This window comes from Nyctereutes procyonoides, unplaced genomic scaffold (genome assembly GCF_905146905.1).
Source record: "Nyctereutes procyonoides isolate TBG_1078 unplaced genomic scaffold, NYPRO_anot_genome, whole genome shotgun sequence".
NCBI classification, from domain to species: domain Eukaryota; kingdom Metazoa; phylum Chordata; class Mammalia; order Carnivora; family Canidae; genus Nyctereutes; species Nyctereutes procyonoides.
In genome coordinates, this window is record NW_026575041.1 from 12751691 (window position 1) to 12823779 (window position 72089).

The following is a 72089-nucleotide window of genomic DNA, read 5'->3' on the forward strand; positions in this document are numbered from 1 at the left end:
GGTGGAAATGTGACCATTTTGCTTCACGAAAAATTTCAGTTTGAATATTGTGGATACTGAATGCACTCCTTACTGTGTTTATTGACAGAGATGTTATTTTTAAATTAATAATAATTTAATGTGAAGAGTTTTAAAAAATGAAATGCTTTATTCCTTACTTACAATGCAGACAGCCTTGGACAATGTAGTTGTATAGTTTATAAAATACTTGAGGAGGGGGGTATCATTTTCCCCCTATCTCCCAAGACATCATGGATTCAAAACTCATCTGTATTTCCAGAAGGAAACAATCCCCTTGTTTGGATCATCAAAACAAGAAACATATTTTCACTTAATTAAAACATGCAGCTCTTCCAAGGCAGCCACTCCATGCTAGCTAGAAAAGGCATAATCCATACTGAAGAAGAATTATGCATGAGTGAGGGCCGGGAGTTACACTTGGGTAAAATCCTCAATTACTGTAGCTTCATTAATGCATTCTCGGTGTCTTACTGCTGAGTGACTGTTCTGAATAAATTGTGCTCTCATGCATGCACTCAAAGAAATGACAAAATTCTGAATGAATAAATAGTCAGTACCCAGGAGAGATTCTTCAGGCCATAGTTATTCAGAACTTCCTGTATTTGTCACAGTGGGAGGAAGAGGAACATGGAAATTTCACAAAAACTACAGAACCTCAGAGTTAGGACCGAGCCTACTGATCACCGAGTCAGGTCCTCCCTCATACAATTTGTAAATCTTCTATAATAATCTCCATTAAATGGTCAGAGTATTGCAAAAACGTTTCTGATCACATGGACCTTGCTACCATTCTCCTGATGCATTCCCTAATTAATCATGATAAAATTCTTTATTTATGCTCACCTAAAATCTATCTTTCCATTAGGTTCTCATTCTCCTAAGGTCACTCAAAGTCATTCTAATCTTCCTTCCAAATAATAGTCCTCTCAATATTTAAAGAGCTGTCACATATTTCATCCTGTGAAATATGTACAACAATGTCAAGGAGAATGAGGGCTGCAAAAAGGTCATGGTGCTTCTACATAGGGAAAGCTATTAGGAAACCATGACAGTTGAGTTTCATTACTATGGAAGAGACAAGGATATGAGGAGACTAAATGAAGCACCCTTCAACTATCAACGTCACTAACTTTCTTCCCATTAATGTATCCCAAACACCCTCCTTGCTCAGCAGATGGCCCTATAATCTATCAGATTGTCCAAGCTATAAACTACCTTTCCCCTACCTTTCACATACAATTCATCACTTATGTCCTGAATATACCTTGGGTATATATTCACTTATTTTCAGTTTTCTTACCACTGTCCTACTACAGCCAGGTACTTTCCTCCTTTATCTAAGCTTATCCTTTCTCATAGTCACCCCACTTCTACGCTTGCCTGTCTATACTTAACGTTGCGAATCAGGTCAAATAATACACCTGTTTTGAACCCTTCAAAGGCTTTCTGCTGCTTTCAGGTTGGAGAGCAATGTCCCTAACACAGCCTCCAAGGCTTTACTTCTTCTTGCCCCTCTCTCCTCTCAGCTTCCTTCTGCCCCTTCTTCACACTACCTTTTCTACTATTCTTCCTAGACAAGTAAAAGGCTGAGGAAAATTAATCTGAGAAAGAGATCAAAAAGGAGCAATCACAGGGAAAATGGGAGAAACAAAATATGGGTTATCAAGAGAAGAGAAGATTTCTATAGGGAGGAATATCAAAAAATCCCAATGCTATGAGAAGGTCAAACTCAGATAAGATTTAGCATCTATAGAGTCACTGGAGCTTTAATATAAACAAGTTTCTAGGTAAAACGTTAGAGGCACAGACAGGTTATAGTGAGGTGAGTTGTAAACTGGAGCAGAGCAAGGAAGGTAGGAAGAACCTAGAAACAGTAGCAAAGTCAATAGAATTTTTTTTATTTTTTTTTATTTTTTTATTTTTTTTTTTTAGGAAGACTCTTTTAGAAAAGGAGAGGTTAAAGAAACGTAAAGTTAACTGATTAAACAAGGTTCCTGAAGAAGAAGGTAAGATCAAGACAATACAAGATGATGCAAAATACTGTTTGGTATACAGTGAGTCTTCAAAAAGAAATTTAAATATAAGAAGAAGTAATATTTTTTCATGAGAAGGAAAACAACTAAGTTTTTAAGATAGAGGAGAAACCTCTGGAGAAGGGAAGTGACTCTTACTACATTTCTAACATATAGTATGCCACAGCTTTAAGGAAGCTGTATATGAAATGTAAGCAAAGCTTTAAAATATTTTAATAAGTGTATTTTCATACTAAATCTGTATGCATTTAATATATTCTTTAGATTTCACCCAGACTCCATAAGAAAAATTAGTTCTGCTTTGCTGTGCTTCCTCATCTACCTCTGAATGATACTCCTTAGCATCTCAACATGAATTAACCAAACTCCAAGATGGACACTGTTCTTTCACATTTCACTTTGTCTTAAAAGAAGAACCAACACCTTTGATCCATTGTTTGAGCCTGTAGCTCACTGACATCATTATTTCAAATCTTAAGTTTACACCAGTAAATCATGGTGTTACTCCTCCAATATTTGAAACCAGTAGCTTAAAGAAATCTTTAAAAATATGTATGTCCCTAAGGGCAAAGTTTAGAAATAGCAGTGAGGTTATGGTTGCGTGGGAAAAAAAATATTGCTACTATTTACAAAAAGGAAAAAGTAAGTCAGCTTCTAATAGGACCTCTGCCCTAAAAGAGACTGGAGGCCTAGAAAAGGTGACTGACTCTAATGTTTGTTAAGATAAGGCACTGTGGACCTTATTAGAATCCTCAGCTTATTGAAAATGATGAATTAAGAAAGTTCCCAATTGTCTCAAGGTATCTTATTGCAACTAATCAGAAATATTTTTGAAAGCAATGAATGTCTTTTCTTTTTAGATTCTAAAATTCTTGGCACATTATAGGATATTTTGTGAATTAACCAGTGGATGAGACAAAGGTCTTAAATAAAGAGTACTAATCTGTTTGTGTTTTTTTTTTTTTATAAAAATATATCCTGGGGATCCCTGGGTGGCGCAGCGGTTTGGCGCCTGCCTCAGGCAGCCCAGGGCGTGATCCTGGAGACCCGGGATCGAGTCCCACGTCGGGCTCCCGGTGCATGGAGCCTGCTTCTCCCTCTGCCTGTGTCTCTGCCTCTCTCTCTCTCTCTGTCTGTGTGACTATAATAAATAAAATAAATTAAAAAAAATAAAAAAAATATATATATATCCTATATGTTTTAAAACTAACACTTTGTGAAGTGGTACAAAAGAGGCAAGGATATGAATCACATATCAGGTACTTACAACACTAAATCACATCTCAGGTACTTACAATTTAAGTATATGACCTTGGGCAATACGTTTAGTCTTGTACCTTAGTTTACACATCTCTGAAACTAGTTAACACAACATACTTCAAGGACTGTTAAATAGATTAAATAAAATATCACATAAAGCACCAGCACTGTTCTTGTAACATAGGATATGTATTCATACAATAAATATGTATGGCCATGTTACAAGTAAGCATACAATAAGCATTTGTTCTATAAAATGTGATACTTGTAGCAAAATACCTCTGATTTCTTCATTGTTCTCAGCACTATACTAACATCCATTGCTAATAGTACCAGTCATTAATCAGCAGTCAATGAGAAGTAGAGGCATGGTTTAAAACAAACAAACAAACAAACAAACCCTACTTTTTCTTGATAAGTACAAAATGCTATACATGATTTAACATTTGGATCAAAAGTCAGTTCCTCTATGCAGCCTCCCTGACTTCTCAGACGAAATCACCTGTGTGCTTCTTAGCCTTCCTGTCCCTTACATCACTGCCACAAGTCATACATGTAATCTCAATACACTGTCAGCTTTTCAGTGGCAGAGACTAATTGTATTAATCTCAACATCTCCAGGCTTAATACAATGTTTCACACACAACTAAAAATCAATAAACATTTGTCAAGTGAGCAAACGAATTAATGTCAACTTTCTTTAGAATCCTTTTCTATTTATTTTCTTGACTCAAGTGAGCATGAAACAACACACCTCCTTGCTTTCTTAATTGTTTCACATGTGGTAATCATATTCTGCAATGTTGTAAGCTCCTTCAGGTGTGGCCAACGATTTATGTGTCTTTGTTTTTGTCATCTTGCCAACTCTACCCCCAGCGGGGCCCAGCACAATAGCCCCAAAAGCTCATTAAGTACTTGCTGATTGATTGACTTTTCTTAGCAATTTTCTGACAACTGAAGCAAGGGCTTCTTTTGATATTAACATTTTTTTAACTTTTATTTATTTATGAGAGAGAGAGAGAGAGGCAGAGACACAGGCAGAGGGAGAAGCAGGCTCCATGCACCGGGAGCCCGACGTGGGATTCAATCCAGGGTCTCCAGGATCGCGCCCTGGGCCAAAGGCAGGCGCCAAACCGCTGCGCCACCCAGGGTTCCCCAAGGGCTTCTTTTGTAGGTAGAATGTATTTTAGGTATATGGAGTAGAATTTTCTATTGTTGAAACTGATAATCTATTTTAATGGTACTTTTTTTCACACCATTAATTGCATTCCCGACCAATCCTGTTGGGAAGCCATCTCATGTCTGGACTATATTTCCAGGCTGACTGGTAAAGAAATTCATCTGATGAATAATCTAATGGTGTATATAAAAGAATCATAAAGGACACCTGTGTTAGCAATGGGCCAAACTGCCTTCTCTTCATTTGCTAGTCTACTGGCAGCTTGGCATAGTACCTAATATTCTAGGATAGTGTGTTTTAGCATCTAATCCAAAACACTTAACATGAAACACAAAAGAAAAATGAAAATGTCAAAGAAAAGAGAATTACCCGAAAACTAAAGAGGGATTGGCTTAGCCAAGAAGGAAAGAGCTGAGAGGAATACAAATAAAAGTGGAAAAACATACATTTTGAGTCAGAAACAACATTCATTTATATAGTCATCCAACAGACTGAATACCCACTATGTGCTTTGCACTACACTATGTGCTAGGCACAAACAGTAAAATAGATGCAGTTCATGCCTTTAGGGAATTCACAGTTAAAAAGAAGGAGGCGAAGTAAACAGATAACCGCAATTCAGTATGCGAAATACCACTAAGTGATATTGTAACACAAATGTAGCATGACCCACTCCATATTGCCTCTATTAACCTTGCTGCTGTGACCTATAGCTTAGAAACTTCTGATTAGCCCTGTACGTAGAGATGTTAATTACCAAAAAATTTTGCTTTATAGCTTTATAGAGGTTTGCAAAAACTGCTTTTTTTTACCCAAAAATTACCTCACTCAAGGAGATGTGTAGAGAAAGGACTATGCTGTTTAAGATTTATAGGAATGACATCACCTAATTCCTATATGCAAATACCAACTGACCAAGGACAAAGAAGTTATACAACTTTTCTGGGATGTCTGTGGACATCAGTCACCTTTTGACTCTAATCCCCTCCCACTTCCTCTTCTTGTTAACATAAAAGAAGTTCGAATTTCATGCTAAGGGAAGGTTGTTCTCTGGGACAATAGTTCTCTGGCTCCCTGGCTTTCCAAATAAAGTCACTTTCCTTACCCCATCCTGCCTCTCAACTTATTGGCCTATAGTGCAGTGAGCAGAACAAGGTTGGACTCATTGACATTACCTGGTAGCAACAAAGGAACAAACAAAGTGGTGCTCTTCTCATGCTTTGAAGGTCAGAAAACTCTTTCTGGGGTGGTTAATCTACCGAGAGCCAAAAGACAGATAAAATGGCTTGGTAAAGAGGGTCAGGCGAGGAAGGAGAAAGGGGACAGTAGTATGTTGAAAATGGGATAAAGTGTGAGATGTTTGTTCAGAAGCCTGAGAAAAGTTGAGCACAGCTGGATTTAGATCTCGCTCTGCCACCAGCTGTGTTGCTCCTGATATCACTAACCCTTTCTGAGTCTTGGTTTTCTATCATTTGAACACTTCATATTCAAACTACTGGCACCTAGACAGGGTTTAGGAAATACTAGTTCCTTTCTGCCTCCTTCCATTCCTTCCATGAGCAGAGACAACACTACCTTGTACCTCCATTCCTGCTCCCTATCCCTGTCTTCTCTAAGGAAAGCAATTCACATTAGCTCAGGATTCACCTAATCATGTAAATAGCTATATCTTTTTAATGTAGATCCTTTCATCACAGTTTAAAGCTGACCTTTAGTTTTTTAGGTTTGGCTGTTTATGTGGATGCAAAGGTTCACAATTCCATTTTTAAAAGCCTTTAGTCTAATGGGTTGTCCAATTTCATTCTTCTAAATGCTTCTGACCCAGTGCCAGGTCTTGCCATTCAGACCTTTCCAAAGGCTGTCCTCTCTGTCTGAAATTCTCTATTTGAGGAAATTTGACAATTTTCCTTGATAATTTCTCTATCTTCCTCTATTCCTTCATAATGCCACCTCAGCTGAGTATCTCAGGTGGACTTTTTACCCTGTGACATACATTAATTTGTCCTAGAAAATGGAAACCATCTGAATAGGCATAATTGTGTAATTATTAAATTTACTATTTCTCTAATTATTTAATCCCTACATTCTTTTATTCCCCATTATTTGCCATTAAATATGTGTATTGCAGATCTGCAAAGAGCATGGCACCATGCAGCACCACGTGGCCTTCTATCAGAACTTCAAGGAGCTTAGAGTCTAATGAAATAAATCTAACAGGAGCATTTAGAATTAATGAAATGAAGGAAATAATATGGCAAAAGAGTTATCAAAGTTCCAATTGTAGAGCATGGGACTTGCAGCATACTGAGAATCTAGTTTAATGGCAGGCTGTGTTGTTTTCTGCAGCCTTCAACGAGCTGCTTAATTAACCTCTCTGAATTGCCCCATACTTAATATGGAGACAGTTCTATGTTATTATGTTATTCTTCTTTTAAACTTGTTTGGGAAGGCTTCATTGAAGTAAAGAACATGAAATTGCTTTATCAACTGTAACATTTCAGGTAATTTTAAGGGAATTGACCACTACCTGGGAGAAGATACTCTCTTCAAGACAGTCAAGAGCAATATACTGGACATAGTAGTCACATTTACACAGCCCTAATGAAATTGATCAGCACAGGTAAAAGAGTTTCAAAGGTAGCTCAATTCCAATGCACACAGTTGCTTTAATGTACACAGAATTTTTAAAGCAAATTTGAAAACCTTTAGAAGGGATGTGTACTTTCCAGCTTCTCTGAGCCCCCAGATAATTCTTTTCTGACCAAGTAAGAATTTACTACTACTGCCAGATACTTGGCAGAGAAGCTGCAAGTCTACTGAGCATGCACACCCAGAGCAGAGCTGACTCTATCCTCTCACTGAGGGCATGCAGAATCTGTACACAGGGATATCTGTATTAGTCTAGGTTTGTTTCATGGTCTTTCCCATAAATGTTGACTTCCTTGACTTTACATAGTTTTTCTATCTTCTCTGCAGACTTTGCATCAATTATTTCTCTCTTTTGTTTACTATTTCCCTCTTTCAACCCTCCTAGCCACCACTGCCACCATATTTGTACCCACCATATTTTCTATAAATACACTTTAGAAGGTCAACAGCTTTAAGTAAGGAACTTTAGGTTATTCTGGACCATGCTTAATGCACTTCAAGTTTACAAACATATGTCTAATATTCTGAGCTAGATTCTGGCATATGAACAAGTAATTATAGAGCATTATAGCACGTGTGGTAATAAAGATTCAACTGATTGCTTTGGAGAGTCAAAGAGAGTCATCCATTCTGCCTGAGAAGGTCAGAGAAAGGTTTACTGAGAAGAAAACAATATTTGAGGTGGCCCATGAAGAGTTAGAAAAATTTCCAGAAATTTTAGAAAGGAAGGACAGTGTTTTCAGATACAGGAGACAGCTTCAGTAAAGGCATGGAGATGTCAAAATCCAATATATTGGGAGTGAATTATTTATTCACAGACATAATCTGCCAGGGCAGATTAATAAACCACATGACTATTCCAAGGAAAACCTGCCTAAGATCTGTAAAGAGGACTTAACAGAGGCTAGAGGTACCCTATTTAGGGCTCTGTCCATAACAATTATATAATAGGCTAGTCTCTATCATTCCTGTGAAGCAGATACATATAGAACTTTATTGTACAACAGGGATAATAGCCAGCATGTGCCCATGCCTAACTCTTGCTGTATCCATGGTACATAATGCTAACCATTCAAGGCATTCATCTCTACTGGATACAACCTCAGCGTCCCTCTCAACAGAGATTTCTGAGGGCCCAGTATCATTTGGTCAGACTTGGCACTTGATGTGAAACCTATTTTTATCTCCTTTTAGGATTTATATTAAGAGGAAGGGGTATCTGTAAAAGATACGTTACATAATCTAGAAGAAATCCTTTCACTGTACCCCCTGTTTGGACACAAAGAGCCTATGAATACATATCTCTCTTAGCCTATGTGAATCCATGATTCAGAGAGGGAGTCTAGCCACTAAATATCTGGAAGAAAATGGCAAATTTCAATCATCCAAAATTCTAAATGTAGCCAAATAACCACGTAATTAACTGCAGCTCTTTGAAAGTAATGAGCAGTCATCAACTTTAAATTAAGAAAAGTTTAGCCTATATTACTTAACAAAAGCATCTTAGAAACACAGTCAGTGTGGACAGGCTGCATTGAACAAAGCCACCAAACCAATTTACAAAACTCCTATAACATATATGTGAATTAGCCATCAAAGCTAAAAATGCTTAGAACAAAAATCCACTTTCACACATTGATTAAATTGTTTCCTTTATAAGCATAAACAGTTTAGAGAAGAAAAGCCCAGGACTGATTGCTCAGACTCTCCAGGGTGAAGGAAACAAACACATTTTTTTAAAAACCCTCAGCTTCACAAGGTATCCCTTGCCAACCCCCTAAGGAGCAACCTCAGAGTCTGCTACAGGCTGCAGCAGCTGCCTGCCCACTTTCTCAGCAGCAAAAAATATGCTAAGCAGTGATTACCAACAGGGAAGAGGATCAAAAGTTTGAGGGAATGATTAAGCAAGATACTGTTCCTTCTAACAGTTTTTCTATAGAAGTCGTCAATGATGGAAGCTTCAGTAACCTCAAATTTCAGTCAATTACATGTGAAACACACCTATTCTGTGCTCCTTCTACAGGAGCTCTCATTGCTTTAGTCTTCTGTGCACACTGACAACAGGAAAACCATCAAAGTCAAGGTGGATTGCTGCCAGAACCTGGGCCTAACCAAGTATATTTCTGTCCCTTCCAAACTGTTAAAACAAATAAAATCCCACAAGCTCATAGAACGAGACCACAGTCCGCTATGCAAAGAGAGGCTTGGAGTAAGACTTCAGTTGGAAGTTATGATTGGTATGAGTAAAATTACATTGGGAGAAGGTGACTGACTTTCATCATAGAATCCAAGTCTCGGGAAGCATGAGATGTAGAAGGAAATTGCTCTCATTCTGCAGACATTAGGCTGGAGTCTTATCTTACAGCTACTTACTAGCTGTATGAGCCTACAAACATCACTCAACTTCACTGAACCACACTCTTCTCTTCTGGGTAAGTCAAATCTTTTTCTTGTCCTGTGTATTTATAAGGTAGTGAAGAAGAAATAGGATAGAGGATGGATTATAATAATTTAAGATAAAATTTGTCCCATACAGTTTCATTTTAATCTTTACTATAAATCCCCCTGTGAAGTAGTTATTAGGCCTTTTTTTTTTTTTAAATGAAGAAACTGGGACCTAGAACGGTTAAGTGGCATATCCAAAGTGACCCAAATGTAAGTGACAGAAACAGAATTCAAGTCTTGATTCAAAAATTAATTGTTCTGGGCAGCCCGGGTGGCTCAGCGGTTTAGCGCCGCCTCCAGCCCAGGGTGCAGGGAGTCCCACGTCGGGCTCTGCCTGTGTCTTTGCCTCTCTCTCTACCTGTGTCTTTCATGAATAAACAAATAAAATATTTTTTAAAAAAATTAATTGTTCTTTTCATTGTACTATATCTGCCTCTTCAGTTTATAAAGTTTTCAAAGTCATAGGTGTGGTTGTCAGTAGCCCTAAGTATCTAATACATTTATTAAATAGTAGGTACTCAGTAACGATTTGATCAATAAATTAATATTTTAAGTATACAAATTGATTGAGCTCAACTTAGTTAAATAAACTTTGATTTAGTATATCCTATTGTCAGGCATTCTTTTTCCTATTAGGAGCTAGGGATTCAAAGGTGAATAATATTCACTTCCCAGACTCAAGGGAGTCCTAGTGACAAACACATACAGAAACAAAATCCAATTCCCACTATATTCCACTTTTAGTTGTCTTCTGTGGTTTCACACAACACATGGACTCCATTCTGAACGCATGCTAGAAGTGTCTACAGTTACTTCCCTACTAGTCTTTGAGGCTTAACCAGGATTGGAAATATGGATTCCCTTAGCTTGCAGCAGAGGGTAAACCATGGTGAGCGGGTATAGCTGTTTTCACTTACTACTTCATTTTTTTTAAGATTTTACTTATTTATTTATTTATTTATTCATGAGAGGCACGGTGGTGGGGGGGGTGGCGCAGAGACACAGGTAGAGGGAGAAGCAGGCTACATGCAGGGTGCCTGATGTGGGACTCGATCCCAGGACTCCAGGATCAGGCCCTGGGCTGAAGGTGGCACTAAACCGCTGAGCCACCAAGCTGCCCCTCACTTACTACTTTAGAACTGTTAGCTAAATAATGCTTCAGTCTTAAGGCTCAGATCTTGGAAGGTGTGTGGAACCAAGTATTTGCCATGCTTTCAAAGCCATATTTTCTCTCTGGTTTGCTTTTGTTGTGTAAGGTTAAACATCACCAACGTTATTAAAGAAGGGATTTGACCAAAGTCAAGATTTATAGATGACTCAAAATGCCGTGAATTGGAGAAATCTGACAAGCAAAAGTAGCAATGATGTTACCACTTACTGGAGAAAGAGGTGGGCATCTGTGGGACCAAAACAGGTAGCAAGGAGACTCTTGCATTGACTTATCTTTAGAATGAAAATGCATCAAGAGAAAGGGGGTAAACACAGAAAAACCTGTGAATGCCTTGTCCAGTAATGATTATGGAAGAGAGGTATGTGACTATCACAGTCAGTGAAGATTTATTAGGCTTACAGAGCAGGTCTCTTCCTGATCTAAACAGAATATCCAATCAATCTATCAAATCTCTTGTTCAAATTCCAGGTTCACCAAGCAGTTTGTAGGAATAGAAAAATATTTTAAGTAAACAAGCCTTCCTAAATATATGCATTTTCTTATTTCCCTTGGCCTTTGCTCCATTTAGTCAGCCAAGCCATTCTGCATCCATTGCCTCAAGTAAGGGATGACACCAAAACAAACAAACAAGAATTCCATTTTTGGCTTTTGAGTTTTAAAAGTCTGTCTTAGCTGGAGAAACAGAAAGGACTCCCTGCAGATTTGGGAGGACACAGGATGAGAAATGCCAAAGCTGCCCACCCTCCTGACTAAAAACCCCCTAGGCTAGGAGGAAGAACACTTTGGAGGGGAATCAAGGACTGTGTGTCAAAGTTGCAGATACTTGACAAAGCAGGGACTTCTCAGGCTCAGAGGTGGGGTGGGGAGACACTGACCTCCCACGCAGACTTATATGATTCATTCACAGAAGGGATCTGTAACTCAGGGAGGTGGCTAATATCTCAGAAGAAATGACTGCAAAGGTTGTTTACTAGCAAAGCGCCTCGCAAATAGTGGAAGCAAATAATTATTGACTAACTCAGTAGGGTCATATCTGGCAATACTATAAGCTTTCAGATTCTAGATCTGGGGATGAACCCTGATGGCAGTGACTGAAGAAAGGTGCCAAACCACTATTTGGTTAATACCCTTAAATGATGTGGCCGACAAAACTTTACATACCTAAGGGAAATGCTATTAGCTAAAAACAGGGAAGAACAAAATCACACACATAAGTTTCCACTGGTATTTCTTTAAAATTGAACATACAAGTCATGGATATCATTCTTCTCTTCTAGGACTCACGGGCTGGAAATAGCCATCAGGTGGTGGCTGGTGAGTAACCAGTGGTGCCCACAGTGCTGCCTCCTGCTCAGTAAGAGGCTTGCCCTAATTTTTGGATTTCAGATGCAGTGAGCAGCACCTAACAGATAGCTGGATAGGATGGCTGAGCCCTTTAGTGCCTTCATGTGTCACAGGAAAGTTGACGAGGTTGAGTTGAGATAGTTCTGTTCAATGCCTTTTTTGAAATCAGCATAGCTCTGAAAAACTCTGGAAGTTTGAACCTTATGTAATCCAAATGGGGGAAAAAACTTCCTCCTTCCTCAATTTGGAGTAATGTTTCTTTTTTTTTTTTTTTTGGAGTAATGTTTCTATAGAATCTATAAGTGTGGCACATTTCATGAATCTGACATACTAACTAAAAACATGCATAAAAGATTCTACATAAATCAAAATATACATTAAAACCTCTTCAAAAAATTGCAGCTAAGAGAAATCCTGAAATAAATCATTTTATTTAATGAATTTCCCCGTTTCTTTCTTCCAGACTACAGTCTCTGAAGGGAAGGATTGTGTATTCCCAACTTCTGAACCCCAGTGCCCAGTACTATGACTGGTATGCTAGATGCCAAATAGGTTTATACCCAACACTGACTGGAGTACCTAAATAAGCAGCCGCTAATTTGTGTACTTTGTGAACTTGAACTTGGTATTTCAGGTTTTTCCTAACACAGAGGACTAAGAATATTTTGGATTCTTCTGAGATTGGTAGAAAACACATTTTTTAAAAATGCTAGTGGAGATGCACAGTTCTAGATCAGGATATTAAAAGAGAATCATATGTATACCTAATCAGAAATCCAAGACGTGACTACACACAGCATATCCACTACACCCATATGGTCTGTCACTTTTGGGGGAAAAGCTGTGACACAAGTGTCAGCATGAAGATGGAGTTACTCAATTCTGCTGGAAGATGGGGTCTTAAGGAAGTCCATAGAGAGGGTGGCCATGAAGGGATTCTGGAAAAAGATGTCCATCAGTGATGAGGGACAGGCAGGATAGCCCTATAAGCTAAGGTACCTGAAGGATGCACAGTGGTGTGGAAAAATGAAACAGCTTCAAGTGTTTGAGGATATACAGATTCAGAATACCAGAGTTTTAGGTTCAGTGAGCATTGAGGAAAGGTCTGCAGTGGTATAAAGAAAGAGACCAAAACTTGTAGGATTTCCTATGCCAAATTAAAGATTTAGAGATTTTATGGTATGGACAATGGAAAGTAAGTGAAGTTTTGGGGGACAGTCCAGAAGAATCTCATGATAAGATTTATGTTTCAAGAAAATCACTTCTATTAGCAGAGAGGATAGATTGTAAGCCTAAAGGTAGAAAGAATCCTAGAGTTACTATTGTGGTATTCCAGTGAGATATTGTGGATGTAACCTAAGACCATAGGGAAGGGAAAGGAGAGATGAGAAAAGATAGTTTCAACTTCCTTAATTAAGCAAGTAGAATACATGGGACTTAGGAGTGAGAGATGAGGAGGAGATGGGTAGGAAAGTTTATTTAAAAGTTTATTTCCTGTTTATTGCTTGGGTAATTGAAGACACAAAAATGCAAACTACAGAGCTGGGAAGTTCAGGATACAGCAGGCTTTGGTGGACATATATGCAGGTCAATTTTATACCAGCAAAGAATGAGATACACGATGCCCTCAGGATGAATATATAAATTTCTGAGTCATTAGCATTATTTTAAGCATAATTTGAATCAATTACATCACCCAAGGAGAGACCTGGGAACAGCAATGTTTTAGCGGTAGGTGGGAAAAGAGGAGCTTGTAAAGTAGGATGAGAACAGTTAAAGAAACCAGAAACAAAAATGAAGAAATCTCTTCCTCTCATTTTCTTTTTAACAAGATCTTGTTCTTTTACAAGCTTTAAAAAGTAACTTAGAGAAAGAAAAAACTAATATATTCCAACTTGCTTTCCGAATATACCCGTTACAGTTGATTTTTCCCCGTAGATTCATAGGTTATAAGAAAATGATGTAAGACTGGCTTTTTTTCCTTAAGAGAAAATTTTGAGCATCATTCCCATTTGATCACTTCTGAATCATTTCCCAAGAAACTCCCAATGGCTGTTGACAATAATGAAGTGAAATGACAAATAGGTAGATGGATAGATGCATAGTTATATGTGTATCTCTCTGCCTCTTTATATACAGTCACCATCATGTGTATATTATACATACATTCATATATTAATAATATATATGCATTCTCACCTTATAACAGTAAGTCTTTCAACCCCTCCTACCTGCAAAGTGACAAAATACAGATGTAACGACTCAGGTTATTAATAAAACTCTGTCCTTCAGGGGAAAATACGTCCCTCACAGAAGAGCCTATTACCCTTTCCAGATGTGAGTTAACAACAACAAAAAAACCAAACCAACAAAGGAAACTAATATTTATTTAGAATCTATTATGTGGAAGAACTATTCTAGTTTCATTATATTCATTATTTCCTTTAATCATTATCTTAAAAAAATGCACCAGCATTGGATACAAAATGGATTCAGTCAACACATGGGAAACAGTTTTGTGAGGATAATAGCTTGAGTACTACCCACTTCAGACCTGCCTCCTCACAATCACTCAATTGAGGAATACAATCACCCATGATTAAACTCAGCCATATGTTTCCAACACTGGTTGCATCTCAGAATTCCCCACAAGACTTTTGAAAGGTAATCAAACCCTTTTCTAGACTTCCTGTACGAGAATCTCAGGTAGGTTTCTTGATTTCTTGTTTTTCTAAAGTACCACAATTGATTCTGATACTGAATTCGTATTGGAAATCACTGACTATGATATTCTCAGGATGTCCAGAAAGCATTTGCCAGGGTGTCTGGGAAAGCTACTACAAATAAAGTGGCTAAAAGACCCTTACACCCTATAACCCAGATTCTGAAACTTCAGGGACCACCACCTATATAACAGAGGCTTTTTGGTGCTCAGACCTCTAGAAAGTGGGGCTTAAGAAACTTTGAGATGACTGCTAAATAATGAAGCAGTGAAGATAGCTATTAAGTAGAAATGGAATCAGGATCTTACAGAAGTATCTGCACCCCCATGTTCATTGCAGCATTATTCACAATAGCAAAGAAAAAACAACCCAAATATCCATTTATGTGTGGATAAAGAAAGTGTGTTATGTATATACAAGTATATATTATTCAGTTTTAAAAAAGGAAGTCCTGTCATATGCACCAATATGGATAAAACTGGAAGGTATTATGCTAAGTGTAATAAGCCAGTAACAAAAAGAAAAACACTTACATATAACACTTATATTATGTATCTGAAATAGTCAAACTCATAGAAACAGAATGGTGGTTGACAGGGGCTTGAGGAAGGAGGAAATGGGAAGTTGCTATTCAATGAGTATAAAGTTTCAGTTATGTAAGATGAATAAGTTCTAGACACTTGCTGTATAACATAGTGCCTATAGTTAAGAATATGGCAATATACACTTAAAAATATGTTAAAAACATGAAATTAATATGAAATTGTAGATTTCTTACCATTAAAAGATACACACACACACGTAAAAGAGCACAAGGACATTTTTGGAGGTGATGGATATGTTTAATATCTTGATTGTGGCAATATCCAAACTCATCAAAATGTACACATTAAATACATGCAATCTTTATATACCAACTATACCTCTATAAAACTTAAAAAAGGAAATGAAAAACGTGTTTTTTTAACTGTAAACAAAGGGATTATTATTGAGTTTAAACATTCCTGGTGGGACAGAGAAGTTTGTTAAATTCATATGCTCTAAACCTAGCTATAGAACTTTGTCTGTTTGGATCTAATTTCTACTCAATGTAGTATTTTAAGTTTTCACTCAAAGGCTTATATCCCATTATATTACCCTGAGGACATACTTCTCTTTCAGTACTCAAATCAGAACAGGATCTGTCTTGATCATGTATTGCAATATGATTTGTGCTGGAAAATGCTGCTATTGATCACCATTAGTAGAGACATGAGTTCAGATTTGCTTTCTTAGGGATGGAAGTAGATTTCTATTGATTCATCTATATCATCTTTCAGCCCGTCTCATCCCTGTACTCATTGACTCACAAAGAGATGTTAAACAGGTTTGCAAAAGAATTCATTCCCTCAAAAAGCATAAGTAAAACACCAGCTATGTTTCAGACACTGTTGTAGGCAGCATTAGTACTAGGAGAGATAGAACAGAGTCCTTTCCCTTAAGAATCTGAGATAGTCATGTACACAGATCAATACATCAATGTGGTCAATGTTACAACAGACTCATGCACATCATGCTATCACAGCAAGGTGGAAGCAGTACCTAGTTCTAGCTAGAGAGGTCAACATTATTTCATAGAAAAGAGAACATTTTGGTTGTATCTTTTTTTTAAAGATTTATTTATTGAGATTTTTTTAAGATTTTTTTTAAAGACTTATTTATTGAGAGCGAGAGAGGGAGAAGCAGACTCTCACTAAGCGGAGACCCTGACAGGAGGCTCAATCCCCGAACCCTGAGATCATGACCTGAGCCAAAGGCAGACACTTAAGCAACTGAGCTATCCAGGTGGCCCACATTTAGGTTGTATCTTGAAAGCTGAGTTGGATTATATTTATTTCTCCCTAATTTGCATTGCTTTTAAGTGAGCTATAATAGCCTGAATTTCATATGTAAGTATGGAATGCACAGGCTCACATTTTAAAAAAAAATCTTAACTCTCTTTACAGTGTCATAGGCAATTTCCATTAGACCCATGATCTAACTGAAGCTAACAAATGATTACCCTTCACATTTGAGCAAAAATAGGTGCCTAATTGAAGAGACTGATAAGCAGCTGCAATATATAGATGGCATTTTATGTGGGAAAATTGAGACCTTAAGTAAAGCACCTAGAGAAAAAGACATGACATAACTTTTGTCTCTTGCATTAAATCCTAACTGGCATTTTTGAAATATGACATTGTCATATCTTTTTCAGTATGGTAAGCAGAATAATGCTTCCATCTTATCCCTGCAAAGATGTCCACATTCTAATCCCCAAACTTTTGAATAGGTTACAATACTTGCCAAGGGGAACTTTGCAGATGTGATTGAGTTTAAGGAGCTTGAGGTGATTAACATTACCTTGGATTATCCAGGTAAACCCAATGTAATCACGAAAGCTCTTATAAAAGGGAGATAGGAGGGCTAGATTATAAAGGGAGAGGTGATGATGGAAGAAAAAGGCAGATTGGTGCATTTTGAAGGCAGGGGCCACAAGCCCAGGAATGCACGTTGCTTCCCGAAGCTGGACACAGATTCTCTCCTGGAGCCTCCAAAATGAATGTAAGCATTGTTGACATTTCATGTTTATACCTGTCTTTTTTTTTAATTTCTGATATCAGGAAATTTAAAATAATAGGTTTGTGTTGGTTTAAATCACTAAGTTGTTATAATTCATTATAGCAGCATTAGTAAACTAATATATATACCAAAGCCTTGACAGGACAACTAAAGTTGAGCTGTAAGCATGGAAAGCCATATAATCCTCTGTCACTTGTACCATTTCAATATGAGAGGTCAAAGATTCCCTAAAAAAACTACAGGGGAGTTACTCACTGTTGTTCAGAAATTTTGTAAAAATCTTCAGTAAAGCTTTAGCAATCCCTACTCTTTTCTATAGAATTTACAAAAAGTATGTTGGGGTCCATTGGACAACACCTGGCCTTTGGGTTCCTTAGTCATCACTTTTAAAAGAATCACTTTAATTTTAACAATAGTAAGGATTAGCTAACTGCTCCTCATCTGCATAAGTTATCAGGTCAGCTGACAACTGAGGGATGGCCGGTGGTATAATAGTCCCCAAAACATGGGGCTGTATATTCTTATAGGGATAGTTAAATGCTAAAGATACCATCCTTCACTTTAATCATCTTATATTTAAAGGTCAAGGAAAGTGTCAAAGAAGTAAAAACATGGAGGTAAACTCTAGAGAAAACTAAACCATAGCATTTTTTGCCATTTTTCCTAGAAGCAAGAGGCCTGATGAAGATTCTTGGTTTCAATAACCCAACCACCACTGCCAGGTTTCCCCATCTGTTTGCTAAGAAGATTATTATGGCATCAAGCAGATGAAGCTGTCAATGAAATTAAAGGACTCTAGGAGGGGATGCCTTTTTGTGATGAGGTTTTATTAAGAAAAATACAGACCAAGATAGGAAGTAATTTTTGTAAAATATTTATTTTTTTTAATTTATTTATGATAGGCACACAGTGAGAGAGAGAGAGAGGCAGAGACACAGGCAGAGGGAGAAGCAGGCTCCATGCACTGGGAGCCCGACGTGGGACTTGATCCCGGGTCTCCAGGGGCAGGCGCCAAACCGCTGCGCCACCCAGGGATCCCAGGAAGTAATTTTTTAAGGAAGTACAATAATTGTATATTTCCCACAAATAACATTTAACATATAATTTTAATATGCCAAACACTGTGTTGGGGACTGGAAACAGAACAGTGTTCAAGAAAAACCTTACCAAGCTTAAAGTTTACAGGGAAGACAAAAATAAAAGTACAAAGCCTCTGAGAATGAATAAAAGGGAACCCTGACTAGTTCATGGCAGCTCAGGCTGCCAAAACAAAACATTATGGATTAGGTGACTTGACAAATAGGAATCTATTTTCTCACAGCTCTAGAGTCTGCATTCAAGATTAGGGTGTCAGCAGGATTGGTTTCTGGGTAAAAGCTCACTACTTGACTTGCAGACAACTGCCTTCTAGCTGTGTCTTCACATGCAGAGAGAAAGAGAGAGATACAGGGAGAGGGGTGGGCAGAAAAAGAGAACACTCTGCTATCTATCTTATAAGGGCCTTAATCCCATCATGTGGGCCCTATTTTCATAACCTCATCTAAGTGTAATTACCTCCCACAGGCCCTATCTCCAAATACCACCGCACTGGAAGTTAGGGCTTCAACATACAAATTTTGGGGGGACAGAATTCAATCTATAATATCAAGGAAGTCTTTGTTTGAAGATGTGTTTATTAAGGTTACAGCACAATAGAAAATCCTTAGACTGTTCCAAATAAAGGAAGAAGCATGTACAGATTTCAATATGGGATCGGAACTTGATATATTTGGGGAACTGAAAGAAAGAGCAGTGAGGCTGTAGTACAAGGAGGGAAAGAAAGCCTGGCATGAGAGAAAGCTGGCAAGAGGTGATCATCCAGAATTTTGTGGCCTGTCATTAAAAGATTATGCAGTATATCTTTAAAAAATGTAATGCTATCAACAAATTTTAAGCAGGGACAAATTGTAATCAGATTTGTCTCAAAAATCTCACTGTGGCTTCTATTTGCAATATGGATTGGCATGGGACAAGAATGATGTGGTGAGACCAGTTAGCAGTTCATGGGAGAGATGATGATGATGGCTTAGACTGATAGCAGAGATGGAGAGAAAATGACACATTCAGAAACATTTAGGAGTTAAACGTAAGTAATATGTGAAAGACAATGAGAGAAGAAGATAAATCAGGATATATGGCTTGATCAAATGTCAAAGGATGGGGCAGGAGGGACAATCCCTGAGATGGATAATGCTAGAGAAAATAGATTTCTTAAGCAGAAAATCATAAAATGAGTTTTAGATGGGTTTTTTTTAGGTTCTTTAAAAATTTATTTTTTTAAAGTTAATAATATGTGCATAAAAGGAAACTGAAAAACACAAGAAGCAAAGAACAAAGTCATCCATAATCACAAGCAGTTTACAGTTTGACTTCTAGGTCCCGTGTGTGTATCTATCTACACAAGTAAGCATTTTAATGTAAGATCATACAGTTATGTATCATGCTTTTACACACCATGAATATTTATCATGTCAAAGTCCCCAAACTATGATATTTTGATAACAGTTTTAGATATTTTGGGTTGATGCTCCTGTAAGGCATCAAAGAGAAGCTGCTGAGAAGACAATTGGATAGGTCAGTAATTTAGAAGAAAAGTTTCAGTAGAAAATATAAATTTGGGTGTCACGGAAGTGAGTAAGAGCACCTTGGGAGAGGATATAGACTAAGAGTGCTGAGGACTTCAGGTGCAAGGAAAATACATATGCCAAATGGAACACTAAGGACTCTAGGGCTTTAAACCCCATATGAATACTTTAGCTTCTAGGCAAGGCAAGGGGAGGGGTTGCAGCACCACTGATAATATTTCATGAATTTTATGGTCTTCCTTTCTTTTTCCAAGTAAGCCCATGCTACCTTCAACCCTCTAATTCTTCTCTCTCTCTCTCTCCTTTTTTTTTTTTTTTTTTTACCATTATTACATATCACCATCAGTCAGGAATACAGGATCTGCCTTCTCTCATTCCTGTTCTCAAATAAGATCTAAAGGAAGAACAGACTTCAATGGAAGTAAAAGAAAAGTCATGATTCCCTTTCCTTTTCACTTGCAAGTCACCTTTTCTTTCTTCTTGACATTTCCCCAAACTTCACATTTTAAATAAAATTCCTGATAATTAAAGAAGCAACTTTCCCAAGAATGAATAGCTAATATAAGTAGCTTTTTATAAAAAGCTGTCAGCTCATTATGTTGGCTAATAAATAAAATCTATCCAGTCATCATGGAAATGGTAAATCATTTCTAAAGGGAAAAATCTAACAAATCAGCTACAGTCAATATTTTCTAAAGTGAATTGTGAATTCTATAGTGAGTTAGACAAAGACCATGATGAGCCTGTTATCTCTACTGATTTCCTACTTGCAAAAGTATGGGTTCACCATTCCAAAGCCTGCTTAGCTGTCCTTCAACAGCACAGCAGGGACCAGAACTCCAGTTTTTTCACAATGGAAAGATCTCAGTATATAGTTTTGAGGTTGGATTGTGTTTGTAAAATATGAATTGCTAGGTCTTCTCTGATCAGCATGAATATGAAGCTTCCCACAAATAAGAGTACCCTCTACAACACAACAGTTATGAAATTATTATGCTCTTTTGTACTGTGTCTCCTTTCTCTAGCTCCTCTGGGTCTCTCATAATCACCACAATGACCATTAGTCAACCAGCAAAGATAGTCATATGCCATTAGCAAAAACAGATTGCTCCTTGAATGACTCCACCAAACTACTGCCTCACAGTATGAAATCTTTGGTTCAGTTGGATGCTTAAAAATATTTATTGAATGGCAAAACAAAAACAAACAACAAACACAAACTAAAAAAACAAAAAAACCCAAGGAGATATTTGACACTTTGGACTAGAAGTATAAGCTAACTCTTGATTTCTAGAAATTCATAACTTATTGAATGCTCATGACAGTTATATATCACAACAGGTTAGAAGGGCAATTAAGCCCTTAAGGATAGAGTGCTAAATGAGAGCTCATAGAGAAGTGATTTCATGTGTGGTGTGTGTGTTCTAATGATTGAGATATCAAGAAACAGGGTGAGGGGAGAGATACATGTCAATCTGATTACATATGCACAATGTGGTTTTGGGATTATGGAAGGCAAAAACTAGGTCAGTTTGCATGAAGCAAAAGTATTGAGTTATAGGACTGGGAGGTTCAATTGTCAGTATTATTATTTATTGGCATCCTGTGCTTGCTTCAGCAGCACATGTACTAAAGTTGGAACAACAGAGGGAAGATTAGCATGGCCCCTGTGCAAGGATAACACATTATTTACTGACAATCCCTATGATGCCACAGACATGCATCAGAAAATATTCTCTACCATAAATATGAGGCTGCCACTGCTCATGTATTACTAAGTGTTAATCTAACCCCAGAATACATTTTGGCTCAAAATAGGCTCAAAATACATTTTAATCCAAGTATGAATGATATCAAGATCCTTCTAATCCCAACTTCTTTCTTATAGCAGAGAATTATGGTACTCAAATGGACAAAAAAAAATGTCCAGCATAGTTTATACTAACAGATGTTTCTAGAAAAATTCCAAATCAGTGAAAACCTATAAAAATAACCAACTTCAAAGACTTTTAACAAGGAAGCTAAAAATAAGAGTATTATGAAGTGATTGTTGTTTATTTTTTTAAAGAACAATCATACTATGAATCACTTGGGACAAGGATAATACAGTAGTCATAGTGGATGAGGATGAATGGAGAGGAAACAACTCACCAGAGAGAAAGCAAATACTTACTAGACCAAGAAATCACTATAAAGCTGCACAAAGGAGAACCCGGAGCCTAACTAAGAAAATAAGCAGGAAAAAGTCAGCAGAAGGCAGAATTGGTTCACTCTTGCCTCTAAGACAAAGACTTCAGGGGAACTGAGTGCCTACTCAAAGCATCAATCACTTCCAACTGGGAATCCCTACTAAAACATGTAGACAGTAAAGTGCCCAGCTATCCTGGTGACTTCCTTCAGAACTCCTCCTCTGTCAGTCTGCCAGCTGCCCAACAAATTAAATGACACCTGAGGGAGTTAAGTGCACAGATAGCCTAAAACACGGTTGGTTTATCCTGAATTTTTTGAAAGGTGTATTTCCACCTTTCCAGTTTACATCCATGTAAAATTATTAAAGTGTAAGTGTATTGCCTTGAAGATGATTATATAAATGAGAATTTATTAATTACATAGTATAATATAGACCACATCTTCCACATAATAAGTACTCTAACATTTCTTTATTCCAAAGCAGAACATCTAAAACTAAGTTCATGGGCTTGGTTAAAAAAATTCAGCCTTTTCCCCACAGTATTCAAGAGCATTCAGAACACTTGATGTACTGGTTTTAGTTGACTCTGAGGAAAGTACACATAATTTAGCATGGCCCAAATTCTTCCAAGAATCTATGATCTCTAGACTTGCAGTATGAAATATTTAAGAAAATGAACCATCAATTTATTCACTTATTCAATAAGCATTTATTGAGCACATACTATTAGGCATGGCACATTTCTAGACACTACAGAAGAGATAAAACACTAATGGAGCTTACATTTGGTGGGCCAGAGGTAATTATAAATAACAGTATGAGGAATGTGAGAACACATCAAAAATAAAACTGCAGCATATTGCAACCAACTAAAGTATATAATTTGTCATCATATCTTCAAACTATCAGAGTAGTGTTAGGGCATAAGTAAACTGGGGACAACAAAAATTAGAAAGTGCCTGCTGATCAGACCTGGGGAAGAAAGTGCCAGATGTGACCTTTGCCTTGATATTTGCAAAGCCTCCTATTATCTTATCCTGACAATAGGTTACAAGGTTTGGTTTTGAAAACATTCCAAGATGTAACTTTAAAAACTCAAAATAACTTGTTATTCACTCCCAAGACCTTTAGCACTTTTTAAAAATTCAATTGAAGAGGTTAAAAGGAAATAGCAAAATACAGAAAAAGAAAAATTGAACTATGTCAAATCATTTCTGGAGGTAATTATAGACATGGTTTCAGATATTTGGTATGTCTGTTTCTGGAAGTTGTAAACGGTTTCAGCAAAAATCGAGATAATAGGATATAATGCTAGGTTTGCTGTTGTTTTACATCAGATTTGCTCATATCATAACATTTTAAGTAATATTTTAAAATATTGATGTGGGGGACTCTGTAAGTAGATATAAAACCTTATTAAAAGTCTTATTTTGTTTTATGGAATGGAAAAAAATTGAATATGCTTTTTTTGGTTGCTCTTTCTTTTTAACGTAAAATGAAATAAATGATAACCAGTTTCCCAAAGTAGATCAGAACATGATAATGAACTCAAGTACTTAATTGACTGATGTAAATTTGGTTGCTACTTCTGTCAATTTTTGGTCTCTTCTTTACCTCTCCTGTCCCTCCATGGTTTCAGAACTTTACTTTTCTTCTTCACAGCCAGATGTTTTAGGACTCATCTCCCAGGTGCTAATCTTAAAAGTTAGGGTGCCCAATGTGGAGCACAAACCCTTTTTGCTCCTCAAGCAGCAGCTCTGGGTTTTGAGTTCCCTCCTGATTGTGGGTCACCACGCCAGGGGGTGGGATTTATGATGAGACTGTTTCTCAGCCTTTCCTATCCACTTCAATATGGTTTCCCTCAGGATCCCTGGGTGGCTCAGTGGTTTAGCACTTGCCTTCAGCCTAGGGTATGATCCTGGAGTCCTGGGATCGAGTCCCGCGTTGGGCTTCCTGCATGGAGCCTGTTTCTCCCTCTGCCTGTGTCTCTGCCTCTCTCTCTCTCTCCCTGTGTCTCTCATGAATATATAAATAAAATATTTTTTAAAATATATGGTTTCCCTCTCATGTACCTGATGCGAAGGGGGCTGCTTTGCCAGTTTTTTTTTTTTTACTTTAGGTTCTCCCCCTGCCCCGAGCAAATTGTTTCATTGATAGCTATAGAGTTGGTGTATCTGTGGGAGAAGGTGGTTTCTTGGTCTTCCTACATCATCATCTTGGACCAGAACCTTGAAATTGATCAAACTTTACTTCTCTACATTATTTCCTGCTACCCTTCAAATTATCACTTGGATACTTTATTACAATGCCTCTGCATCTCCTATGAGTGAACTGATTGTTTACGAAAAGATAAAATAGCTATCTCATCAATAGGAATCTTTTCTCTATGCCCCTCTTTATACAAACATTGCATTTTAAGCACCTTAGCCAACACTAATACCTATAACATCAGTCAGCACTGATGTTTTACTTTTACTTTTCTTTGGAGGCATTTTAACAGCAATAAAAATAAACGATTACAGCATTCATTTTCCTTTTCCTTGCCTAGTGTGAGTTTTCACTTTCCTAGCTGGAGGCATCTAGGCATACAAGTATCTACAAACTGGCAAAGAGCTGAGTTTTCATTGTCTGCTTCCCAACAGAAGGGAAGCCTATAAACAAAGACAAGCACATTTTTGGAATTTCTTTGTCAAATATTCCTCCTGTCTCCAGCTGAAGCCAAATGAGGAAGATCACAGGCCAATCACTGATGAAGGCCTGAAGCATACTGTAAGAATCCAGGATCAATAATGTGTCTCAAAGTCAAAAGCCAGCTTAGTCTTCTCAAAAGTGGGGTGCTAATCCTAGAGGCCCAGTGTTTCTTAATAGCAGTGCCACCTATATCCTGAGTAGACGGTTGTATATGTCATCTCATACCTTGCTGGGTACCTAACATCTCTGGCCAACTCCTAAATGCCAATAGCTCTCTCCAGTCATATAAACAAACAGAAATGTGACCAAACATTTCTAACAGGTGCCTAGGGGGTTGGTGTCACCATCAGGTATGAACCACTGTGCAAGGCCAACTGTGATACAGTGATAATGATGCCTGGTAGAGAAATCAGGAAGGCAGGTGGTAAGACGTAATAAGTGAGCAGTTGGAGATAGCACAAAGACTAAAGACCTTAATCTCTGATAGCTTGTAATGCTAGCTCACACAGGGATAGCCCAGAATGTGATCTAGGATCACTGAAAGCTTCCAAAACAGGGAGCATACTCCATCTTCTAGGCTTTTTAAATGTCTGTTTCCAAATAAATAAATTAAATTTATAATGATTTGTCACTCTTGTTTTCATATTTGAGTTACCCTTATAGGATGCTAGTTGCTTTACAGAATTTCTCATTGACTTCAAAGGAATGGTAGCAGCCCTCGAAATGAAAGGAAACATTTACTACTTTAAGCCTCATGTCTTCAAACGGTATAATTCTCCTTCCTTAAGGAGACTCCCAAAAACTACACACAAAAAAAATGAAGGATGTGTCAGTACCGAACTTCCTACAGGAAATTTACAGCATGCTCCTCAAATATGTCAACTCCAAGCACTAAGGAAAACAGATTCTTGGGGAAGGGGCTTATGGCTGAAACCAAAAGAAAGGCAGAAAGGAAAACAAACATGCTGTGGAGCATGTCTGTTCCTTCCTAGAATCAGGGATTTGGGATTATTGTTTTTTGTTTTGTATTGTTTTTTCTCCCTAAAAGTCAAATAGTGACAAGACATGAGAACTCATACAAGGAGAATAGGAAGGTTAAGAATAGATACTGCAATGGTCATTTGTGGTAAGTAGGAGAGGAATCAGAGGAGTGTTGAGACAGCACCTGAGGGCCCTGCAGCCCCAGACAGAGAAATGGCTGCTCAGTCCTCTTTTCAGTGACTGTGAATGATTTAAGATTGATCTTTGAAATTTGCAGTCTTATTTTCAAAAATGTTTTTAATACATTATATTTATCTTTATTCCCTTGCAAACAGTAATGGCAGGGAGAGGCATATGATCTGTGTGTCTGGATTGGCTCTTTCTGGGCACCAGAGTCTTGATTGGTTTATTTAACTCAAATTCTTCTCAAGATAACAAAAGATTTTATGGAGGATGAAATTCACACTCCTAAAAGGGAAATATGTACAGACCTTTAAAAGAGCTCTTACTGTTTACCTATCAGCCCCCATTCTTCGATTTCTCCTCACTAATTGCTAATGATGATGAACCCACCTTTAATCCATGTGGGTGTGATCGAAGGAAAAATCTGGCAGCCGCAATTCTTGACCCAAACCATCAGTGCCAGGATGTTCACTGCTTACTTCAGAGAACTTATTTAAATCATTGTCATACTCAAAATACCATTAACTTAAGTGACTGAATTCTTATCAGATTTCTTCTGGAGGCCTTGTTTCTTTCATTGCCCTCAGCAGAACATAAGCAACAAGTGAGTGACACTAAAATGTTCTGTGTCTGGGTGTGCATTCACCCTGTAGAATCTGTGCTTTGTGGCATTTTAAGTCCTTTTGGCAGGAAATTGTAAATTGTGCAGAAACATAGGTACCCTGAGACTTCTTGTGGCAAAACATTATGCATTAGTCTGGCACCTATAAATCCAAAGAGTATTGCTTAACCACTTCATTACAAGTATCATGTTCAGAACAACAGCACATTGAGTAGTCTAAGCTATTTACACATAATGATATACACATTTTAGAGCATATTTATCCCCCCAAATCAAAACACAAGACAGGATACTGCCTTCCTTGCTTATCAAATAAAGAATTCCATTGCTATAGACAATGATTGGAGGAAAAAAACATTTAATTTCAAATGGCCTCATAATCTGGTTTTAGACAGTTATCTTAGTCAAGCATTTTCTGGTTAAAATTGAGCCATTTTATCTTTAGGCTATTAAATCTTACAGTTATTGACTTGTCTGAAGTGGGAAAAAAAAACCTTTATGGTCTCTAAGCAATCATTGAATTTTAATTTATAAATAGAAGGTAAAAAAAATCCAAATGGTAAAAAAAAAAATCCAAACCTGGATTGAATAAAGATAAACAAAAATAAATTATAAAATTATGTATAAGAATCCTCAGAGCTATTTAAGCATTTTAGCTTTAGTGTTTAGCTGGTTTCCTAGGGAAACTCAAAAGCAATGTGAGCAATGGGTAGCCATTCAACGTAACAAACTACTAACTTGATTAATAGACTATATATATATATATATATACACACATATATATGTATATATATACATATATATATGCACACACACTAACTCTACATCCATTTTCAGTAATACTTTTTAAATTACTCAATACATAGATGTTAGCACTGTTTTAACAAGGTTTTGTTCATTTTTCATTTTCATTAACAAATCTAGATGGCAAAACAGAAAACAGCCATTAACTTCATAAAGACCAGCACTCTAGCAAAAGTTGTTTACATACTGGAGGGGAAAGATTTTATCTGAAATGACTTTGAAAAGTTTTGTGAGTATTCAAAGAACAATTTAATAAGCCAGATTTCTGTAAGCATCTATTGATTTTCTGGCATGTACAAAGGCAGACATAGGAAGAAGGCAATAGAGAATAATGTTTAATGCCATAGAAATCAAATAAGGACTTTAATTCTTGCTTCTCCATATTACTGGCCCTATCAGGTTGGGCAAATTGCTTAGTTCCTTAAAGCCTCAGTATCCCTATCTGTAAAAGGGAGATAAAATATACTCATAGGATGAGCATGTAGCACAGTGTCTGGCACATATTAAATATTCATTACCGTAACTCCTGCTATTAGCAGTGAAAACTACCACCATCATTCCATCAACCCTTTAGGATACAGTGTTCTAGGGAAGGATTTAATGATCCACTGGCCAGAAGGACTAAATGGATTTTCAAGTCATTACCAGAGACAAAACACAAGCAGTGACAGAATGATACTCAACAGATTCAAGAAAAGATACTCTACTTGGAAATTCAATTAAACAAACTCCACAAATGTTTATGAGTGTCTACTATTCACTAGGTAAAATGTTTGATTCTGGAGATTTAAAGACCTGAAAGACAGAAATTTTTTCCATGGAGCAAAGGCTGGAGAGAGGAACTCATAAACATCAATCCCTTAGAGGAGTGTCAAAGGAAAGGAGGAATCAGCTTAACCCGGGAAGGTCATGGAAGGCTTTAAAGAATGGGCAACATTGAAACACAACCTGAGGGTAGTTGCTAGGGTGCAAAAGGTTTGTATCATAAATCTCTGTCAATTGCCTTCTTTTCCTTCTCCCAAGGCAGTTCCTAGGGCTACTTTCAAATTTCTTCTGGAGAACTACATTTTTATAATATAGGATAAATATGTACCTGTTGACTATCAAAGAAGAAATAAAAACATCATTTTGTCATGTATCTCCTAGCATCTATTATGTATGGCTAGTGAATGTGTAGGAAATAGAAAGTGGTTAGAAGTTGTTTCTGTCAAAGGGAGATTCCAGACCCTGTACCTGTGTTGAGAAACAGAAGACTATTCCCATGCTTACACTCAAACATCTCTTGGTACCACTGTCAGAAATGATTTGGATGGACTACAGCCACAACTCATGAAAATATATTTGTACATTCTCTGTATGATATTGGAATATATCTAAAAAAAAAAACGGTGTAACATGAAGGAGCCAAGCCACTTCATTTGCTAAGCATTTGTCATACCCTTAATTGAGCAGTTCACTTGTTTGGCAACCAATAATCTGCAGAAGTGGAAAACACAGTGTTCAGGAGAGGATAATAAAGAATGCTTAATGGAATATATTTGTGTCCATTAGTCTTCACATTCGACCTTGTCAAACACAATCAAATCATCAATGCAAATGATTAAGCATGTTAAACCATAATTTTGGGGGATTTATCATAAAGCATGGTTTATATGAAACTTTTTAAAAATATTAATCTTTAGGTCATTTCAAGTTTCTAAGAAGTATATATGCTCAAATTCTCACTCAGATCTCACTGTCAAGTGACCCAACAATGCTACTAGAACAAAGAGAATAAATTTCCAGTAAGGAGGAAGAGTTAATGTAGACTCTAAACCATGAAATTTTCTTTTTCCATGTATTTTCAGTTATACAATGTCCAATTCATATTTTAGGTTCTGCTGTGCAAAAGATATGGAGCACCTTCAAAAAAAGACACTAAAAAGCACCATCTGTTCACGTTGAAGAAAAAAAAATTAACTTCTTAATCATAAAAATTGCTCTCCAAAGAAGTAGACTGGAAACATCCGGATGTGAGGTTATAATTTAAAACAAAAGCAAAACAGCCTCCCTTAAAAGAAGTGAAATGCTTAATTCAAACTTACTGGATAGCTGATAATGAAAGTGAAAATGCTGGCATCTATAGATATTGGGAAGTCTTGGGATTTGAATTTTATCACTGAGCATCTGGTTATATTCATACTTGGAGAAAATCTTTAAGTGGCAAAAATTCATAAAAAGTCTAAAAGGAGTTTATTACAACTGGGATGCCTCTATTAATTCTATATTCCCTTCTGATGTGGATTATATCAATTTCCACTGGTGACAACATGTTAATACAAAAGTTTGAGGCTTAATCTGGTCCAGCCTAGCCCACTTACCCAGGATCAATGGAATAGGCATTAAGTAAGGTTTTCATTAAATCAGGGCAATAATTATAATCTACCAAGTATCACCCTTTGATTGCTACATGTGGAAAAGCTGAGTCTTGAAGTTAAGTTACCTGCCCATGTGTCATGTTCCTAGAAATCAGTGAAGTGGGAATTCAAATCCAGGTCTATTTGCCTCTACACCCTATGTTTTTGCCTGCAGTAGATTGTCTTCTAGGTTAAAACTAAAGGGGTTTGTCTGTCTCCATTTTCTTAGCATGACCACTACATCTGATATAACTAGTATCCATGATTATTAAACTGCATTTAATTAATTCAAATCTCCCCATATTAATCCATTACCTGAAAGACTATTTCTGGGAGTTGAAAGTTTCTCTGAAATAATATTATGAATAACAACAGCGGCAACAATAGTAAACCTTTAGCTCTCTTATTCATATTTTTCTTTTTTCTTTTTCTCCCTCCACGATAGCCCATTACGGGTTAATTATCAAACAAGGATTTTTCTTGTTAATGTATTTTGTTATTTTTTAGAGTTTTTTGCAATTCCAGGAAAAGAGGGCTGTTTCATCTTAGCTTCCCTCCTGCATCTCTCAGTCTGAGGATCATCAGTAGCTATCCTTTCCTCCTTCATGCTTCCCAGGAATATCAACTAATCCTGGCTGGCTCTTCTTTCATCTAAATCCTTCTGTCCTATGTTCAATATGGAGGAAGAAACGGTAAGTAAGAAATGCTTCATCCAGAGCTTCAGTTTTGATCCCCTGGCCAAGCATGCCTTGACCACAGCTAAAAAGCTTCTGAAGTGCATCTGGATGACTGGCACAACTAAATTTTAATGTCTTCCACAGAAGAGGGAAGGTGGGTAATCCATGTCTCATATCTTTGACTTAAGGCCTCAAACGTCCCAATTCAAATTCAAAAGTTCTCTGGAGTAAACCACAGGATACATTAAAGTTCTATATTCAAATCATAGATGTTTATTTAGATATTTTTCAGGGGTCTAACTATTGTGGTTTATCACTAATAAAGATATAAAAAAAGAAAAAGACATTGATCCTAATCTCCATAGTTACTTAAAAAGGCAAATATTATAATGCTATGGAGTCTAAGTGGCAGCCAGTAGCAAAGAGAACAAATGCTATTAGAATATATTAAATGGCAACATTACCAAGAGCTGTGGAAATCTGTGAAGGCTTGGGGAATATTAACTGATCATATTATAATTAACCATTATTAGACAAAATGGGTATTACTATAGAGAAGAAAAAAATGGAGAGAACAGAAATGAGACCTTTGTGAGACTTACCCCACTACTGACACTGTCAGAGCATAGGAGGGCAAAATAGCAAATGAAATAATAATAATAATTTCTCATATTGATTAGTGTTGACTGTATGATAGGCATGATGCTAATTTTTTTACCACTCCATAATTTAAGAATTACTCTCTCTTGTTAGAGATAAACAAAACTTTGAGAGATTAAGGAACTTGCTAAGAACATGGAGCTAGTAAACCCTGAAGGCAAGATTGGAAATCTATGAACAGTGGAGGTCTTCCAAAGCAGAGCCCTTATGGTTAGCCATGATGTTGAGGCAGTTGAGGTGCTCAAGAATGGCATGTATATCCACCTCCTTTGTTTTGATTCATCCATCCCTGACGCGGGGATTGATCTGGATATCTACACAAAACTCCTGCTTGTCAAGACATAAGGCAGAAGGAAGCAAACCATGGTGCCCCCCAAGGCAGTAAGATTCTAATCCGACCCTAAATTTACCATTGCAACCTTGGGATATTTTATAAACTCAGTTTTCTCAAAGATACAAGGATAGTGAAATGAAGCAATACTGTATGGTGGAAAGCCCTAAGATAGAGCCTTATGCACCTAGGTTTAAATCCGAGATCTACTACTTATTAATGATGTGACGTTGGGGGAGGGGGGGAATTCTTTAATGTATCTGAACTTACAAAGTATAGATAATGATTTCTCTATAAAATTACTATGCAGATTAGAGGGGGGAAAAGTCAGTTGCCTAGTAGTATCTAGCACAAAGCCCAGGCCTGTAATCCCTCATCTGTAAATTTTACAGCCAAATGTAATTTGGAATTCAGAGCATATATGTGGATTTTAGGAAGGTCAAAGAGGCATGCACCATATATTACTTAACACCCCAGTAGAGTGTGAGATGGTACCCCAGAATTAATTGTTTTGCCATGAAATATATGGATTCTCACCACAGTAGAGTGAATAAAGACCTTGAGTGAATAGCTACTTATTACTTCTGGTTGACTTTTGTTGCCTAACTAGTCTGCTGAAAACTTATCAAATTATTTTTATTTTCTAGATAAATATGACAATGTTAACAATAAATGGAAATAATTGAAGGGTATAGGATTGATTTAGCTATTGTTGCAGTTTCTCTAAGCCTTTTTTTAAAGTAAGTAAAAAAAATATTTTTAGTACTTCTTTGGATATTGGACATGTGGTTAGGATACTATATAAGAGTTCAATAAATGATAGTTTCTTTCTTTGTGCTCCAGAGAAGTACAAAAGATACAAGTTACCTATTGAGTGTCAGGCAAATGATTAATTGTACCTTAGAGTGTTCAGATCCTCCAGGACACTGCATTTGGGGATGCTGATTAGTCATATTTTTATAAAAACCAGAGTTTGAGTAAGAAAGTCACACTAACAATTCTCTATCAATCTGTTCTGTGCTTTCTTCCCAGAGGAGATGGAACAGTCCTTGTTCACCTCCCTCTGCCCTACCCTCAACAATTTTCCCCAACTCCTGAATATGCCTGAAAAGCCTTGTCAGTATGCTTTTCCTGCTGAGTCTAGACTCCTCTTCACTCCCACTACACTGAAGTCACTGAAGGAAAAGCCAATGACAGCCAGATCTTGACAGATCATGCCCAAGAGTTTCAGCACAAGCCCACAGGGGCTTTACTGAAGATCTGTCCCAGAGCTGTCTGTCTTTTCCATCTGGGCTGCAGACTGAGCTGAGGAGGGCAGAGGCATGTTCCAGGGCAGGGCACATGCTGGACTTCGGAGGCCAGTGTGCATACAGAGTCTAGCCATCCTCACAAAAACTCAGCACATGTCACATGCTGGGGGGCAGAACAGCGGGTGTGCTGTCTGGAGGTCTCCTCCTGGAATGCTGGTTGCCTAGCAACAAGATCCTGCTTCTCTCCAACTTCAATTCTTAAGGCTCTGGCTTAGTCACTTGTGAAACCCAGAATTTTTCTTGCCATTCCTCACCCAGATTCCCAGAAAATACAGGCGCTTCCAAGCTCTGTATATTGTGGCTATTTTAGCCAAAGAAATCTTGGATTTCCTTTTGGCATCCTGGCTGTAGTTCTTACACACCAGCACTTCCCTGAAAATTTTAAATATGCTATACTATAAATATACTAAAATAATAGTTTCCTTTTGAACATATGTGCATATTAGTAAAAGACTGAAGGTTATACCCGAAAATGACAGCTTTCTCTTCATGGTCGGAATGTGATATATTATTATTTGTTTATCTGCATTTTGAAATTACCTATAAAATGTCCCTTAATTTTATAAGGATAAATATTAACATGATATATGCTGGGAGTATTACTATTAGTCACCATTCTAAATGTATACAAAGTAATAATAAAGGAGGAAACACATGCACACATACACAGGACACCATTTCAACTCTGTACTTGGGATAAAAATGAAAGGAAAATATCATTGAATAAAAAGAGTTCCATTTAAATGAAGAGAATTCTCTCTCAAATTCTGTAATTTTAACTTTGAAGAGTCTTAAAGAAAAACATTGTAACATTGGCATATTTACAGCCATAGGCTTAAAAATGCAGAAGAAAATTACCTGTATCATGCCAGTACGGGTCTGGTGGGCAGATTTCAATAGCAAAAAATTAAGTGTTTTTGAACCCAGAGCTTTTCAGTCATTCCTCTGTTCAGTCACTCAAAAATCCTGTCTATATATCTACTTTGTGCTAGACACATAAAAACACTGTGGATACGTATCTAAAGCAACAGGTCCCTTCCCTCAAGGAGGTCATACTGAATCAAAATTCACACTGAAAAGAAAAATAGCATCATTTATTACAATATCTGTTAAACCAGGTTTTGTGGATGTTTCCTCTGGATCTTGGAATTCTCTATAATATAGTTAAGTTTGCATTTATTTGTATAATAATCAATTTAATTAAACAAGATTTTGGGGATCATCTTAATGATACTCTATAACTAAGTACTAATACATGACTTCAGAATCTATATTAATGCTTGTGATTATAATTGCATGTACTTATTTGACTGTTAGGATGAATGAGTAATGCATTTAAATATCAATGCTTTAGAGTAGAGGCCAATTGGTACATGGGATACTTACCAATATGAATATTGACAAATGGTCTGAGAATTGAGTCATCTTAGAATAAGTGGTAAGGTATGGTCATGCCAAATTCAAAAGCTGTTAGAATTGTACCTAAATTGTGAGTAAAGATTGTTTCAGCAAAATGACGTTCCTTCATATTAAGTAAATGTTGTTAATATTCATTTCATCTAACTAGAATGCAACTCTATGGGAGAAGGGGCTTTATCACTGCTAAATCTCCAGGGCATGGCTTATAATAAATGCCTATTAACCATTTGCTGACTGAATGAATAAATGAATGAAGTATTTTTAGTTTATATTTGTTTTCTAAATTAATGTTTAATAGTTGAATAAAAGTTATGCCTCTTTTATGCTGATGTGTTCAAGTAATATCTCTGTCATAAAAATAATAATACCAATGACTTATGCAAATTTTTCTCCTTTAAAAGAAATCTAAATATTTAAAGAGTGTTGCCAGTACTTTAAAACTACGGGATTAATCCTAACTCCTCCTCTGTCTGTAATGTCACTTTCTTGACTTTCCCCCTTCTACTTTTGGTTCCTGCCAATTTCTAGTTCAAAATTCCCATGTGCCCTTTATTGCTGTCACTCCCCTGCACGTGCCAGCCCTAGCTCCTTCCCCATTCACCTTCATAACCTAAAGTGGAACAATAAGAAAGAAGGAGAAAACAGAATAAAGTAATTTTTTGGATCTAAGAAACATTCCAGTGAAGAAAGAGACTTTGGAGTTATATGGAATAGGATCCAAATTCTAAATTCACCATTTATGTATTACCTTTCAGAACTTGAACAGGCCAGTTAAATAGATTTAATGTCTCTTCTTTTTTTTTTTTTTTAATTTTATTTATTTAAGAGAGAGAAAGAGAGAACAAGTGGGGGCCGGGGAGCAGAGGGAGAAAGAGAGAGAAGTAGGCTCCCTGCTAAGCAGGGAGGTGTTAGACACAGGTGTTAGTCCCAGGACCCTGGGATCATGACCTGAGCCTAAGGCAGATATTTAACTGACTGAGCCACCCAGGTGCCCCTAATGTCTATTCTTCTTACCAATCAAATGTTCAATTGTTTAGCACAACACCTGGAAATAGGTACTGCTTCTGGTCATGTGCTTCTGACCGCTACTTCTGGTCACATGCTTTAGAAAGCCCCACTCTGACCCTCCTCTAGCAAAAACTCCTCCCCATGCTAAATCTGTGGGATTAGGACATGTTATCTACCCACCAAGAATTGGACCCTGAATCCTTTGCTCAAATTGTCCTGTTTCTAGATTACACTAGGTCCTTAATCCTTATTCTGTTGGTAGACCAGTCCATTGGTATATATACCCCCTAAATTTGAGTGAATGTAAGACTTCTAAGAATGTGCTGAGTGTCTATAATTCTAAGTGTGAGTGTTGAGCTAGTGTTGGAGAGTTGGGGTAAATGTGTAAGTGGGGTCTTAGCCCAGGCAGGTCCATTCTTCCTTTGTCACCTCCTTAAGGCCAGGGATTGTGAAGAGTCTGAGAATTCCCTCAACAAGTCTCACTTTAACCTGACCTTCCATGTTCCTTCTGTAAGATTACGTGAAGTAGATGCACTAAACATATTCATTAAAATCTGTTAGCTTGACTTAGAACTTTTAAATATTTCGTACATGGTCTCCATTTGTACTTTTGCTTCAAGTCCTACAAATATTATTGGTGGAACGACTTAGGACACAATCACTGTATACAAGTAGAAGCCATTATAATTATTATACATTGACAGGGGCTCATATGGCCAATAAGCTTTTACTGGAAACTGTTAGCTTAGAGCACTGCCCTAGGCACATTTTGGCAATATAGAAGAAATAAAAGAAACAGCCTAGGCTTCTTGGTGCTTATGACCTGACTGGATATTATAAATCATACACATAAGAAATTTAAGAATAATCTCAGAAGTGTCTAGAATTTTATGAAACCAATTTTCTGTGAGGCTTATAGAATACAGTCTCAATTGAATTATAGTCACTGGGATTCTATAAATCTATGTATGCAATGCCATCCTTTCTTTGCCTGATTAAATTTTCCCATCTTTCAAAGGCTCTCAAGTCTGGCCTCCTGGGTAAAGCTTCCTGGCTGCTCTCATCCACCCTCTATTGCTCTTCTCTGAACCCTGGTATAGTCAAGGTCATCAACAAAACTTTGGCTTCTAATTATTCTTTAACTGTTTCTTGTTAATTGGTCTGTGTTCCTATGGAGACAATTTTATAGAGGCAGAAATCTTGTCTCGCATTTCACTTATATAATTTTCTCTAAATTGCCCCTTCTTTGCAGCTTGCTTCATATTGTGTGAGAATTGATCAGTCCCTCTGCTATTCTTCTATACAGCTACTGAGGCCTCTAACAGATTCGAAGCTCCATGTCTTAGCTATGCCAGCTTACTTCTACTGACCTCATAAGGAAGAAGGCTCCATAGGGCAGGGTCTATCTCATTCATTCTTGAATACCTCATAAACAGAAAAGTGTCTGGCAAATCATGAGTACTCAACGAAGAGCAACGCACACAGTCTTTAAAGTCAGATTTGAATACTGGTTCTGTTATAAGTTATATTCAAGTTATTTAAAACTATATAACTAAATATATTTTAAAAACTATACATATATGTATAGTCTAGGAGGTTGAAAAAGACAAGAAAGTAGGAAAGATATAATGAAACCACAATACTATTTTGCACAAAACAGAAGGAGTTAGCTATTAAACATATGCTAGAGGGCCACAAATAGGTTTCAAAGAACCTTAGTTTATAACTGGAGAAAGACAGAATCAGTGACCTGATTCACAGTGACCTTATTATTTTTAAAAAGACCAAGAAAATCAAGGCTGACTACTCAGGAATCAAATGAGGCCACATAAGTATTTCTTTCCTGGGTTCTCATAAAGGTAAATATGGTGATAGCACATTATAGTAGACAAATGATTTCATAGCTTTGTTTCTTTTACCAGATATACTAATGGCATTATTCCAAACTATATTTCAATAAAGTAGTTTTGGGGGGTTAGTGGGAAATAACCAGTGCTGGATTGAGAGGCAAGTAAATTTAGATAATCTAGGAGTTCTGTGGGGTTTTTAAAGCAATCTTCCAATATTACCATTTCTCTCAGCCAAACTTTAAATGATTACTGAGTATTGACTAATGTGAAGTTATAGTTTAAGTATTTGGAATTCATCTGTCAAGTTAAGAGCAGAGGTATGTATTTTAATGGCTAAGAATATTTTATGAAATCTGAGAAATCAGGCAGTACATGAAGAACCTGGAAGTACACGTAAGCAGAGCAACTGCCTATTATTAAACTTGAATAACAACTATTAATATTTTTGAATGTATTAATATATTAATGGATACACTGTAGACATCCAGTAAATTCTTATTATGTAGTTGTTCAATTAGGAGTGATCACAGATAACAAATTGAGAATGAGAGCCAAATTTTCTGTGAAAAGGAAATCTGGAAAGTGAAATATTGACACACTAAATTGTTTAAACAATTAGCTTTCATATACATTTTATATATTTCTATTTTAAATTCAGGAGATATGATCTGTATTATTTTGTACCACCAATAAATTATTCAACTTGTATCCAAGTTCTACAACAAGTGTGGGTTCTACCAAAATCATTCCAAACAGAGATGAAGATGGAGAATTTAGCCAATCACCCAGATGTGTCTGAATAATTAAATTGTTGTTAAAGACCTAGGGCAGCCCTGGTGGCTCAGCAGTTTAGCGCCGCCTTCAGATCTGGGTATGATCCTGGAGACCCAGGATCGAGTCCCACGTCAGGCTCCCTGCATGGAGCCTGCTTCTCCCTCTGCCTGTGTCTCTGCCTCTCTCTGTGTGTGTCTCTCATGAATAAATAAATAAAATCTTAAAAAAAAAAAAAGACCTAGATGTTGGGGCACTGGGTAGCTTAGTTAAGCACCTGCCTTCAGCTCAGGTCATGATCTCTGGGTCCTGGGATCAAGCTCCACTTTGGGCTCCCTGTTCAGTGGGGAGTCTGCTTCTCCCTCTGCCTCTGCCTCTCCCCCTGCTCATGCTCTTTCTATCTCTCTGTCTCCAATGAATAAATAAGATCTTTAAGAAAAAAAAAGACCTAGATGCTTAAATATTTTTCCTTTCAAGATTTCCTACTATAATAGACACAGATATAAGTTTACCCAGTAAGAATTTTGTCACCAAGGTGTACACTTTGATGGATATTTGTGGCGAAAGACATCCTTTCTCCAGCTCTGATATACAAAAAGAAGCATGGAGCCCTATTAAGCTTAGGAAGTACTCGTTTTGCTACAGAAACCAGCCTGAAGATAATAAACTTATAGAAAAACAGACCCTGGGGAATCACTGAGAAATAGAGAATAAACCTTAACGGCATTGCAAACATCTCAATCAGTTCATGTTCCAAGCCTTCTCTACATTTAGAGCTTTTAATTATACAAGTTGATATATTTCCTTTATCATTTGAAAAAATGGGAAAAAAATCCTGCTATGATGCCATGTCTTTATTAACAGCAGAAAATCTGGGAAAAATCTAATAAATCTGTGATAGAAGCTGTGACTCATTTAACAAAATATTGAATAATAATAGATAGTAATCATGGTAATAATATAACCTACCATTTATTGACTTATGTCTGCCTTATGCCAATGTTGTAATTTTTATAAAATATATCATACATATAAAATAGCATGAATACATACATACCCTTTTTAAAAAATTACAAAATGAACCTCCATATACCAATCAGCCAGCTTAAACAATGCATCATTATCAACGTCTCTGAAGCATCAGGTGTACCCATGCAATTAAATCACACAACACCCCCAGAGTATTTTATGTTCATTATTCTTTTGCTTTTCTATTTATTACATATATATAACCTTAAATAATAGTGTTTGATGTTTGCCTGTTTCTGAACTTTGTGTAAAGAGAATCTTACTGTGTATTTTATGCTCAATATTGTTATTAAAATTCATCCATGTTGCAGCCATATGGGCAATTCATTCATTCCCATTATTGTACAGTATTCCAGTATATAAACAAGCCACAATGTATAGCAATATAAGCTATTTCCAGCTTTTGCAATTATAAATAATGGTGCTATAAGCAATATGGTTAAACATGTTTGTTAATTCAGTAGTTATTAGATGACCTTCTATTATTCAGTAGATATGAAATGGCCCTAGGAAAAGGACATGGCCTTCTCTTTTACTCTCCAAGGAAAATTTCCTAGAATTAAAATAATCTTTATATTCTTCTCTTTCATCATGAGTGTATCCTGATATCTAGGAAACCTGATGATTTTTCCTAAGATCTTCTTAATCATACACTCTACTAGAGTAAATATCCTTCTACTGAAATGAAATGTTCATCATCATATCTTCCAAGAGTAGAAAGATTAGATTGTGATGTGATGTCCCTTTAAAAAAGAAAGAAAAAACTACATAAAAGTTAGATGCTAATTAAAAAAAAAAAAGCCTCCATCTCAATCACATAGTCTTCCTCAATATTGAGGCTTTGAGAAGCAGGAGTCTAAGGTTTGTAACATCATTAAAGAGAAGCATTTAAGATAATTCACAATGACCAGACATCTGTGTGAAAAATATTGGGCAAAATGGTCCAGAAATAATGTAGAACACGTAGTTTTTGTCCATTTAAAGGGTAATTGATGGGAAAACACATGAGCACATATGAAAATTGACTGGAGGCTATTTCCAAATTAATCCTGTTTATCCTCAAGATAGCAAACTTTAAGGTAAATTTGAAGGTAGATCTTCAGAATTCACTAATTAACTAAAATCTGAGTGTGAAAAATAATTTTAAGTTGGCAATATTGGTTTTAGGTTGCAAAGATATAACAATACAAATAGTCACTGCATATAATTGAAATATACCAACTTTGACCGTTTTTACATGACTCATTTTGTTAAATAAGTCCATAGTACTCAAGCACAGAATTCAGAAGGGAGGGGCAGATAAATACCTAATCAGCTAGAGTACTCCACTAAATTACTAAAAAGAGACTTTCTTCATTTTTTTGCTTTGCTAATTATTTTCTCAGCTTCAAATATCAAAAATATGTAATCTCCAAAGCCTTTATAAATCATGCTCCTTCCTCCAGCTAACATCCTATCAATCTCCTTTCCTGTAAATCTTCTTGAAAGAACATTCATTTTCTTCTGTGCCAACTTTGTTATACAATTCCATTTCTTCATAGAAAACTATTTCCTGTGCTCATTCTTCTACTGAAAATGCTCTTCAATATTAGAAACCTCCTCATTGTCAAATTCGGAATCAGTTGTTAATTAGTATTTCACTTGACTTTTCTGGAGAATTTGACACTGTTGATTATCCTTTCCTGGAAATTCTTTGTATGGCTTTCATACCCAGGCATAACAAGTCCTCTTCCCTTCCTTGTGTTCTACTCTGCATGACACTCTACCTTCCTAGAAATCTTTCTCACTCCACTCCACCTCTTCTTTTAAAAAGTATTCCAATCTTTCATGGTCCAACTAAAATGTTACTCTTCCATATGTTTTTCTCCTCAAAGCTCAGACTGAAGTTAGTCATTTGTTTTTCTGTGTTTCTATAGAACTTTGTGTATACCTCTACTATAGCTACTAGTATTTTACATATTAACTGTTCATTCATAAACATCCCTACTCAACTGTAAAACTCTTTGAAAGCTGCAACTGAATTTTATTCATTTTTGTATTCCTAGAACTAGTTTAGAAGCTACATGGTTGGAACTCATTAAATATTTCATGAATGAGTAACTGAGTAAGGCAGTATTGAAATGAGGCACTAAAAACGGGCTTTAAACTTTGGCTAATAGAACAAATCAGTAGATCTGATATTTGAAAAAAGAATTAAATGAATAAAACTGATGTTACAAGGAACAGAGAAAACATCAAAACCAATGAAAAATATAAAAATGAATGTGGGATGGCTCTTCAAACACGAAGCCCCATCTAGTACCATGTTTCACCACTCTTTGATGAAATTACAATAGATCTAAGGAAGGTTCGCTGAAGGCAAAGTTTGATCTGCTAAGGTTGACCTAAAGTAAATCTAATTGTGTAGCAAATGTTAAATCTGAGTCACTGCCACAATTATTTCAACAATGTTGCCTCCTAGCTAGCCCACATGACTAAATTAAAGATAAAGAACTACAATTGTTGCTAATATCACTTGTATCTAGCAATTACTGGGGCCCAAGGGACTTCACTGTGGAATACTGTTAACATCCAAAGATACATAGGACCTTTTCCTTTCATAACCTCTCTGCTTCCCATCATCCCTAACATCCCCTTCTGCCTTAATTTTCAAAGTACCAATATTATTGGATCACATTAGACATTATATTATGCAAATTTAAGTTCTTAAATAAAGCTACACCACAATCTATTCTAATTCCCCTGGAAGTGGTGGTAAGCAAAAGGGAAGCAGAGAACATCTTCATTGTTCAGAGGTACATTTACACAAAGAATTGACTGTGTGCTACAAGGTAAAGCTATGCACTAGCTATTTCCTTTAAGCATCACCTTGGGAAAATGCACACTAGACCAGATTTTTCCAATGTTGAAACTGCTCTCTGGAAAGACATAGGCCCTTCTGGAAGCTTAGGTAATAGAGTAAGACCACTAGGGTACCATTTGGTAAACTGCAGCTTCAGTGCACTCAACGGTACCCTAGTGGCCTGAAAGAGTTAATGCAGCATCTACTGGAACAGGGCTTAACTCCTTGGGAATTATTTTTAGGCTGAGAGAATCTGCCTTAGGTCATTAAGAACATTTCCTCTGACCTTTGGCTTCCTACAATGGCTAGTAATAAAAAGTGTTCTGACCTATTTTGTAGAACTAATAGATTATGTTAATGATTTGTACATTTTATTAGAAGCATTATTGAATATATTACTGAAACTTCTTCTCTGGCAAGTAACACACTTCAAAATTCTTTCTCAAATCAGTTTAGTTATCAAGAATGTGGATATGAATTTAAAAATCTAAAATTGTATATAAAGCCTAACTCAAACATCAAATTAGGTGATTCCTATGAAATAAATTAGGTGATTCAACCCACAATTACTATGTATTTAATTATGTGCAAACCCTCTATGACAGGCACTGAGAACACAGTGGTAAGTAAAAGAGTGCCTGTCTTCAAGATACTTTTACTCTAGTCTACACTAGAAAAGATAAAGAACTAGAGAAATGCCTTCACTATAAAAGAAATACATTCTTTTCTGTACTTTAACAATTTGAAAATGTCCATTAGTCAACTATATTATTGAGATCATAAAGCTCAGTGGTTAAAAATATAGAAACCAATTATAGATATAACACCGTATATATTCACAGTATTAAATTTGGTGGCTATTTTTGTAATAAGAAACAGCATTATGATCATGCATAACTGGATCACTGAAGATAAAATGAAATGAATTTAGCTCTTCAATTCACTGTTCACACAGTTAAAAATAATCTTATGTAAAAGAAATGAAAATCTATTTCTTGGGCATTTTCCCCCCTTCTATTATTTATCTGGTTTCCTATCCATACAGGTTATTTAAGGTTTTAGACGTTATTTTATTTTAAACACTTGAGATCAAACTCTATTGTTCCATCAACCAGAATATTTTAAAAACTCGATCTTTCTTTCAGAGTCATGACATAGTATTATAATTTTACATTTAGATAGTTCCATAGATTTATAAAATGTTTTACATCTTAAAATGTTCATGTTGTTATAAGGTCTTTTAATTTATATAGCAGACATTAGCTATTATTACTCCCATTTTGCATATGAAGTTAACTGAAGACCATGGAAATAAAGTTCCACATCAACAAATATTAAAGGTAGAATATAAATATCTTATGTATTCCCATTCAAATTCAATAGTTATTTCTAATGCACCATAACATAGTTTCCTGAACAAGTATTTCCTTACTTCCAACTTATGATAAGAAGTAAAGCTAAATTTATAATACAAAACATGAATTTTGGAAGTATTTTGGGATCTGAACATACAGGTGATAATGAATTATTTTATTTTCTTCCTTTAGCCTTAAAAATATTTTTAATATTGCAAATCCAAGCAAAAGCTATGTACAAATTTTAAACCAATCTGTTTTGTGAAAATTTCTTGGGCTTTCTTAGAAGGCAGTTTTATAAAATTCTTGAATGGAAACCTGGACCCAGGCCTTGTTTTCCCAGTACTCCATGGAGGATGACTCAGTGTAACATACTTGCTTACAGTTACTACAAATTCCCAGATGGCAAATCCATGGCTACAGTTGGAACAAGCAAAACTAAGAACTCTGGCTCCTACTTAGTTTTGACAAGGGCTTCTTTTACCTTACCATTTGAAATATTTTTATAAAAAAATGTTTATAAAAAATATACTGGTATATTTTCACAATACCTCTGAAGTTCAAGGGGCAACTATTCTCTTTCAATGCATCCTTCTTATAGAATTCACACACAAGCTGAAATCAATAATAGTAATAATAATAATAATAATAATCACTTATATCTGAAAAGTGCACTACCACTCACAAAGTACTTTCATATACAGGCTCTGATTTCCTCTTCACAGCATCTCCCCCACAATGCTGGTATCCCTCAAGATTCTGTCCAGAGCTCTTCAGCTTTTTCCAATTTTCATAGACTCCCTGGGGTATATCACACACACCTGTAGTTTCAATCATCTATGTGGTAATGATGCCCAAATCTTTATTCTCGGCTTAGTATTCATACTGGAGATGTGGAAAGGTACATGTAGCTGTTAGCTGAAAAACTCCCAGGGTTTATCATTGGAAAAACATTCCCAACATATGGAAACTGATTTTCTTCTCCAAATTTCTTCTCTGTTCAAATTTTCTAGAATAACTAATGATACCATGATCTATTAGTTAACCAACCTAAAAATTTTGAAATCTTAGCTTCTCCCTCTCTAATGATCTCTTTAGTAGGATTCCTCCTTTCTTTTCAAGTATTTTCATAGTTTATGCCCTTACCTTTCTCTTTTCTTTCTTTTCCTAAGATTTGTCCCCATTTCTACTGACTACACATCCAGGCCATCTTCCAATTCTCCTGCCAGAATAATCCTCATAAAGACACTAATCTTGTCAGGACACATTCTTACTTTAGAAATTCAGAAAAATCAAACTGGTGGTGGTATAGAGCATGACAAGATAAAGTCCAAATTTCTTGGTAGAGATAATTAAGACCTTTATAATATTGCCCCAAACCATATCTTTCTAACTCCACCTTTTCCATAAGCAGCAGATGTATTTGATATTCCCAAAACAAGATCACAGACTTTCACTATTTTCAGGTCTTATGCTCTAATTAACAGAAATCTCCTACCTCCTACTCATCTGTTTAAGATCTAGTTCAAGATTCTCAATTGCTGTAGGCATAGTTACCCAGACACCTCTATTCACAGAGTTTGCTTACATTATCATAATGGTAAATGTTCATATATTCCATTAAGTCCTACTGCAATATGAACTCCTCAGGCCAAGAACCTCTCATTCTTCTTCATATCTCTGCTATTTGGCAATGTATGTGAATTTAGTTGAATCAAGTAATGTGTATATGTGTGTGTCTGTGTGATATACAGCAATATTTCCACTTTACAGAAGTTTTGAAAAGTCATAATTACACAAGTAAAACTAGAGTTATGTTACTAAATTTCATCTCCTTCAAATGGTTTTAGTGAGAATTAAGTTTGGGGGTGTTAAAATTAAAATGTACCTATACATAGAAATTTTCATAGAAATCAAAATACATGATCATAGAGACTACATTTCCCTCAGATAAAATATTTACAACAGGTGATAGATAAAAAATAGTATTCTTAATATATTTGCAGATGAATAGAAAAAGTTCCTATTTTTGATAATATAATATAAAAGGTAATTCATATATGAAGAAATACAAATCACTATTAGCCTATAACATTCAACACTGTTGAGAAATGTAACAAACGAACCAACCTTGGAATAAATTTTTTAACCAAACTGACAAATATTATAAAACAAGGTGAAATTAGTCATTTTTAATAATGATTCTTCAAAATTTGCACTCTCATGTACCCTTAATGAAAGTATAAAACCAGTAAAATCTATCTGGCAGTACAACTACACAATAGGTATACAAAATCTTAACATGTTAAGCCATTTCCTCTTGTATATGATAATATGAAAAATTCTATCTATATTCCACCATGTAAGAAGCACTTCATTTTCTTTCAGATTACCTTTTTCTAAGCTTTACTTTTGTTACAATCATGCCTTTTTGTTTAACTATATTACCAGGTGCACCATGAACAAAGTAATAGTCTAAAACCTTCATAACATGTTGTTTTTCCATTCAAAACCTCAGTAGCTTCCCATAATTTACAAAGTAACAACTTCTCACCTTGATTTTCATATTATGTCCTTAATTTACTTTTTTTTTAAATCTCATTTTCTAACATTAGACAATATGGGTTCCCAAACATGTATTATGTTCCCTGTACCCTTTTGCCTGAAATACCTTTCCTGTTGCCCTGATCTGAAGGTTCAAGGCCTATTTATCTTTTAAGCTCATCTACCAAAACTGTTTCCCTTTTTTTTTTTTTTTTTAAGATTTTATTTAACTATTCATGAGAGACACAGAGAGAGAGAAGCAGAGACACAGGCAGAGGAAGAAGCAGGCTCCCTGCAGGGAGCCCGATGTGGGACTTGATACTGGGACTCCAGGATCACGCCCTGCGCCAAAGGCAGACACTTAACTGCTGATCCACCCAGATGTCCCTCAAAACTGTTTCCTTTAGTTTTCCCATGTTTGTAAAGTGAGGATAATAAACAGGTCTTAAATGGTCATGCAGAAGTTTTAATAAACCAGTATCTAATACACTAAAGAGGCAAAGCAAATATTTAGGAAATGAAGTCCTACTGCTGAAGCCCTAATCTAGTATGAACCATATTCTCTTGCATTTTCATGGTGCAAATAAGGAAGAAAAGTAGTAGGAAATTTATTTTAATGAGCACCTATTGTTTATCAGGTTCTGTACTGTATACCTCTCTAAAGTTAATTGGTTCTATCTGAATTTTTGTTTAAAAACTGCAAGTTTTTCTAATACTTTGTTCTGCATCCAGCATCCTCTTTTTTACTACTTCTGTCTCTCTTCCAATGGTAAACTCAAAGAATTCTGTAAAATTTAATGGCCAAAAACAGGAGACATTAAATGCACTGGTTTCTCTGCCATTGAAAGGTGTTAGCAGAACCTGTTTCTTAAAAATCCTTCTGAGATTTTTAAATCTGAAATATAAACAGATTGGTAATAAAATTGATTTTTTCCTTTTTTCAGGGTTTTAAAGTTGCATTGTAAAATAAAGCAGAAAACCAGATAACCACAGAGAACATATAATTTGATTAATCATATATGGCAAAACCCCTGTAAACACCACTCAGATCAAAAAATAGAATTTTGAAAAAACATAAAAAAGAAAGAAATTTTGCCAGCCACCACAGAATTATCTATATACTTCAGGCCACTCAAATCTGCTTCTTTCCCTCTTTCCCTTAAAAGCACAATCTGACTTTTATAAATAACTCCTTTCTTTTATTTCTTTATAGTCAACTCACCCAGTTATGCATCCCTGAACACTGCAGCTTAGTTCAATTTCATGTCTTTTATACTTGTTCTCTTTTGTTTTTACACAGGCTTCTACTCTATCTCTTTCTTTTCCTTATCATTCATCTGCTCAAAAGCCAGAGCCATTTGATCTGTAAAGTTCCCCACAGTATGATTTTGCTGACTGCATACAAGTGGTACAGTTTAAAATGTCCCTAATGCTGATTTCTTTTTAATAGAGCAGTCTCCCCTTATCTGGGAGATGGGTTCGAAGACCTCCAGTGGATGCCTGAAATTGCGGATAGCATCGAACCCTAAATATGCTTTGTTTTTTCCTAAACTTACCTAAATATAATGAAGCTTAATTTATAAATCAGGCACAATAAGAGATTTACAACCATAACAAAATGGAACAATTATAACAATATGCTGTAATAAAAATTATGTGAATGTAGTCCCTCCCGAGGTTTTATCGTACAGTAGTACTCCCCCTTCGTGTGGTGACGTGAAATGATAAAACACCTATGGATGAGATGACATGCGGCGAGTGATGCAGGCGCAGTGACGTAGCATTAGGCTATCTATTGACCTTCTGACAATTTGTCAGAAAGAGGATCAGATGCCTTTGAACCACCAACCAGGAGCCGCGGTTAATGTCAGGTAATTGAAACTGAGGAAAGCCAAAGCCAAACCTAAGGCAAAACCAAAACTGAAGCCGCAGATGAGGGAGAACTATTGTGCTACTTCCATAAACCAAAGATTCTCTTAACTATAAGGAAATAAAACCAATGATAAAAATGCAACTCCTTCGAAGATTAAAAAATAAACATTGTAAGATTAAGATTGTGTAAATATCATTGAAATTTAAAGCCTAGTCTAGGCTAAAATCCCTAGTTTAACAAATTCAACACGAATAACTGCTAATGGAGTCACATGGGATATCTAAAGTATTTTATCAGTCAAATATCATCTAAAGTATTAGCCTTAGGAATACACTATGCATTTTTATTTCTTAAGGCGCAAACTAAATTTATTCTTTCACCTTTATCCTGAACTAATACTAAAATAATTTTATGTGTGTGTTTTTGAAGGACATTTTTTTTCATCCCTGAGAAATTAAACATACACCAAAATATAGTAGGTAGGACAGGGAGACATGGTTGTAAAAGGAAAAACACCTGGTAATTTGACACATCTGTTGCCTGTTACCCACAGCAAGAGTAACATACACACAGAGCCAAGGGGTAGCAATTATTAGTGTGCTCCAGGTCAGAGAAGTAGAGATGATGGATATAATATCAAACAAAAATATATTATCTGGGACAGGAGACATGATAATTTGGAGAAAATAAACTGACAGCTTATAAAAAATGCTTGCCTCCCTCAGTCATTTATCATGCCCATAACTCCTTACAACTGAGATACGAAATGTTAAACAGAGAATATCAATGTTAGATTTTATATAGTCCCCATATCAAATTATCATATGCAGTTCTTAAAATATCCCTATGATATTGAGTGAACTATCATTGCCTCTCCATTTTACAGAGTAGGAAATAGAGGACTGAGCTTGGCTAGGAATTTTAGTCAGGATTGGGATACCAGGAATTCTTGGAAGTACTGAGGTATAGTGTAGAGCTACTAAATGTGTGGTCCATAGACAAGAAGCAGCAACAGCACATTTCTGGACCATCCCCAAACTTGAATCACAATCTTCAGGAGAAGAACCCAGAAGTTGCGTTGTGACAAGCTCTCCAGATGATTCTTAATCACAGTAAATTTTGAGATTCACTGATGCAGAGGAAAGATCTAGAGTTTTAGAGCCAATAAAACTGTTTAAATGAGAATTTTTAAGTGAAGATTAAAAAAAAAACCTATTATCTGTGTAAAGATTTTAAAATAGCATCCAGCAGAAAATAGAAATTCATTATACAATAACCACTCCTTTGAACCACCAATGGATCTGTTTACATGATGGCATTTGGAATCCTAGGGAAGCAAGTAGGTACATTCCCCACTCACCAGAATTGAGACCCACAATAAGCAAAATGAGAGCTCCTTTCCAGATTCAAGGCCAATGTTGTAAGAAGGCAGGGAACTCATACCGAATCAGTCTGCTTTATCCACTTTTGGGACACAGTGCAAAGGTCATTTAGTCATTCATTTTGTAATATATATTTAATTTAGGGCAGAGTGTTTAAGGCTGAAGATGTAATGCAGACTAAGTGCTATGATTTCTACAATCATGGAATTTGCAGGCTAGTTGGGAAACAGTAATTAACCCAAAAATTGCATATATTTTAGCAGAATGTGGTAAGTACCATTAACCATGGGTTCAGATGGTAGAAGAGTTTATACTGGGGGCCAGATCTACAGTAGTAAAGCAGGCATAGCTTTCATGAAGTATGGAGGTTTGTGAGAAGAGTGAGTAGGACTTAAATAAATGAAGGGCTGTTGGGGGGCATTCTGGGGAGGGAATGTAGCAAAGGCTATACTGGAAGGAAATCTAATATTTTGAGGCACTAAAGAGAGTGTGGCTCACACAGAGAAATGGAGGTATCATGGACAGTGAAGCTAGATGGGCTGCTGTAGAACATATTTAGAGCAAGGGAAAGAATTTTCAACATTTTAAGCAGGTGTGTGAGGTGATCAAATTCATATCTGAAAAATCTCTCTAGCTGCATTATAAAAAAGTCTAGAGTAGGTCAAGAATAGATAGAGGAAGCCCGAGTTAAGAATATATTACAGTAATTCCAGCAAGAAAGAAAAGGAACCTTGTATTAGAGTAGCAATAGTAGAGGTGGAGCAAAAAACCAAGATGTTTGAAAAAGGATTGTGGACAGCTGATGGGATTTTCTAGTGCAAAACAGTGTCACAGAAGAAACAGACTCTTTCTTGATCCTCTAAAATTATACACCTTGACAGATCAAGTCACTGAGGAGTTGAGTGAGGGTCTTTCCACCCAGACCTAGAGGGTTGTGAGCCTTGGTAGAAGTAAGCAGTTTTGAGCTGAGGATGAAATACAGGTTTGTGCTGATGATAGACTCAGATGTCTTAACTAGTAGGGTGCATAAGAACAAGAGATAGTGGCACCAGGATTGTAGTTCATCGCTGTTGCAGCTGGAAGGCTATACATTAGTTTTCATGTCCTTCTTACCCTCTGAGGCTCCACTACAACATTAATAAAAGAACCCAACCCTACTAGTTTCTATTTGATGGATGGGTGTGTGTGGGGGGGGGAATTCCAAGAGCCAGAATAGCATAATAGAAAGAGATTGATTGGAGAGAAAAACAAGCCATAAGAGTCTTTTAATAATAGACAACAAACTGAGGGTTGATGGAGGGAGGTGGGTCAAGGTGGGCTACATGGGTGATGGGTATTTAGGTGTGTACTTGTGATGAGCACTGGGTGTTATAAGTAAGTGATGAATCACTAAATTCTCCGGAAACCAATACTACACTATAGGTTGACTAACTTGAATTTAAATAAAAGCTTGGAAGAAAAAAGAGAGAGATTGTAAAGAAAGAGTGTAAAAGAATGAGCATAAAGACTTTACCTTAAGTGCTTGATCTAATATTTATAAGCAGTGATTTGGGGGATATCACTTAATGTCTCTTAAGTTTTGTTTGTTTGTTTGTTTGTTTTTTAAGATTTATCCATGAGAGACACAGAGAGAGAAGTAGACACATAGGCAGAGGGAGAAGAAGGCTCCATGTGGGGAGACCAATGCGAGACTTGATCCCAGGATTCCGGGATCATGACCTGAAGGCAGACGCTCAACCACTAAGCCACCCAGGCATCCCAATGTCTCTTAGTTTTAGTTAGTTCAGCTCTGAAACTGGGATTTAAACAAAAAAAGCATATATATATATATATATATATATATATATATATATATATATATCTTAATGTGCCTGCCTCTGTGACTAAAACATAGTTGATGTCCAATGAATGAAAGTTGAATAAATGAGTCTCCATTATAGGAGTTTAAAATCTCATGAATCAGCAGTCACGAATACGATGGACTGAGACAAGTACAGATCTTTTACTTCTGCAGCCTAAAAAAATAACATTGTCATCAGTGAGAACAAAATAGGAAGAATGAGGTCAAAGGGGTAGAACCAGCATTTCCATATTTTCAGACTGTCTCTTACCCTGGCATACCTACATAGAAAGAAAGAAACTGAACCCAAGACATGGAAGACAAAACAAAAAACTTCTTTCCCTCTTTCTTTGAACTACTGTATATTTTTAATGTTAAAATAAAGGCATCAATAGACAGGATTTATGGAAAATTATAATCAATTTTCCAAGGAAATGAAGTCATTTCTAAATCTCACCTAAGAAAGCCAAAGGGCCAAAAAGAAGGCATCACTGGTATGGCTTCCCATTTGTACTTCTCAGCACAAAACTCAATGTGCATTTTTAAAACCGAAAGGGGATGCAAAGCTCAATTTTGTTTTCATGGAAGACTAACTGCTGACTGGAGATGTGGCATTTAAGGCATACTCCATGGAAATGAGATTGTCTGAATCATGGCTTCTTCAGGCCTACTCATTCCGCCTCTGACTGACAGGGCCAACTCCATTTACACAGAGAAGATCTCTTTGATGAGGAAATGCAACATATGACTAACTTGGAGATTTAGATAAGTGTTAAGGAATGGCATTTCCAACACATGACAGCATTTTGCAAATAGGGTGATTTAAAGATACATACATACCAATACACACACACACACACACAGGGAGAAAGAGAGAGGAAGGTTAGGGTTTTTTCTCCCCAATTTTTATGGAGTGTCACCTATAGAATAACAAGAATTTGGATGTAAAAACGGTCTGTGAAAATGTTCAAAAACCAGTTCAATCCAATGAATATTTACTACAGGCCTACCATGCACTCAGTGCTGGGCCCATAAAACAGAAACTTTGCCTTAAGTCCCTACCACGTGATGAGTTTGAAGTTAAAACATGGCAGTGTAATCCCAGGAAAAGTGGAAAATGATTCATTTTGCCTAAGGCCAGAAGGATTCACCGAAGAGATCAAACTAGTATATAATTGTGAAGGTGAAACAGGAGTTCTCCACTGGAACCACGTTGGAACAGGGCAGAGTAGAAAGCTTTATTCCAAGAAAGCATGCCCACACCCAAATGACAGGGTTTGTATTTTCCCAAGATGGCATAAACATTTAAGTTCATCAGGAATAATGGCCATGGGTTCTAATGGGGAAAGCACTGGACTGTCTGTCCAAGTCATGTAACCTCTCTGAACCTCAGTTGAGAATTGAAACAGTTTCCTTTGAAGTCTAACGTTCAATTATTGTGTTAAGATCTCAAAACCACCAGACTGGAAGAAATCCCATCCCTCAAAGTAGGAAAGGGAGAAAGGCTGCTAACCACACTGATCATAAAACCCCTTCAAAATATTTTTATCAAGGATCAGGTTATCCATGGGAAGAATAACTTGGCCTTTAGCCTCTAGATCACGATTGTCCAAGAAGAATATAATAGGAACCAAAATATCAGCCATATATGTCTTTTTAAATTTTCTAGTTAACATATTGAATAAACTAAAGAATAACAGAAAAACACAATTTTGATTATTTTTATTAACGTGATATAACCAAAATATTACAATTTTAACATGTAATCAAGAAAAAATATTAATGAGACACTTTACTTTTTCCTCATACTGAGTCTTCAAAATCTAATATTAATTTTACACTTCTAATGTCTCTCAATTCAGACTTCCAACACTTCAAATGCTTAATAATAGCTACGAATGACTACCCAGCCACTCTACTAGACAGGACAGATCTATGGTGTATCTTCAGAAACTGATAGATAGCCCTAGGGACATCCATATTTCCCCACCACATAAGGGTTTAGCCTTGAAATTAATTGTTATAGTTAAATTTGATGTCAATTGTCAAGGCTTTGATTCATAAGGTGTTTTCTCTGAGAGTAGTAACCTACACCTCAGCAGAAATGAAGACGAGGAATTAGCTTTCCCATTGTGGAGCAGAAAGGGTAAGAGGGGGGCATCACTGAAGAAGCAAGGATTCTACCATTGACTCAGTTTCCCTTTCAGATAAGACACTTTGAAAGGCTAGTAAATATTAGCACATATAAGTCATACAATAAAATCTATGCCTGTGCAATAGACATAGATAAGGAAAAAATTCGAATCTAAGGCTGAAATATTTAAGAGGTAGTATTAGTTAAGCTAACACTGATTGGTCACATAAAACTCTAGAGTATCATAGCCCAGATAGTATAAAAACCTGAAATTCCTCTTCCGGTCTTTAAAAACCCTGCATCCAGGCACCTCTTCACAAGCTTGGGCTAAATCTTTCCTAAACAGTACTTGGAGTTTCCTCTCAGTTTGCTTCTCCTCTTGGCTACCCAACAAAAACCATCTATCACTCCCTCAATAAGATCACTAAATCAAAACTGATTTCAACCCTTTCCCCTTCATCTCTGGATAGAGGGGTCATGTTTCCACTCCTAATTATTAAAGATTTTGTATGAACTCTCAAGAAGAAAAGCCAGTGGTTCTGGAAAGCAGGATGGTGCATTTGAGGAAAACTGGCTCTATGATCTCCTTGCCATGTGACTTTGAGCACATGAACATGCCCCCCTAGGTTTTAGTTTTACCATCTATTAAAAGGGGGTATAGTAACACCTGACAGGGTTGTAAAAAGGGTTAAAATAAATAACGATTATGAAATTCCCAGCACATAGTAAGTAAGCACTCATTGAGTAAATTCCTTCTCTTCTTTTGTAATACACTGGCCATCGATGGCCCTGTTATGTATCACTGCCCTTTTGACTCATCCCCAATAGCTGGCCTCCCTCCAGTAGTAGTATCCATCTATTTGAATAAGGCTCAGTATGAATTACACATGGAAACAGGACCTCAGGGCTTTTTCCCCCTCAGCCTACTGAACTGCAGTGAAGAAGATAGATAATTTATGTGCTCTTTTTCTCTGGAGGATATATTATCCCTTAAGATTATGTCAAAAATATTCTGCCCATGATGCTCCTGAGGGATTTTGTGGCACTAACTGTCCCTCCCATCCAGCCAAAGCCCTACATTCTGCCTCTAGCCATTTCTGTCTTACAAGCTCCGCAGACTGTGGTGCACACTCAGGAACTTGGCTTTGTTTAGCCCTAAAGGAGGGGATAATGAGGGAAGAGGTGAGAATCACCTAGTGCTGTGAAAATCAATGTTATTGACTGCTGGACTAAAGAAAAGGGAAAACAGCCTTGTTGATTCTGGTGGACTGGAAGGAAGGGGAGGAATGGGAGGTGGGCAGCAGAGTCTACATAATAGGAACGGGCAGACAGTCTTGACTGAGTAATTCTCATTACAGATAAACAGTTCTGTCTCACCGATCTCCACCCACCTTCAGCCTCTATTGCTCCTATCATTCTGCAAAACTATCCTCTAACTTGTTTATCTGAACTAAAGCAATGTTTTAGCCCTAAGAGGGAAAGTGAATGCTTTTCACTACACTGGTGAAGTCTCCATTTTTCTTTAATATATTTTGAATTTTTCTTATTTACTAGTTACATTAACTGATTTTTTTTAACCAATCCACTGCTTTTCTAAAAAATTTTACTGAACTATTTTCGTGAGTCAGAATTTTTTTAATTTCAAATTAAATTAAATTCAACAATTTATTATCTACTAAACACTGGCAAAGATATCCTTTCTTACTAATGGCTCTGTTCCTTGTAACAATACAGTGTGTAGCACATAAGGGAGATTCAATTAATGTTTGCTTAAAAAAAATAAACTGAAGAAGACATGAAATTCCATTCTAGTAGAGAAAACAAATATGAGTAAACATCTCCAATATAAGGGTTATACATGTTACACTGGTAATACAAAGTGCTACACTAGTAATACAAAGCTTAACAAGTATTACACTAACAGTACTACAAAGTAATACAAAATATTGAAGGAATAGGAAAGTATATCTGGGAGAAGATACTAGCTAGCAGGGTCTTGACTGATTGGACAGTTACTTATAAGGGAAAAGAAAAGGTGAATACATTTCAAATCTAAAGTAACAGACTGAGCAAAATCAATTAAAAGGAAAAATAATGACAGATTTTTTTTACAATGTTTCAGAATTTGCAAAATGTTTTCATACACATTATTCTGTTCATGCCCTGAAACAGCCCTACAGTGTGCAATGTGCATGTTTCAAGTCATCTTTTGTGTTCAGAAAAGATTATTTGGAGCTCTCTTGGTTTGCAAAATTAATATTTAATTTTTAAGTTATAAATTAAAAAGTCTAGATTTGTATTTAACTTCTTAAATTCAATTTGTAATTTACTCTTCTATTTATAAATCTAGCAAGATTTCTATACTCACTATTAAGGAAATTATTATGGCTCAATTAAATTCCCCTTAAGGAGAAGAAATGTGTGGGAAATATCAGAAAGGGAGACAGAACATAAAGACTCCTAACTCTAGGAAATGAACTAGGGGTGGTGGAAGGGGAGGAGGGCGGGGGGTGGGGGTGAATGGGTGACGGGCACTGAAGGAGACACTTGACGGGATGAGCACTGGGTGTTATTCTCTATGTTGGTAAATCGAACACCAATAAAAATTAATTTATTAAAAAAATAAAATAAAATTTAAAAAAAAAATGAAAAAAAAAATAAATTCCCCTTAAATATTTTAACCTGCATTTATAAATTTAATATATTTATTTTAAAAATTTTCCCTAAACTGTACTTTATCTGAGAATTTAGGATTGAATTTAGAATTGAATTGAATTCAATTTAGGATAAACTGTACTTTATCCCAAGCATTTAAATAATTATTTTATATCTGAAGATTAAAACTTAAAATATGGGGAGTTTTAGGCTTTCTTTTATGTATATTCCACTACAGTACAAATGGTAAGATTCTTTATATTTCTTATCTTAAAATCTTAAGTCAAAAATAATTTAATTCTTTGACATTCTAAAAGTGAATTTGTTAAATACTTTAGCAAATTCTCTTTAAAATACAAATACAATAGAACTACCTTACGACCCAGCAATTGCACTGCTGGGGATTTACCCCAAAGATACAGATGCAGTGAAAAACCAAGACACCTGCACCCCAATGTTTATAGCAGCAATGTCCACAATAGCCAAACTGTGGAAGGAGCCTCGGTTTCCATCAAAAGATGATTGGATAAAGAAGTTGTGGTCTATATATACAATGGAATGTTACTCAGCCATTAGAAATGACAAATACCCACCATTTGCTTCAACATGGATAGAACTGGAGGGTATTATTTTGAGTGAAGTAAGTCAATCGGAGAAGGACAACATTATATGGTCTCATTCATTTGGGGAATATAAAAAATAGTGAAAGGGATTATAGAGGAAAGGAGAGAAAATGAGTGGGAAATATCAGAGAGGGTGACCGAACATGGGAGACCCCTAACTCTGGGAAACAAACAAGGGATGGTGGAAGGGGAGGTGGGCCGGGGGATAGGATGACTGGGTGATGGGCACTGAGGGGGGCACTTGATGGGATGAGGACTTGGTGTTATACTATATGTTGGCAAGTCGAACTCCAATAAAAAATATACAATAAAATAAATAAAATACAAATACACACACTACCCAATATGTATAATTATTGCGTAACAAAAATATTAATAAAAAGTTTATTTTCCTTCATTATTCTATAATTCATTAAAATCTTTTCTTTTTTTAAATATTTTTTTAAATTTTATTTTTTTATTTATTCATAGACATAGACATAGACATAGACATAGAGAGAGAGAGAGGCAGAGACACAGGCAGAAGGAGAAGCAGGCTCCATGCCAGGAGCCTGACGCGGGACTTGATCCCGGGTCTCCAGGATCGCGCCCTGGGCCAAAGGCAGGCGCCGAACTGCTGAGCCACCCAGGGATCCCCCTCATTAAAATCTTTTAAAGATTAGAGATATCTTGAAACAATTATGTAAATTTTGTGGTTGGTTTTCCAAGAAATTTTGAGGGTTTTTTACTTAGCTGATTGAGATTGTATCTTACATAGAGATCTTGGCTGGGAGATGTATAACTGCAGATTGTTGGGTGATTGTTCTCACCTTCTCAACTCTTGACTAAACATTGCTTACAGTCACTATCTCATGGAGTGAGGAGTTTGTAGAGAGGAATTGTAGAGGGGAATTTTGTCCTAGCCCATGTCCACTGGATTCAAAATAAACTGTAGGGAGCTGTCAGCTACACAAGTTCACAAAACTACCAAGTTTAAAGTTGACTCTCTTTACTGCTTCCATTGGCACTTCATTGGCTTTCTTGAAATATTCAACATGCCCTGAATGGATCCCTCATACTGTTCAGCATTTATTTGTCCAAAGTGATGCTCATGCTATTAGGTTGATGATATCATTATCATTTTGATTAGACCAAAAATTAAACATCAGAAAAACTGATTTACTCACACAAAAGTATTGCAGACTATTTTGTAAGTGGAGATGATGGATTTCAAACTTAGATTTTCTAACAAACATCCATTTTTTCTACATCTCTGCTATGGCACAGGCAGTAGATGGATACATGGTTGGACCAGTTTCTGGCTGTGCATGTTGCATGTAAGTGCACTCTAGCAGAGGTAATGATGAAAAGAAGGTTGAAGTCATACCATAAGGATGAAGAATTTTTATGGCAGTGGGAAACACAGAAAGATTGTGAACAAATGGATAGCAAGTTCTTATCTGTGTTTTAGAAAATAGGTTTGGTGTCACTGTGGGGAGGATAAATTTGAAGGGGAAACAGAGAGAGAATAGGGAAGCTAGTCAGGATGTGCCTGTGGTAATACACTGAGAGGTAATGAGAGCCTCCATTGAGGAAGAAAGAGATAGAAAGAGGCAAGAGGTAGGAGAAATCACTCAGAGGTAGACTCTACAGGACTGGTGGACTGATTAGATTTCTATGGGGCCTGGAGAGTTAAAAATGATTTCTGTGTTTTTGCTCTAAAAGCCTAGGAGAATAGTGATATTAAGGAAGTTGTCTAGTTGACTTCTGTTTAAAATAATCACACACACACACACACACAGCTCAAAGCAATTATTTGGTACAGTGAGTGTAGAGGCAGTGTTAGGAGACTAGCTAAAGGAACATATCTGCATTAAGTATACATATTTTCCCTGTTTGATGTACAATGGCAACGATTCTTTTGAAACTCAGATTCACCGTATATTTTTTCCCAAACTGCATCTCATTTCAAAGCTATTTCAAGGTTATACTTGAAAGCTTTCTATCCTCTGCTGAAAAGTAATGGTCTGAGAAAAACAATGCTATCCGTTCCTGCCTACCTTTATTTATTTACTTTTCAAAAAGTTTTCCCGGTATGTAGCCATTAAAAAAAAGACGCTTATGAAGGATTATTAATGATGTGAGAATGTTCTTATGATATGGTATTAGATGAAGACACTGTGTATAAATAATACATTTTGATCCTACATATGTTACACACATAACACATATACATTCATATATACACACATACACACATATATTTTAAAAATGAAAAGAATACAGATATTTTATATATGCATGGCAAGATTATGAGCATGTATAAATTTTCCTCCTTCTTTGGACTTTACATATTTTCTATAATGAGCATATATTGCTTTTATAATCATAAAACAGTTTAGATACAATTCATATTGACCCATTTAAAACTAATTTCTATATTTACTTTTCCTAAACAGTTTGAAAGAGTACAGATTATAAATAAATTGACTAAATATCCAACATAAATGCAAAGGGCTCCTTTAGTTAGTCCAGCAAGATTCAGGGATCTTCTCTAGAAATCTACCCAAATCCCTCCATCCTAGGTTTACTATATACCCCGTGGTCTCACTTTCCTTTTCAAATCTAGGTACAATCTTAAAAAACAAACAAATAAATCTATATATACCTTTTTCAAGAATATGTAAATCTAAGTACACACAATATAATATAATAAATAAATAAAACATGACTCAAAATTTGTCTCCTATTCATCTAACTTTTATTTTGAAGACATTCCCTCAGCTTCTTTCAATTAAATTCTGCCTCTATTGAAAGTGTCAAAGTTGTTTAGGAGTCTAAACAACAACAAAAACGTCTAGTTTATATTTGGGAAATATTTAGGGCCAGACCTTTCCAGGGTCAAATGTCCTTTGTTTTATTGTTCATCTTTCTCTTTTCGATTCTCAAGAGCTAGGTTATCCTAGCAATATCAATTCATCCTGGAGAGTTTTATTACCCTATTTACTACTCAAATAACAAGAGCAGAGTTGAGCAAAATGGCCTCTTTCAAAGGGTGTCCATGCTTCAATTGATTATGAATGTCTCTTAAGTGTCAGCATCCCTAGAATCATGGGAGGGTATAGGTTACCAGGCCCGTGGGAATTCTTCTGGCCACTAGCTAATGGAAGAAACTATGGCACATCCAAATCAGGGGGAACGGGGATCTGATCTAAATCGACAACCCAGAGATTAGCCCAACAGAGTCCTGGAAATTAAAGATATGTAAGGGTGCCCTTCTGGTGAAGAAAATCAGAAGCCAGAGCTCTCAGCACCAGAGCGAGGATCTAGAGTAAAGAAAGTCTCCTTCTGGGCACTGCCCTATCCTGAGCATTGCTTCCTGTGTCTGGCATTTACCTTGTACCAGTTACTTGCTGTGAGGCCCTGGACAGCTAAATCTCTGCAACTCAGTCCCTTCACCTGTAAAATGGGTTTAATAAAAAAAAAACCTCTTTGAGTTATTGTGAAGCTTGAATGAGTGAAGCACTTTGAACAGTGCCTGCCAACACATCACTAATACTCCATAAACATTAGCTATTGCTGTTGGGCTTACTGAGGTATGTTGATGGACAGGCTAAGTCTCAAAGGCCAGAGCCAAGGCCACAGAACTAAGCGCTGAACCTTGAATTCTCAAATGAGTATACTAAGTATAAATGGACCAGGCACCTCACCTGTGTTCAGTGCAAGGCTTTCACACATTAACCTAGTGATGTTTGTCAACTAATGTAATTCATCACCTCCCAGATGCATATTCCTAATTGAGGTTGTATGTTCCTTAAAGCAGGGAACATGCAGTAGCGTCTTTCAAATTGTGAGTTATAACTTGTTCTATACTCATCCAAACTCATTAATAAAGGTAAATGAAGGAATCGGTTTTAAATGGGTCAGTATGAATTGTAATTCCTCAACCATTTTTCTGATTATAGTACATCTAGAAAATCCTGACCAAAATTATAAAAAAGAAACAAAATTTTAAGACGTAAAAATAGAATAGAAAATGTCAGAATGCATAGCTTTGGGGAAAGTTAAATATTGCTTTGTGAAACTTATACATACCGAGTTGCAATTTTTAATTTATATTTCTACTATAGGCTGCAGTCCAAAAAGTTTGAAAAACTGGATATATATATAAATAAAATATAATAAAAATATAATATTATATAAAATATTATATATTATATAGTATTTATATATAAATATATAAATATTTATATATTCTATATATTTTTATAATATGCATTTAAATATATTTTATTTAAATATATTAAAATAAAATTTATTTTATTTATATATAAAATATTATATAAAATGTAATAAAAATAATATATTAGTTATGCAAATATTAACACATAACAATTTCTCAGCAAACTTGTTGACTCTGCTTTAATTCCAAACATAAGCCATAAGATAGTGTTTTCTAAATTTGTCTTACAATAAGAACTACCTAGCATGATTTCCAGATTCCTGCTGCTATCCTAGAGGTTCTGGTATTGGAGAAATACTGTCATAAAAGAGGCAATTATTTGCCATTAGACAGGAAATTTGTCGAAAGCAAAATCAATTCTCCTTGTTGTGTATGTATTCTTATTTGGTGGTACCATGCCTAATCCAAAGATGCACTCTGTAAATTATGTCCTACTTTTTAAGTGACTACCATTCATTCAATCACTCATTTAGCAAGCATTTATTGATCATCTCCCACATGCAAAGCAATAGGGATATAAATGGATATAAGACATGGTTCCTGCCCTCAAGTAGATTCATTGCAGAACTAGGGCAGTCCCTGAAGATCAGATCTGAAACCAAAAATAAAATGAAGCCTTGAATGTACATGTATGACATAAATCTTAAGTGACTACCCTTCAAAATGTTCAGAAGATTTGAAAGCAGTAAAACTGCAATAGGAACCATATAGTAAAGCATTTTTCTCTAATTAATACTGGTTAAGTACAGAAGAGCTGAAAACCAGTACCCCAAAGCTGAGGAATTTCAGTAAGAGGGCAGGAAAAACAAAGATAAATATCCAAAATTATATACAGACCTAGACAACTTGTCTCTAGTCTCACTGGTACCAACCTGATCCAAGCTATTAATGTTCCTTACCTGGATTACTACAGGACCTTCTAACTACTTTCTCTGCTCTGGCCCTCGTCCTCTTAGTCTCTTTTCAACACAGCAACCTGAATAACCTTGTGAAAACATTGGTCAAATCCAATGCCTCCTCTCCTAAAACCTCTGCTGGCTTCCCATTTCACTGAGAGGAAAAAGTCTAACTTACAAAGCCCTACGTGATATACTCACTTTGACATACTTTTGCTCTTTCTCGTGCCAGGCATACTGGTTTCTTAGACATTCCTTCAAAGTCTGGGCAGGTTCCCACTTCAGGGCCTTTGCACTTTCTGCTACCATTTCCTATATAGTTAATCCCTTCACATCCTTTGGGTATTTACCAAAAGTCACCATCCTAGTGAGACTCTCACTAATCACTTTACCTAAAACTGTAACCTCAAACCCTTTCCACATTCATATTTCTGATCTTCTTTTCATGTTTTATTTTTTTCTTTTTAGCATTTGCCATTATTCACTATGCATTTTTTAATTTTTTTTAAATTTATTTTGAGAAAGAACAAGCATGCATGAGTAGGGGGAAAGGCAGAGGGCAAGGGAGAAAGAAATTTAAGCAGACTCCATGTGGAGCCTGATGCAGGACTCAATCTCATTACCCATGAGATCGTGACCTGAACCAAAACCAAGAGCTGGACACTTAACCGACTAAGCCACCTAGGCACCCCTACACTATGCATTTTACTTCATTGTCTCTTTTACTGTCTACCTTATTAGCATTTAAATTCTATAAGGATAAGGATTATTGTCTGACTATTGTCTGTTTTATTCCACCCTGTATTTTTAGCAACTAGGTCAGTGCCTGACACATAATAGATGCTCATTAAATATTTGGTGACTGAATGAATGTAGTATCAGAACAGACTCATGTTCTGACTCTAACCATCATTTACTAGAAAGAAGCAAGAAAAGGAATGGCAAGGTCATATTATGTAAAACAAATATAATTTTATTATTTAGTTAATCCCTTACCTTATTAAAAAAATTGAGGTGTCTGTGTTATAGTAGTTATAGATCATACATGTCTATTGCCTATTTAGGAAAGTTTTTTAAAGGTTTACAGTAAAACAGACCTGATTTAAGAGCTAGCTTCATGGGCACTTAATATTTGTGTGACATCAGGCAAATTATTTTTGTTCCCACATTTATAAAATAGTGATGATGATAATTCTTACATCATAGGTCACTGGAAAGCATTTTGAAAGATTATGTGCCAAGTTATTGGTGTAGTCCAGGGCATATACTAAGAGCTCAACAAATTATAGCTATCATTGCTATTGTTTGCTATGCTGTTTTATTCTTTATCAATTAATTCCTTGTATTATTGTTTAAAGTTTTGCATTGAAGAGCTTCATTAGAAATTATAAACCCAATATATTAAGTAGGTTTAGGTATTATAAACCCAATATACCAAGCAGGTGCACACCATTTGGAGGCCATGATATAAGAGCCCAGTGAGGGACTACTATATTATTGGCCTCCTAAAAGAGATAATTAACTGAAACTCTGAGAGGGACCACTCCTGTTTTAGATGAGCCATAGGTGTTACACAAACTGTCCACACTTTCTGATTCATGACTCCAGGCCCTGCCTACAACAAAATAATGTATTTATTAAAAGCATCAATATGTGGGATGTATCATGAAATCTAGCTGAAGAGTAGGCATCAGTAGCATAAGGAGGTAGAGTTTCTGCAAGTTTCCCTTTCAACCAATATATCCATCATTTTTTTTTAATTCCAAACATATAAACCACAAGGGACAAAAATGAACAAAATAGTAAATTGCTCTTGTCCTCAAATGCTTAAAATACAGATGCAATGAGGGCAATACCCAAACATAATCAAAATTACCTAGCAATGTAAGATAATGATGACAAAGTGATGGCATAAGGCAATGTAAGATTTATTGCCACAAATGATGTAAAAATTGCACTCATTAAGTCAAAAGAGGGATAAAGTAAGGGAGCTTTGTGGCTGCATCAGCTTCTTGTAAGATAGACACCTTGGGAGAAAGAATTTAGACAAGCCAAACCATACAGAGAAGGGATTCCCATTGCAGGAAACAACTCTAGCAAATGCTCAGAGGCAGAAAAGGGTGCAGTGTTTAGAAAAGAATGACTTCATTGAATAAACCTGGTAGAAATGAGCATGATGAAGGTCTGAGTTGTAGTTTGGCATCCAATAAATTGTTTTAGTTTGAGTTATTGATTCTCTCCAACCTTGCTATACGACCTGGCTGTATAGATCTGTAAGAGTGGTTGGTGATTGCCAAATCCAGTATTTAATCCCCAAACCATATATGACTTTAAAGTCTATGGTTTTGTTTTTCTCTCTCAAAATAACTTAAAAAGCATTAAGATAAATAAATATGGGGAAAAGCTGAGTAATAAAGAGAAATCTGGGACTCAGCTAATGCAATCATCCAACAAATATTTATTCAGCACCTACTATGTACTTGGCATTCTTCTTGATGCTGATGATATAGAGACTTGGAAAAACAATCAGAAATCCTGGTTTTTGTGGAGTTTATATGCTAATATATGTGCCTGTGTGGTAGTGATGGTGATAGTGGTGGGAGAGGGATATTATATCTGAATATGTTTCTCATTAATTATAAATTTCTTTTAACTGGGTTCAATTCCTAGAAAATCTTAACATGATTTTTACTGAAAGCAAGTCTGAAGCCTTTCCCCTATCTGATGGCCTCAATTTTAACCAGTTATGTGTTGAATTGATTACTTACTATATTCTAAGATTTTTTTACAGTTCTTATGTGCGTTATCTCACATAATTCTTACTATTATATTATCTTATTGAACTTCAGGTAAATCAAAAATTTTTGTGCAAAAAATTTTCCATGCAATCAGTGGAAAAGATAGACCCAAATGTAGTTTTTTTCAGAATCCCAAAAGCCTAGGCTTTAAAATCATTTTGCTATACTCTTTTTCTAAAAAGTTCTTATATTTACTATTAAGGAATATCAAAAATAAAAGAGAATTCTTGAATCTATGAGGTAGGCAGCAAGATATACTAGAATGAAAATAAAGCAGTAAACTAGGTCAAGAGATCTGAGCCTTATATTAGGTCTGCTTCTGACACACTGTGGATCAGAGAAACTGGCCATATCCTTTATCTTAATTTTCTTATCCGTGAAATGGGTGTAGTACTTGCCGTTTGTATTTCAGAGATTGTGGGTCTGTAAGTGTATATGGGCATGTTTATAGCAGCGGGATGAAAGAGGGCAATAATGAGATGAGGAACATAAAGTTATTTAGAAAAGTGAAAGGTATCATCTGGATGCAAGTTATCAATACCATTACTTTGAAAAATGGAGTCATTTCTAAGGACAAGATGATATGGACATCTCGTACAACAAACTTCTTATATGTTTTCCTATCAAAGAGATACTTTTTGTACAACATAAGCAATCTAAGATGAGTTATTATACATCTTTATAATGATTACATTGCCCCTTTTGTGTGAGCAGTCTCAGATTAAGTTAATCACATTCTTTAAAAATTAAAAGGTAATCTAAGCCAATATGATATGACTTTATCAAACTCAAACTTTGAGCTAACAACAATAACAATAAAAACCCCACAGAATATAAATAATATCATTTGTTTAGAAGTTTTCATTTCCTTTCCTTCTTTAGAAACCTCTCTGTCCAGAAATAGGTGGCAAAGTAACACAATTTCTAGAGTTAGATTGCGGTGATCACTCAGTCAATTCTCACAGCACTGGCCTCAGCTTCCATTTATTTGTTTTGCCCTGTTAATTCACTGTTCAGCCTTGCAAGACCCCAGGCTCCATCCATTTCAAACTATTTGCAGCTCTCCAAAGTGCTCTGCTTCTTAGTACCATGTTTTTCTTATTTTCTCTACCTGGCCTGCCTGCCTCACTCCAGGCTGCCTGGCAAAAATTCCATTAGCTGTCAAGATTCAACTCAGAGGTGACTTCACAGTGAAACCTTTCTTGACCAGTCCATGTAAAATTGACCACTGTTCTGTTTTTGTTTTGTTCCTACAATGCCCTGAATGGACTTTCATTACTAGTCCCATAATATTTCAAACCACTTACTTGTTTCTATGTCTGTGGCCTTTCCAAGACAAGAAACTTCTTGAAATCAAGGACTGTTATCTATTGATCTTGGTTTCCCCAGGCTCTAGCATGGTGCATAAATCACAGTTGTCCTTCAAAAATTTTTGATAGATGAATGAATAAATGGTGACCCATGAGTCACATTCTGAGAGATGTAAATTTTGTGTGTGTCTACAGTGTGTGTACTATATATATACATATATAGTGCATATGTACTGGATATAGAGACACACATATATATAGTATATACATGGAACACAGGTTTAATGCCCATGTTACATAAAAATATACATGAAATATAATAAAATACTCCACTCTCAAAAAATTCTTTTGACTGTACTATATTATAAATGTCCAATTAACAAAACAATCATTCTATAACAAAGATTGTGACATTTATGGCTTTTTCTGTGCAGAAAAAAATAAATAAGAGATGTTTCTATTTTCTGAAACTTAACCACCTTAAAAGTTTTCAATCACTCTAACACCAATAATCTTCAATCATGGAAGCATAAGAAGCTATATGCTATGTAAAAGACTTTGCCAGAACCAAGCAAGTAAGAAATTCTAGGCACAACGGAAATAAAATCAAATATTTTAAAATTTAATATGAAATAAAACAAATATTAAAAATAAAATTATCAGATAAGACTTTATTGTGCCAACTTGATAAAATATTAGACAACAGGTGAAATGTAAACTCTTTTAGAAAACCTTGCTGTCTCAGAAGGAAAAGATAACCCTAAGAGAAAACAAAGCAAGAAAGTGCAAGAAATAATTATTCAAAGGGCTTAAACGTATGTAAAATTGAAGTCAAACAACACAGAGCAAGGTTATATGTGTTGTATGTGGTAATGAGCATGTTCTGAGCTCCTATTGAAGCATTTGTATCTCAGTGCAGACTAGCCAAAGTACCAAGAATTAATTATCCAAAAGTCATCTGAATTAAGATACTGTTGGTGAAAGTCTTTTCATTTCTTTGCTTATTAGTCTAAGCGAGAAAAAATTACAGTTCAATCCATCAAGACCACACTGATAGTAGTCAAGAGTTTAAAAAAAGAAAAAAGGGATTTCCCAAAAGGAACTTTGGACTTAGGTTTTCCTGCACTTCTGAAATATGACAATGGACTATCAAAACAATTGTTATCTCTTAATCTAAAATTATGTATGGAGATTTCTCTAAAAAAAAAAAAACACTGCCTTTCTCCTTCAAAAAAAAAAAAATGAGGAGAAAAAACATTCACAATTCATTGAGCCTACAGAACAATGTATGCTAAACCCCACAATTAGGAATAGGAGATGGTGATGGAGAAATCCAAGCTGACATTTGGGCACACTCTAGGTTTTTAAATATCTATTTTCATCTTATTTACTATATCCATCATATGTATGGGGAAAAATTGATTGCTGAACTTAATCTTAAAAGTAGTAAAAACTAAATTCTGTAGAACTCTGCAAAATGATCCACAGAATGCTGTCAGGCTGTAGTTGTAAAAGAACTGGTCATCAAAACATAAATACTACCTGTTTGAAAATCAAATCGAAAACAAAAAGGCTTACAAAAGAATGAGCAGCAGGGAGCTCTTTAAAAAACTTGTAAGCACAGAAAACAAAACTTTAATGCCCAGACATATTAAAATACTCCCCCAGTAAAATAAAAGGGGGAAACACTTTACATTGACATTTTTTTAAAGGTTCTTATTTTAGGTATTTAAGTCTTAACTGCCTTTATTTATTATTATTATTTTTTTTTTTCTGAAAGGCAATCACCTCCCTTTTGGACTTCCTTCAGTAAGGTATACAAGTTCAAAAAGCTAACTAACAGAGGATGTGATTCACTTAAATTATGCAACTGGAATTCCACAGCTGGCCTGTTTGTCTGGCTCAGTGCTGAATGAACAGTGTCAGAAAACCTCTCCAACAATAACGCCACCGTCCTTCCCGTCAAGGGGTAAATCTCCCAAACTTAGGCTCAACTTTGGAGGCTCATTAGCTACAGCGAGCGAATGTCAGCGGGGTGACACTGGGGCAGCGGCGCCCACGCAGCCTAAGCAGCCAGCCCACCCAGGGCAGAGGATTTGTACAATCAATATCACCAACTTCCAATGATAATAATTTGTTTATATGAACGAGATGGTCAGATATCCCACAGATCATATTCTAATGCCATTATAGACACCTAATTAATCCCCAGCTCTTAATCAATTAAGCTGCATGAGCACAGGCAGCTCACAGCACTTTTTAAAAGAAAGACTTTAAATCCTAATCTAAAGCATGCTGCATAGTTTTTCACCTTTTCTGATTTCTTGGTTCTGGCCTACCTAAATAATTTTTCATCTTTTCCTCCCCCAACTCCACCCCCCAAGTGTGAGCGTGAGCCTGAATTACAAATAGTTAAACCTGAAGGTCACTTCACAGCAGCGTTCCAACATGCTCCCCCAGCGAGGCTGCTCGGCAACAATAAAACAAAGCCCTTGCAACCACCTGTAATAATCTGCTTGCTCAGCCAGCAATCCGAAAAGTCCTGGAGCTACACAAGGTAGACATTTTCTGCAGCTGGTTTAACATGTATATTGTGCCCAGTTGCCGGCTCGCCTCCTCTTACCTTCACGTTAGTCCGGAGTGCACAGTAACATGCAAAGAACATTGCAGTAAATAAGGAGCATATGGACCGGTATTCAGCTTCTCAGCACAGCGCAAGCCCCACACACACGATCCTGGGCATGTGCTACTAAGGAGCATCCGTTCCCTCTGTCAGTTTGAAAATGCATTGATCTCTGTTTTCTCTGACTACAAAACGACATGTCTTGAAGGCACTGAGTGAGAGCTCAAAATCTCTTCATTGGCTATATATAGCATTGTGCCCAGTAATTTCAATTAGCTGAGAATTCAGCATCTGAAAGTTAAGACTTCAGTTGCTTTTCCTTCTAGCATTTTAAATCACTGGGTTTAAAAAAAAAAAAAAAAACGGGAGGGGGGAATGAGCTCACTCAGGAAGGAGGGGGGGAAAGGTGAAGAATGAAATTTAACCAATGAGTTACTTATATTTCTGGAGATCCCTGGTATTATCCTATTAGATACTTTACAATGGGACTGCACCGGGCAGACTCTAAATGAAGAGGAAACCCCTTTCCCTTTGGAGGTTTAATATGGGCTCTGCACTAGATTCCAGGCTATTCTGATGCAGCACCCTGTTTGGCAAATAGTACAAATCACTGCAAATACATCTCATTCTGCTTTTTTGTGTAGAATAGTACCAAGACCAAAGGATCACTGTCTCCCAAAGTCCCTAAAATGTAATTTGGGTTCCCCTAGGGTATTCTGTGGTTACATGCTTGAGAAATACCACCTTCTCTTACTTCCCTGTCCTGTAATATCTGTTACATCTTCCAGGGGTATCTAAAGTTGCCAGGCTTGCTAGCAAAACACTGCATCTATTTTTCCCCAAAAACTAAGCTTTATTGGTAAATGACAATCAATAATAGAGGAAGGGATCGAAGCGAAGATAGAAGATTCCAGGGGATAACATAAGTACAGATTCAGTAGCTACTGCTGCTGAATGTAACATGTTCAGCTGGCTCTGGAAGGGAAAGAGCAAGAGAGAAAAATAAAAGCTTCTGCCCCCATGAATCCATAAGGGAAAAAAAAACTTAATTCAAAAACATCGTCAGATCCTACTGTCTGTTGTCATTCCAGTCAGGCACCGGATGCTGCAAATTAACTCAATTTTTACTGAGCCAAAAGGACAAAGTCCAATTTAAGGTTCTAAACTCTTATTTCCAGCCTTAGAAAGCCCTAATTCTCAGCTAGAATTCTGAAGCTATCTGGCGAAATGCAAGCAGAAATGAACAGTTCTCACTGCAGCATAAAAATAGTGGGAGGAAAAAGAGTGGTTCTGTCTTTGCCACGACGTTCCCCCATCAGCTTACAGCAACAGGGAAGATAAGCATAACTCAGTAGAAAAAGCTGCAGTGACTTTTAGGATTTTTCTTTAATATGTTTTGCATAAGCCACCTCCCCTCTGGTGCCTGCAGTGGTGCTGAGGCACTGTCAGAGCCACTGGGCATTTCTCCTGGGCAATGAGGTGAGGCAGCTTCAGTAGGAAGCAAGGTATTTATGGGAGAGAAATTAAAGGAAGAAGAAAATCAGGATTTTCTATTTCTCTTAATGACAAGCATTCAGAAAGTGTCGTCAGTTCTGACTAAATAGCTATTTTGGGCTGTCATTGTTTGTGCCTTTTTTTAGGAAGAAAAAAAAGCAATCTTGTCTTAAGCTGGAGATTTTCTAGCATCGTAAGAGAAGGCAGCTACTTAATTTGATTCCCAGTTCCGTCTGTCATACGAGTCTAGGTAATTACAAATTGTAAGCACTTGCAACACAACCAGTGACTTCCAGGACATTAAAACATCAACATGGAGGCCCAACTCTCATGGTTTCACAACTTTTATTAATGGTTTTAAGTGCAGAATCAAACATTCAGTTCATAACACTTTCCTCTCCTGAGGTCATAGCAGGTCACATTTCCTGCAGCACTTCCGGATAAACAAACCCAAACATAGCAACTCAATGCCAAGGAAAATAAAGAATTTTCGAATGTGTTTCTCCATGGGGGGCTCAGAAGATTTTTAAAAACCCATTTTTCAACTTGTCAGTAAGTAATATTAGTTGTCTTTTTTTCATTAGGGATTATGGGGGGGAAGCAACTTTATAGCTTTCTTAAAATTATTTAAATAGACCCTGAGGTATTTGGATGGCCCAGGAAAGACAGGAAAGTGCTGGGAAATGTTACAAATCTCAGAACAGTTCATAGGGAAAGATTAAACAAAAGTGAGGTTATAGGTGAAAAAAACACATGCAGGTAGTCAGGGATGACTTCTGACAGGATTTCAGATACAGTGTAAATGTATGGACATTCTAAAGGAAGGCTCTCACACTTAACAATCTGCTTAAAACTTCCACCCACACTTATTCATCCCACAGCATCCCAATACAGACCTGGGCCATACCTGTAGATTTGCTGCTTACGTTTCTTAACTGTACTAGGATAGCTGACTTATCTCATTTTATAGATGCAGGAAAAGCACTAACTACAATGACAGTGTCCCACTAAAAAGTATTCCCTATTTTTAGGCAAAGAGTTCAACAGGGCAATGTACCTGCTGAGAGATTAACGTTTGTTATTATAGAAGGGAATGACAACTGGCTATATATTTTTGAGACAACATCATAAATTTAGGCTCCAGTACTCATGAGTGAGGAGTCCTGGAAAATAACTTCCACATCAGATCCTCTCTTTTACCATTTATAAAACAGAGATGTCTAAAATGGAAATAATACTTAACTCATAGTGTCATTGAGAAGATTCAAGATGAATCCCATCATCAAAATAGTCTAGACAGATCAAAAATTTAAGCATAAAAATTGAAATCACAAACGTATTAGAAGAAAACAGATTTGGTTTTCTATAAATATTGGAGTGGAGAAATCCAAAGCCATATAAGAAAAAATAAACAACTGTGACTATGTAAAAATATAAAACTTCTGCTGGGCTAAATTATATACAGTGACAAATGACAAAATGGGAAAACAATGCAACATATTCAATGGAATATTTCCTAAAAATACTATTCTAAGTATTTCTAAATTTTAAATATTTCTAAGTCTTTCTAAAATACTTTCTTCCTAAGTCACGAGGAAAATATGTGAAACTGAGTGAAAAAATAAGTAAAGAACATAAAGTGGTAATTCACAAAAAGACCATAAAATACATTTAAAATGTTCCACCTCCTTCATATTTAGGCGAAAGCATAAAAACTAGAAAAACTTTTTAAATTGATAAGCAAGTACTAATGGTGAAAACTTTGTGAAAGGTATTAAATCTATCAAGTATTTTAAAAGGCACATTCTCTTTGATGTATTGATTCCACTTCAATTCCCAGGAATTAATCCTAGATATATATAGATATAGATGTATAGATGTATATAATATCCACTAATGCAAGACTTATTTGTAAGATTACAGTTTACCTATACCACAGAATATTATGTAATTATTAGAAAAATATAAAGTACATGTACACATTCTTATATCAAAAGATGTTCAATTTATAATGTTAAACATAAAAGTAAGGTTGCTAAAGAGTTTGTATAGTATGAGTCTATATTTGTAGGTTTATTTATATGTAATTGTGGTAGAGGGGCTGTGTCTGTGTGTGTATGTAAAATTTTGACAGTGTTGATCACTGAAATTGGGAGTAGGCTTAGGGAAGGAAATCAAACATTACTTTTCATTTTTCCTTTTATATCTTCTATACACTGCAGGTGCCTCACCCACAATCAACAATTTATCCAATATCCTCTCAGTAAATGAGAGAAATAAAGACACAAGAAGGGACGTGTGAGGAGATTTGGCTATTGCAAAAATAAGCACAGGTCAGAGACAATCATGATACAAGAGATGGAAATGTACCAATTCCTAAGTGATACTAGTTCCTGAGTACCTCCTGTAGTATGGATCTCTCTCTACTCCTGAATGTCGATATCTCCCTCAAATGCATGTAATTCTAACATGTAATATATTTCTCTTAAAGCATGGCCTTTAACACAAACCAACTACTTTGTTT

At 36.2% G+C, this 72089-nt stretch overlaps 1 non-coding gene across 1 annotated transcript; it reads left to right on the forward strand.

Annotated features, from left to right (window-relative positions):
* Positions 1–21656: 21656 nt before the first annotated feature.
* LOC129506841 (U6 spliceosomal RNA) lies at positions 21657–21763 on the forward strand. The gene has a single exon (XR_008663874.1). It is a non-coding gene; the product is annotated as a U6 spliceosomal RNA (small nuclear RNA).
* The last annotated feature ends 50326 nt before the right edge of the window (positions 21764–72089 follow it).